Source organism: Crotalus tigris, unplaced genomic scaffold, assembly GCF_016545835.1.
Source record: "Crotalus tigris isolate CLP2741 ecotype Arizona unplaced genomic scaffold, ASM1654583v1 scf7180000019504.1669754, whole genome shotgun sequence".
Classification (NCBI taxonomy): domain Eukaryota; kingdom Metazoa; phylum Chordata; class Lepidosauria; order Squamata; family Viperidae; genus Crotalus; species Crotalus tigris.
Window position 1 is genome coordinate 496,978 of NW_024097569.1, and position 72,089 is coordinate 569,066.

A 72,089-nucleotide genomic window follows, 5' to 3' on the forward strand; every position below is an offset into this window, starting at 1 on the left:
TCTCATCCAAGAAGCTTCTTTAGATCATAGCCTGGAAGATGATGATCATTCACTGGCTTAAAATGCATTTCTTTCCAGAGGGACTGTCCCTGTTAGCGCTGAGGGAAGTTAGCCCAGAGAAGGAAATACTAAAAGGGCAGAAAAATATATTTTTCCTCAAAAGGATTTTTTAAAACCAAACCTGGCCCCAAATCTATCTCTCTTCCCCAAGCAAAAGCTAGCCCCATACAAATGCAGATGTAAAACCATCAGAAAGTTGAAGCCAGAGCACTCAAGAAGACAAAGAGAAAATCTGCATGCCCCACCCAAACTCTAGGAGTCATTAGCCCCATCACCTGGGAAGCAGGATATGATCACAGATATCAAGGCCTAGAAAAATACTCAGAAATAGCCTCAAGGTTCATGCCACAGGAACAGGAAACTATTCCAAACAAGGTTAGAGGGGGTATAAAAACCTACTGCCCATGTGCTCAACTCCTCTTTCCGCTCCTCTGCTCTTTCTTGCAAGGACCATCTTTTTGCTTCTTCAATAAACTGTAACCTTCTTCCCAAAGCAGTCGCTATGTTGCTTATTTATTCCTGGCTTGGATGAATCAGGACAAAGACTTACTTCTGACAGTGCTGACTGACAACTTTTCTTCCCCCTGAAAGCAGGCGATAGATCGTAATCTGGGCTCTTATGGGCTCTCTTCGGTATTCTTAATGTCCCTAGGCTTTGACCAAGCAAAGCAAGTAATATCCAATAGAATAAAGGACATGGAGTTCCAAGAAGAACTAAATAGGTTGCCTTGCCACAGTAGGGATAGAATCAAACAGGGCGTGTGGGAATCGGCAAGATATCTGAATGATCTGACCTTCCCAAAACAAAGAATAGCTTTCTTCAGAGCCAGATTTAACATTCTTCCCTCAGCACTCCTCCAGGGCAGGTATAAGAGAACACCAGTAGCAGAATGGGTATGTATATGTGGTAAAGGAGAAGTCAAAGACATCTCACATGTTTTACTGTACTGTGAGTTATACCGAGTTTATAGGACAGTATATATCAGTGGTGGCGAACCTATGGCACGGGTGCCAGAGCCGGCACTCCGAGTCCTCTTTGTGGGCACGCACACTGTTGCCCCAGTTCTAGGCCTTCAGCTGGGTTTTATAAAACCTTTTCGCTTTAGGCCTCCGCCGCCGTGTGTGTGCAAAAAAAAAAAAAAGTTCAATCAGTCAATTTCAACTTCTCATGAAAAAAAAAAAGATCTTGCAAAGTTGGAATTGATTGATTGAACTTTCTAGTCCCACCCTGTCTGCCGTTACCACCGCAGCCACGCCCACCCAATGGGCCACACCCACCCAATAGCTACACCCACCCGGCACTCGACAATGCATAAATGGGTTTTGGGTTGCAGTTTGGGCACTCGGTCTCTAAAAGGTTCGCCATCACTGGTATATATTCTCCCCTTATTAGAGAGATTGCCAGGGAGGGCAGACAATTTTTATGTAGGCTTTCTCCTCCAAGACTCAAACCCTTCTATCACGCATGCAGTGGCAAAGTACTGTGTTGCGGCCATGTCCACAAGAAAAAAATTGGTTACAGATTTATAGCCGTCAACTTGTGCCAATTTTTTGGAGATATCTCTAATAATGTTTGGAATATTATATTTACTCACACACTAATCGGCTATCCACTCACGTAAACTAGGGAGTGACCCTAACATTTTGAGAACATGTATTTTCTTAGCAGGGATGTTATTATTTACTATTTTGGTCATGATCTTCAAGCAAATTAACTTGTTTCCCCATTGCTCAAACAGGAATGGGCAATATCCATCTGCAGCAGTTTATAAACCCCAACATTCGCAACAGAAACAGTAAGCGTAAACATATGCAAACCAAATACAGTAAAACAGTGGGTTTTCTTCAGAAATGGACTGATTCAGAAAGGAAGGAGAAATTGATAGTGATCTGCAGCAATGGACAAATATGTTGTCTGTCCACATTTGAATTAGTTACCGTAGATAAAAGAGCAAGGAAGTAAAAAAAAAGTTAGGCAATATGCTCCACATTTTAGGGAACATTCCGTTTATAATATTGAGTGACATTATTTCTTTAAATGTGTTATAGCAAACTAAGCAAACTCATGGCAGCTTACAAAATCCAGATACAGTAAAAACAATTAAAAACATAAAAAAAGCCAGAAACAGTCTGGACTGTGCCCAGGACAGGGACCCCACAAATGCATCAACCCCAGGCCTGAGACCAACACCAGATCTTAAAGGAATCTACAACCCTGGGAAAGAAGGTGCCTCCATATGCCGGGAAGATGCTGGGGCCGTGATAGAGTAGCACACTTCCTTGGTCCCACAACATGGCAACATTCAACAGAGAGGATCTAGAGCAGGGGCCTTCAAACTTGGCCCTTTTATGACTTGTGGGCTTCAACTCCCAGAATTCCTCAGCCAGCGTGCCTGACACAACCCACTCACCCAACATTCATCTAGGAAAGACTTGGTTGAAGAGAATGTCCCAAGGGAGAAGGATGGCCTGTAGTGATCAACCACAAAAGGCCATTTCTCAAGGATGGCACACAGTTTAGGATAGTATTTCTCAACCATACATCTTAAAGTTGCCAAAGTTTGCTGGCCAGGGAATTCTGGGAGTTGGGAGTCCATACATCCTAAAGTTTCCAAGGTTGAAAAACACTGGTTTAGGGTCTTGTGCATCAAAAACACATCCCGAAGTTGACTAAATTAGCAAAATGCAACTTGTACATGACCAGATGCCCTAGACCAGTGGTTCTTAACCTTTTTGAATGAAATGCCCCCTTGAGCCAATGAGGAAGTTGTCATCGCCCCCTCTCCCCCAACATAACCTTTTAATCACAACATAGGAAATAATTCTTCAATTTATGCAAACCCTTTTTTTGTTTTCTTTAAAATTGTCATCAGGACATATCGATGCAAATAATTTATTTCCAATCTTTTTCCCATATCTCCCATATTCTGGCCAATGGCGTGCCACTGTTTGGGTAGAGGCTGCTGTGCAACGCGCATGAAGATAAGCGATGCGTATTCACATATGTATGGCGTTCTGTACTGAAGCTAGCTGGAGGAACCTTTGAAAACACAATTCAATCCACTAAGAGCAAGCAATGTGATGTTTTTGTACGACAGATATACAGCGATTCACTGTACGAAAAAGTCTCAAAAGTGTCCCCAAAACATCTCGCTCCATCGTCCCCATATTGCCCCCTTTTCGTTCCTTTGCCCCCCCCTGAAAAATGAAATCGCCCCCTGGGGGGCAATATCGTCCAGGTTAAGAACCACTGCCTTCACAAGAAAGATACATTTCAGTCTGGAGAAGATGGATAAATTATATTCAGAATAAATATGGGACTGCACTGGGAATGCCTGCCACCTTTCTTCTCTGTCGTTCAATTTTGTGAAATTGTTTCTTTGAGTCTATCATCAGTCCACATCACATGCCCCTAGTGTGCATGCTTGCTGACCCCAGTCTCAAAAAAAAGTCAGCCTACATTTGTTGTAGGGCTGATTTCTGATAGTCTTAATAACTATCTTCAGATTCATAATTCAAAGGTATCTTTTCTTTCTTCCTCCCAGTCTATTTAGTTTTGATATTTGTACATTACCAGTGGAAAAAATGATTGCTTGAAACATTCTGATTGTCTGTAATAATGATCTATTTCTTTTCCAATTTTGTCTTGATTTACCCTTGCCTATCTCTTCCTTTTTTTTTTTTTATCTTCCAGCACCCCTCCCCTCTCTGCACCTTATCTATTCTTCAGCCCAAGAAAACAAAATTATCTACTGTGTTGCCTTCTTTATTATCAACTTAAGTGCATTAAGCTGGCTGGTTGATTTAACTTTATTGTTTTTATATTTAACTAACTCCGATTTTTTTTTACTTTTCCGTTTTTTACTCTCCTAATGACTTTTGTAGCTTTCCAGCTAAAAAATAAGTCTTACCATTTGCCTTATCTCAAATGTTTAGGATTCTGGCCTCCAATTCTGACAAGTTCTCATCTCTTCCTCTCTTGTAATTGTTACATTTGCGGAAGAAGACAACATGCCTTCCTTATCTACTATCTCCTTGTTTTAAATTGCTCTTTTTCTCCCAGTTTTTTCCTTTAGATCAGTGGTTCTCAACCTGTGGGTCGGGACCCCATTTGGGGTCGAACAACCATTTCATGGGGGTCACCAAACAACGCAGTCCGCCATGTTTTCCCCCCTTTTCCTTAGCTGTGCTACTCCCTTTTATTCTATTGGCTTTTGAAAGCCAATAGAATAGACTCTCTTGAATAGAGTCTAATTCTATTGGCTTTCAAAAGCCAATAGGAATTGTCCAGGCTGTCTCTGCCCTGCTGAGCCCGCCAAAAGTCCCAGTCTGCAAACGGTGCTGCACCAGTTGAGTAGTCCTCGACTTAACGACAGGTTGGGGGTCACGGCATTAAAAAGATTGAGAACCACTGAACTAGCAAGCTCTAGTAGGAGTGGTAGAAAAAGAGGTCACCAACCATTGTCGATTGGTAGACTGGAAGAAAAGGGACGGGGAAGCATTTTACATGTGTGCATGGGGCTGCAAGCACGCACGTGCTGCAAATGGGACAGGACTAGTGCCTGCGTGATACCCACTAGCCCCACTCCGTTCTTGCATGGCGCATCACCTTGTATCTGCACCCCGTGATATGGCGACAGCTGTTTTTGCGCCTTGCAACACACTGGCCCATTTTTTTGCCACCAGTTTTTACATGTCAGAGATGGCACTCACAGGTGCCTCCCTGCCCCCCCCCCCAGGGCACCACAATGCTGATGCGGTCCTGGCACTTTGCGATAAATAAGTGGGTTTTGGGTTGCGGTTTGGCCACTCCGTCTCCAAAAGGTTCGCCATCACCGACCTATAAGCATGCAGTGCAAATACGCCATTCCAGAAAAGGCTGCATTATTTGGAGAAGTCCTTTTCCGCAGCCCGCTTCGTCTGCACAGGGGCTGGCGGGGAAGGCGAGAACTGCAGCTGCCCAGAGTGGGAAAGGCGAGGGTGTTTTCGGAGCCCGCGCTCCGGATTGGCTCCCTTCAAAAATCCAGCATTTGGGCGTCTCTACTCTCATTCCAGCAGAGGCGAATGGGCCGGGCGAGGAGCGCCCTCCCCCGTTTACCAGCCCCGGGGAGGAGCCGCGGCTGGCGGCACGCGGAAAAAATTCCGCCCCCCCCTCCCCGCAGAAAGGGGCGCATTCATTCATTCTCCTCCGCTCGGGACGCGCAACGCCAGCCTGTCGATCGCGCGCCTGGGAGACGGCGATTCGCGCAGCGGGTCAGGGACGTCTGAAAGCGAACTGAGTAGGCAAAGCGGAGGAGAGAAAGAAGGAAGGAAGGAAGGAAGGAAGGAAGGAAGGAAGGAAGGAAGGAAAGAAAGAAAGAAAGAAAGAAAGAAAGAAAGAAAGAAAGAAAGAAAGAAAGAAAGAAAGAAAGACAAGGGAAAGAGGAGAAAGGGGCAGGGAAAAAAGAAAAGAGAAAGGAGAAGGGAAGAAGAGAAAGAAAAGAGGGAAAGAAAAGGAAGGGGAAGGGAAGGAAAGAAAGAGAGAGAAAAGGAGGAAGAGAAAGGAAAGGGAAAAGAGGAGACAAGGCAAGAAAGACGAAAGTAAAAGAGTAAAAGAAAGGAAAGTAAAAGAGTAAAAGAAAGGAAAACTAAAACTTTCGGGCACGGAGATCGAGCGGATTAATCGGAGCCGATTCCCCTGGGTTTGCCAATGGCCAAAGGAGAGGGAGCCGAAAGCGTCTCCTCGGCTGGCCTCTTGCAACCGAGCATCTTAAAACCGGAGGAGCTGATCCGTTCCAAGGTAAAGCCAAAGTCAGCCGCGGAGCCAAGGCGAAAAGAGGCGGTGGGGATGGGGATGGGGGGGGGGGAGAAAGAAAAGTTAACCAAGGCGCGGAGGGGCTGGAAACCGCGCGCGAAGCTGCTCCTGCTTGGGAGCCGGGCAGATTTACTCCCGAGGAGGCCCGCTAGAAATAGACGGGCGATCCATGTGCAGCCCGGGCAGGCAGGCAGGCAATCAGTCGGTCGGGGAGGGAGGGAGGAAGGAAGGGGGGGGGTGTCCCGGGAGAGCCCGGAATGGGTCTGGGCTGCGGGCGCCGCTCGCCCGCCTCCCCCCCTCCCAAGCAGAATCGGGAGGGCATGAAGCGGCCCTTCCCCAAAATTAAAACGGCCCCTGGAGGCGAAGGTCGGCGGCCTCTCCGCATCCCCCTCCGGATCGGGGCGGAGGTGGGGGGGGGCGGGCGAGCCTTCCTTATATGGCTCGGAGCCTTCAAATTCGAGCGGGCTCGGGGCGGGGGGGCAAAACCAGCATGGCTCTGCGGCGGACGCTGGCTGGCCCCTGGCGCTTGGTCAAGGTGAGTCCGGTCCGGCGTGTTGCACGTGTGAACCGGGGCCACGGGGGTAGCGAAGGGGGCTGGCAAGGAGAGGAAGCCCCCCCCCGCCGCCGCCGCAGCCTCTGGTCAAAAAGAGCCAGCTGGCTTTGGGCGAGTCAGCCTTGGAGTTGTACGCCAATCGTTACGGGGCCTCGCGCGGTTCAAGTTCATTCATAAAGGGTGAGAAGAAGGCACGTCCCCCTTTTGGGCGACTTCCTCTTTGGAGAAAATGTATAAATGAAGAGGAGAGGAAAGCGCGCTCTCTCTCTCTCACACGCCTTGCAGCCAGGGAGATACGCTTGGCTTGTCCCCCCCCCCCCTTTTATATAAAAAAAAAATGAATGGGGAAGGGGGCAGACTTTCACCTTCAAGTCTCTTTTCCCAGCCTCTTGGCGGTGTGTGCGCGTGTCTGCTTCTTTAAGAAGTGACTTTTAGGAAGTGGCTGCTTCAGAAAGGGGTGGGGGTGAGGTTTTAACGCGGGGGTGTCTGTTCAGGGTTTGGCTTCCCTCGTAAGGGGGGGGGGGCGGGCTGGGTGACCGGAATGCCCGGATTCTTAGCGTCAGGTGGGAACTTACCGAGGTGTGAGAATGTGAGCGTGGGACTTCATTGAAAGAATGAATGAATTCGATGCTGAAAACTGTCGGAAGCTCTCTTAGCCAGTTTCCGGCTCTGACCAGGATGGCCAGTAAACAAACCTTAAAGGACCAGGAATATTTAGTCTGTGGCTTCTCTCTTAGATGTCTGTGGAAGTCCGGCTGCCTCCTGCAAAAGCATCTTTGAGACTTTGATGTTTCTAATCTGTAACCTGAGCACTGGAATGGTGGCTGGAATTTGGTTTTAGGGTGACCACATGATGGCTTAAGCGAATGGCCTGTTTCACACACAAGGCTAAACAGCAGCTGAATTCACCAAACCGTTGAATGTCCAACTGCACTTTAGTCTAGCCTTGCAAACGTGGCCACTGTGTATGGCTTGATCTTGGGGTAACATTGAATGTAAGCCAGGGTCCAAGGCATAGCACTTGGCTAGGCATTAGGGTACCCATCCAATGTTTTGAATTTAAATACCCATTCAGCCTTAGCTAGCATATCGAGTGGCAAGAGAATGCAGGACTGTATCCAAAATACCTGGAGACTATCAAATTGTCCACCTCTGATTAAGAATAGTGTGAAGATAGTCTTTGTGTCCGGAGGTTCAACTGGAAGATCCCATTGTTTTCTCACTTGTAACCTGCTTTTTCAGTAGTAAAAACTGAGCTGAATTTCAGGGGAAAAAGAAGCCTAGTTAAAGAGGAATTACAAACTCTTTCAAAATAATGCACAGTAGCATGGATTGAGTGTTGTAAATGGACTAAGATTTTCTCAACAAACCTCCCCCCCTCCTATGATTTCAGCCAGTGTGTTTATGATGATCCTTCTGAGTTCACAACACTTGCATTTATCAATCGGTTGGATGGGGTGTGTGATTACCCCAACTTCTTAGAGATGATGCACATTTGCTGTATTCACTCAATACACATAATCAACTCTGGTAAAAATCCAGTGGTGTGCAAAACTCAGCTTTAACTTCTTTAATCGTATGGGGGGGGAGAGAGAACCTCAGAGCTAAATAATTTAATGCAACATCCCAACTTTCTCAATTTGTAATAATTATTGATAATGCTTCCAGAGTTTGTTTGGATGAAGGGGGAGGGAGTTAGGGAGATAAACCCTGCTGGCACTGGGAAAAAAGTGTTTAATTGGTTTTTCACCCCAATTGGGGCAGAAAGAGTGAACAAGCACCACTTTTTATGAGCCAGCTTCCATTATCTGTCCTTGGTGAGATTTATTGCCCATTTGAGCTGGGATATTTGCAAAGGGTGAGCTAAGAAAGTTGTTGCTATAACGTAGGAGTGATAAATACCTTGGGAAGATACGTGCAGTTGCTAAAGATTCTAGAAAGTTATGCAAAATTCTCCCTTTCTAAAACTAAGGACAGACCAAAGTACTTGGTCAATTTCTTGTTCAGTGTATTATGCGAATCCAGAAAATAAGTTAATTCCGTAAACTGTGTTGGCTGAATTTAAAGATGGATTGAATTTGTGGAGTATAGACCGGTATTTCTCATCCTTGGTATTTTTAAAATATGTGGACTTCCAACTCCCAGAATTCCCCAGCCAACTTCCTGGGAAGTTTCCACGGCTGAGAAAAACTGATACGGAGTGAGTCCTTATGGTGCATTGATCATTGCTTCCAAATTCTCTTTTCCAGAGAGAAAGCAAAGCTAAGCTATCGATATGCAGCAAAGTGTGTTATGCCATCGGTGGAGCACCCTATCAGATCACTGGTTGTGCTTTGGGATTCTTTCTACAGATTTACTTACTGGACGTGGTGCAGGTAAGCCCTAACTAGCCTGGGTCCTCTCTTTGGGGCTGGGTGACGGTGGTCAGATCAAGACTTATTTGTTGGGACCTGTGTTGGATTCAACTCTAGGCTGAGTCCCTTCCACAAATTTGCACCCAATATAAATGTTCTTTAAGGGCTGGTTTTTTTTTGGTTTAGAGTTCCCCAAAGCTTCTGTTTCCATGCAGAATTTCCTACATATTCCACCCGATGTAGAACCGTAGCTTTTCAAGGAAGCATCTCTTCTGGTTTCTGCTTGAGATGCTAGCTTCCTATACGGAGGTACTTTCTTGATGCTCTTTCGGATCTGGTCTCGGCGTTGTGTCCCTCGTACCATACCACCTCCTGGACGGGCAGCCCTCCTTCAAGCAACCCCTTATTGAGCTCAGGATCCAAGGGCTTCTGCACGGCTGTGTAAAGATAGTCCTTGACTTACTTACTTTCTATCTAACAAAATGAAATTCAATGGTGAAAAAAGTAAGGTTCTACATTTAGGCAAGAAAAACGAAATGCACAGGTATAGTATAGGGGGTAACTTGCTCAATAGTAGTAACTGAGAGGGACCTCGGAGTCCTAGTGGACAATCCCTTAAATAGGAGCCAGCAGTGTGCTGCAGCTGCCAAAAAAGCCAACACAGTTCTAGGCTGCATTAACAGAGGGATAGAATCAAGATCACGTGAAGTGTTAATACCACTTTGTAATGCCTTGGTAAGGCCACACTTGGAATACTGCATCCAGTTTTGGTCACCACGATGTAAAAAAGATGTCGAGACTCTAGAAAGAGTACAGAGAAGAGCAACAAAGATGATTAGGGGACTGGAGGCTAAAACATATAAGGAACGGCTGCTGGAATTGGGTATGTCTAGTTTAATGAAGAGAAGGATGAGGGGGGACATGATAGCAGTCTTCCAGTATCTCAAGGGCTGCCCCAAAGCGCCTGAAGGCAGGACAAGAAGCAACGGATGGAAACTGATCAAGGAGAGAAGCAAAGATACCTGGAAGGCACAGGGAAAGCCTTCCTAGAACTAAGGAGAAACTTCCTGACAGTTAGAACAATTAACCAACAGAACAACCTGCCTCCAGAAGCTGCGAATGCTCCAACACTGGAAGTTTTTAAGAAGAAACTGGACAGCCATTTGTCCGAAGTGGTGTAGGGTTTCCTGCCCGAGCAAGGGGGTGGACTTGATGACCTCCAAGATCCCTTCCAACTTTGTTGTTGTTGTTGTTGTTGTTATTATTATTACTTACGACTCCAGTCGGGAGCAGAATTTTTGTTGCTGAGCAAGGCGGTTGTGAAGTCTGTCGTGCCCAGTTTTATGACCTTTTTGCCAGAGTTGTTAAGTGAATCGTGCAATTGTTAAGCGAATTGCACAAATTACACAGCTTCCCCCATTGACTTTGCTTGTTGAAAGCTGCCTGAGAAAATTGAAAATGGCGACCAGGGCAAGTTGCATAAATGTATGGCCTTTGCCAAGGGCCCAAATTTGGATCATGGGATGGCGGGGACACTGCAGGGGAGCGTAAGAGGCGAGGACTGATTGCACATCACTTTATTTCAATGCCATTATCACATGGTAACAATTCTTAAAAGGAATGGTGGTCCATCGAAAACTACCTGTCACAAATTGGCCCAGGGCAGCTTTCTTGCATCCAGAATCTTCCGGGTGTGGTAGAATTAAAATTCCCCAGAAATCAAATGTGATTGCTGTTTGGGAACTCCAGGAGTTACTGAGCAATAACAAATATGCTGCCCCAATTCATCCAGAAGAAGGGGTGGACAATTAATTTTCCCAAAGGGATACAGCAAAGGTGGGACGGTTGTGCAGAGCCAAACCAACAGGGCCGTACACTTATTTACATTTGATTTCTAATTTTTTTCCAATTGACCTCACACGGACTAAGCAGGGACGGACAAAAGAGTCGGATGTGGCCTCAGGCTGTAAAATGCCCAGGTCTAATCCAGAGGGCACCACTTTAGGGAAGGAAGCACCCCCAAATTGCAGGGGTTTCTCATGCTTTTTCTCCTAGATCAGGCATCTGCAATCTTGACAACTTTAAGACTTGTGGACTTCAGCTCCCAGAATTTGGGAGCTGAAGTCCACAAGTCTTAAAGTTGTCAAGGTTGCAGACCCCTGGCCTAGATGGAACTTCATGCTTCCCTTTCACATCTTATCCTCCTGGGGCGGAGAATACTCTAGAATTGCTGACAATGTGAACAGAAGCAAGGCTAAAATCCAGAGCCTGCTCCCTCTTCTACTCTGATAGACAACCACACTGTTGAATGCATTGTTCAGTCCATTTTACATGCTCCCGGCAAGTGTTCCCAAACGAAGAACATCTTGTTTTCTCATGGGGCATTGCTTGCTTCCATTATATGTTGTCGGCGGCATTTTGCTTTCAGTAAATAACTCCTGCTGAGAACAGCAGCACATTTGCTATTGCTTGGGGAACTCATTGAGGGAGTTCACACATCCCACAAAGCCCTGGCTTGCTTGATCTGTAATTTGTTAAATAAGCCACACTGGCTTGGTTTGACAAGCCCCCAAACCTGACCAAACAATGTTATGTACCACTGTTGACATGTGGTTCCATTTGTTTTTTTGGCCCCGTCCTCCCTGGAAGCCTGCATAGCATGGAGAGAGGTTCATAGCTTTGAATGAAGAATTCAGCAACTCGGCATTTCAAAACTTGAGGGTGGCAGACTTAAAAATGCAATTAATATGACTATGGAAATTCTCAATCATCCAGGTCACAAATGCTTTTTCCAAAAGACAGCTGGACTTTTGGAAAAAAGTTTTTTTTTTATCCAAGAAGCTCATCCAGAACTGAAGAAGCTTCTTGGATGAGAAGTGAGATATTTTCAAAGAAAACAACAACAACAAGGAAGTCGTCTTTTGACAAAAGCACATTTGTGGCAATTAATGTAACTTCACCATCTGAAAAAGCCTGTCCAAGGTTTCTGTTTCAGCTAGAAACAGAATTTGAATCACTTGGAGAAGCTCAGGAGAAAATATCAAAATTGTAGAGTGAGTCACACAGGTAGTAGTAGTAGTAGTAGTAGTAGTAGTAGTTGCAAAAGGTGGCCTTACTAGGAACTGCTTCCATCCTGCGATGATATCTGTAATATCATCAAACATCCACATCTGCCTAACCCAGGTCCTTGGTAAAGACTCGATAGGTAGACAAAAATGCCAAATCCAGTCTGAACATATGGCTGACTGTGCAATGATCCATAATAATAATAGTAATAATAGTAATAGTAATAATAATAAAGTTGGAAGGGACCTTGGAGGTCATCTAGTCCAACCTCCTGCTCAGGCAGGAAACCCTATACCATTTGGACGGATGGCTGTCCAGTCTCTTCTTAAAAACTTCCAGTGTTGGAGCATTCACCGCTTCTGGAGGCAGGTTGTTCCACTGGTTAATTGTTCTAACTGTCAGGAAGTTTCTCCTTAGTTCTAGGTTGCTTCTCTCCTTGATTAGTTTCCATCCATTGCTTCTTGTCCTGCCCTGAGGTGCTTTGGAGAAAAGGTAGTCTTCAACTTATGACCGGTCGCTTAGTGAAGGTTTGAAGTTAAGACCTGAATGCAAAGTTCCAATGGTTGCCTCCCCCCCAGTCACATGATTGCATTTTGGGTGCTTGACAACTGGCCAGCATTTACGGCCATTTGCAGCATCCCACACTCACACGACCACAGTTCATAAGGGGTTTGAATGGAAACACGCATTTCCTTCTGGTCTCCAGCAAAAAAAAAAAAAAAAAAAAGACCCATTGTGGACAACGAGTTCGCTTAACGGCTGCAGCGTTCATTTACAACTGATAACAAAAAAGGTTGTAAAATTGGGCACGGTCACCTGATGACCCGCTTAACAATCAGCATGACTTACGAGCCTGATTCCAGGCTCAACTACAGGTCATAAGTTGAGGACTACTTGTACTTACTGGAAGAGATAGAAAGCCGTTACCAAGAGAATTTCAGCTGCTCAAGAAACTGCTTGAGTTTATACGGCTGTGGTTTAAATACCAAGTTTTCCACCTGGCCCTGCCTTGCTCTCTTTCTGGTGGGTTGGCTTGTTTTCTACTTGTCCTTTTTTTTTTCCCTGCAAGAGACCAATCTGCTTTTCTTTCACATTACTTACAGTGAGAGAATGAACTCTCACTTCGCGTTTCATGGAGGTTCTTCTTCTCTTCTGTTTAACAGATGGACCCCTTCTATGCATCCATCATCCTTTTTGTGGGACGTGCGTGGGATGCCGTAACTGATCCCCTGGTGGGTTTCTTCATCAGTAAAAGCTCCTGGACTTGCTTTGGACGCCTGATGCCATGGTAAGCATGCCTGGTTGCAATCTTGTGGACGCCGCTTTAGAACCAAGTCTCATGTTGTAGGGTGACATCTGCAGAGCTTCCTTGTCACAAAGCAGGAGTAGTTTGCCATTACCTTTTTTTTCCAGAGGTCTTGAAAAATTATTTTTATCCAATAGCCTGGTGCGTCTTGGTGTCTTCCATACAAGCTCCAACCTTGTTTAACTTTCAGAAGATCAACCAAGGTTGGCAATGTTCTGCCACCTTCTGTGATGAAACTTAAGGAAGCTCATTGCTGCTGCTGATCACAAGAGCACACATGGGTGCTATTGTTGATAACAAAAGAGAAGTGGTTTGCCGTTATCTTGTGACATGTTTTTTTTTTTTTCCCAATACCCAGAACTTGTCTTCAGCTTGGAAAACTAGATGGAGACACCCCTGTAGTCACCAGAAATCAAGCTCACTTAAATCAGTCTGGACTTAGCCAAAAGTGCTGTGCATTGACAGGATTGTAACCCTGCTGTTTACAGTTTTTGACTGGAGAACCTCAAAAGCAGCAGGAGAGTTTTGATCCCTGGTGATTAAAGTCGGATGAGCTGGAGCTTTGGACTAGCTGCAGGTTCCTATCTCCGCTGGGGTTGTAGAAGAAGCTACTAACGGTGTAGGAGGTGGGTTGGTGTCTATCATAGTCAAGTGGGAAGCATTCAAGGGGTGCATTTGAGGGTAGCAGTAATATTGGCAGCTGATTGTGTCCCCTAGTTTTGTGACTGCAGCACTGTGGATCAATTCTGCTTCTTCCCCAACCTGGGAAATCATTTGGGGTCCTTGTAAAGACAGAGGAAGAAGGTGACTTGATGAAATGGAGACGCTTTGCATGCTGTGAGCATGGGAAGCAAAACCTGTGTTTTGGTAGGTCACAAGGGAGAAGTCAACTTGCACTTGCGACTGGGCTGGTCCATGAAAGGTTTTGTATGTGTAGGTATAAAAAAAAACCCCACAATAGATAACACATTTGTTCAACCTACAATGTCTTCCTGGATATTCTGTTTTCCCTCTAATGCAGTGTTTCTCAACCTTGACAATTTTAAGGCATGTGGACTTCAACTCCCAGAATTCCACAGCCAGCATTGCTGGCTGTGGACTTCTGGGAGTTCAAGTCCACATGCCTTAAAATTGTCAAGGTTGAGAAACACTGCTCTAATGTTTGCTTTTCCCCCTCACCCCATTTCAGCTGTTGGTGAGCATTTTAGAGATAGCATACCCCAAGTGGCTTGGGGAACACCTGTTTTCTTCATTTATAGCAAGGGTGGACAGAAGACTTTTCAGGATTGTTCCAGATCCTGAAGTCCTTTTTTTATTAAAAAGTTTTATAAAAATTACAATATTAACCCACCCAAAACCCCCCTCCCTCCCCCAATTCCCAGAGCTGAATACAGGGTTACAAATATGATAATCATAATCTAACTAACATTACCAACTACATAAATAACCAAATCCATAATACACTAACTCCCCTTTAACATAAATATAAGCAAATTAAAAGTGAACATAATAATAATGAGAACATAAAGAAATTAAATCCTAATTATTAAACAATACAGTCCCCAAATTGTTAAACAATACTAATACTAAAAATAATAATAATAATATCATAATAATACTCTAAAATTCACTCATAGGCTAAATGAAACTTTTTAGTCCCATATTTATTCTGAATATAATTTATCCATCTTCTCCAGACCGAAATGTATCTTTCTTGTGAATGATCCTTCAAATAAGCAGATCTTGAAGTCCTTCTTAATGCCGATTGGAAAATAGCAACTGGGTGGCACCAGATTGCCTACAGTCATGTTGCTTTATTTTAGCAACTTTACAATGTGTGGACTTCAACTCCCAGAATTCCCCAGCCAGCCTGCTGGGAGTTGAAGTCCACAAATCTTAAATTTGCTAAGGTTGAGATGCATTGATTTAGCCTAACCCTCTGCTCAATGCAGGATTTACTAGAACATCTCTGAGAATTGACTGTCCAGAGCTTATTTGAACCCCTCAAGGAAAAAAGAATTTTCTGCTTCATAAGACAGCCTTCCCCTGTCTTATGGCAGCTCATACAAGTCAGGAAATTTATTTTGATGTTTAGCCTGAAAGGTCTGTAAATGATGTAAGGATTATAAATCAAAGAATGAGAATACGAGCATGAAAGCCTGCACAAGATATTATAAAACAGAAATGCACAATATTTTCTAGGTTACATTTGAATTTCTAGACATACCCTAGGGGTGCAGTCCCAAAATTTGTGCTTGACGCCAAGACAGTCAAACTTTGAGTTGATTTAATTCACTTTTATGTAATTAAAACTTGCAGTTCAGAATGGTTGGCAATTGGAGGATTTGTCCGTTCAGCATGAAGATTAGCTGTTGATTATATATGATCCTTGACTTATAACCATAAGTGACCCTGAAATTATGGTCACAAGTTGTTGGGGTCATAAGTTGAAAGCATGTCCCTGGACCTGAGTTTTTGGCATTTTTTTTTTTTTGGTAGCAGTCATTAAGCAGATGCCCTGATCATTAAGTGAACACTGAGATCATTAAGCAAATTCATTTTACCTAATGGGTGCTTTTTGCTGGATACCAAAAGTAAAACACCAGATAAGATGACAAAAGTTATGGTCACACGGCTGCAGAATGCTACAATTTCAGCCATAAAGCTGAGCCAGTGGCCAAGTGCCCAAAATGTGATCCATGGAGGTTTGTATAGACATCGTAACTTTGAAGAGTTGCTTACCAATCAGTTGTAGGTCAAGGACTATCTCTAAAATGGTCAGATTGTTTTCCAGGGCTGGGCATGTGTTTGATCTCAGAAGCATGAGGTTTCCAACGTTAGGCAAACCTCATGCTTTGAGGAACTTTTAATAATTGGCTGGAATAATTGAGTCCTCATGTGTGCTCTCTTTGCATAGATTGGCCTTTAAGAGGGAAAAAAAATATAAGCGCAAAGAGGAACAGTGTATGAATAAAGGAGTTCATTCAGCTAAGCTTTAGGGACCTCTTTTTGAAAGAAGTTTTTGTAAAAGCTTTTCCTGACTCTGGGTTCAGACAGTCACAATAAGCCCATGTGAATAAAACACTGGCGTCCCATAATAGGCAACCCTCACCAAACAAAAATGAATTATGTTTTATTATTATGCTGGCTGGGGAATTCTGGGAGTTGAAATCCACGCATCTTAAAGCTGCTAAGGTTGAGAAACTCTAATCTACAGCAGGAATTCACAAGCATCTGTTTAGCAAAAATGACTTAAGACTGGTCCACAGGCTTGTGTGACTGCTCTAGCACATGATAAAAATTTGGGCATTGGGCAACCAGCATGCATTTACAACGTTTGCGGTGTCCTGGAGTCAGGTGATCACCATTTGCAGCCTACCGAGTCGGATTCTGACATTGGGTGAAGTTGGATTCATTTAACGACCACATGATACATTTAAAAAGCACAGGGATTCACGTAACAACAATGGCAAAAAGGTCATGAAATTGGTTGCATCTCACATAACAACTGCCTTGCTTAGCAAGAAAAATAACTGGTCATAAGTGGAGGATTACCTGTTCTTCATATAATCTGTCAAATGATGGTTGGGTTGCCGCATGGTATGTTACAAATACATTAAGCCTATTTTAGCTTAGCTTAGCCCAATATTGTGTGAATCTGGATAAAGAATCTCAAAGTCTGCTATAATAATAATAATAATAATAATAGTAGTAATAATAATAATAATAGTAATAATAATAGTACCAAAAGTAATAGGCGCCTTGGGTGCAATTCCAAAACAACTGGACCATCACTTGAACACCATTGGCATTGACAAATTCGCCATTAGTCAATTGCAAAAGGCAGCCTTACTAGGAACTGCTTCCATCCTGCGATGATATCTGTAATACCATCAAACATCCACATCTGCCTACCCCAGGTCCTTGGTAAGGATTCGATAGGTAGACAAAAATGCCAAATCCAGTCTGAACATCTGGCTGACTGTGCGATGATCAATAATAATAGTAGTAGTAGTAGTAGTAGTAGTAGTAGTAGTAGTAGTAGTAGAATTGGAAGGGACCTTGGAGGTCATCTAGTCCAACCCCCTGCTCAGGCAGGAAAACCTATACCATTTCAGACAAATGGCTGTCCAGTCTCTTCTTAAAAACCTCCAGTGTTGGAGCATTCACAGCTTCTGGAGGCAGGTTGTTCCACTGGTTCATTGTTCTCACAGTCAGGAAATTTCTCCTAGGAAGGCTTTCCCTGTGCCTTCCAGGTATCTTAGCTGGCAGCTGCCTTCACCCAGCACATTACTGGGCATGCAGGCTGGTATTGATGGGACATGAACTGAAGGGTGCAGGGATGTGGGGCAGGCTAATTTAGTGACAAATGAGAATATACATTTATTGCACGTATGGAGGCTTTGCCGAGCTGCAATTGTTAGAAGCCCTGTGCTCGGGGAATGCAGATGTGCATGTATGTATTGTGTTGTGTGGAAGTGCCCTCCTGCTCCTATAGTTTCTGCTCTTGGCATTTGCCCAGAGGAGTTGTTGGCAGAGTTGCTTCCTCTGGAAGACCTGAAACAGCCCCCTCATCACAGCTAAGTTTAGAGTCCCCTGATTTAAGAAGAGCATGGGTCATGTCCTCAGGCCTCTGAACAGGTGACTGTCCTTAGCTCTGCAGGACACCCTGATGCTCCTTGCAGCCCAGGCCTTTAAAAAGGGCCCCCAGCTCGGTTCTTCTCCTTCTCTTCCTGCAATTAAACCACGTGAGCTTTTGCAGCAGTTTCAGACGGACATTCCTGAAAGTTAGTTTGCCCTTCCATTACAGGTCATCCTCAGCTCACAACTGTAATTGAGTCCACAAGTCGTGAAGGTGGTTCAGAGGCTCATCCGATTTTATGACTTTTTCTTGGTGGAGGTCGTAAAGCAAACTCATTGTTCTCTATGGGGCTTTTTTTTTTTTTTTGCTGGAAAGCAGAATTAAGTGCCAGTTTCCAGCAAAAATATCATAAATCATAGCCATGTGACTGTGGGACGCTGCAAACAGCCATTAATGCTGGTCAGTGCTGGGCTGCATTAACAGAGGGATAGAATCAAGATCACGTGAAGTATTAATACCACTTTACAATGCCTTGGTAAGGCCACACTTGGAATACTGCATCCAGTTTTGGTCACCACGATGTAAAAAAGATATTGAGATCTTAGAAAGAGTACAGAGAAGAGCAACAAAGATGATCAGGCGACTGGAGGCTACAACATATATGGAATGTTGCTGAAATTGGGTATGTCTAGTTTAATGAAGGGAAAGACGAGGGGGGACAAGATAGCAGTCTTCCAATATCCCAGGGGCTGCCCCAAAGAAGAGGGAGTCAAGCTATTTTCCAAAGCACCTGAAGGCAGGACAAGAAGCAACGGATGGAAACTCACCAAGGAGAGAAGCAACCTAGAACTAAGGAGAAACTTCCTGACAGTTAGAACAATTAACCAGTGGAACAACCTGCCTCCAGAAGCAGTGAATGCTCCAACACTGGAGGTTTTTAAGAAGAGATGACAGCCATCTGTCCGAAATGGTGTAGGGTTTCCTGCCTGAGCAGGGAGTTGGACTTGATGATCTCCAAGGTCCCTTCCAACATTATTATTATTATCGATCATCGCACAGTCAGCCAGATGTTCAGACTGGATTTGGCATTTTGTCTACCTATCGAGTCCTTACCAAGGACCTGGGATAGGCAGATGTGGATGTTTGATGGTATTACAGATATCATCGCAGGATGGAAACAGTTCCTAGTAAGGCCGCCTTTTGCAATTGATTAATAGCGAATTTGTCAATGCCAATGGTGTTCAAATGGTGCTACAGTTGTTTTGGGATTGCACCCAAGGCGCTTATGACTATTGGTACTACCCTTGCTTGCTTTTGCCACAGTCTTTCTATTTCTATTTGTAGGTCTTTGTATTTTGTTATCTTCTCCAGTTCTTTCTCTTCTATTCTGCTATCTCCAGGCACTGCCACATCCACTATCCAAACTTTTTTGTCTTTCTTATCGACAATTGTTAAGTCCGGGGTGTTATGTTGCAGGTGCTTGTCTGTTTGAATTCTGAAGTCCCAGAGCAGTTTAATTTTATCATTTTCTATGACTTTCTCTATTTTATGATCCCAACAGTTTTTGCTTATAGGCAAATGATATTTTTTGCAGATCTTCCAATGCACCATTGTTGCTACTTTGTCATGCCGCTGCTTGTAGTCAGTCTGTGCAATCTTCTTGCAACAGCTTACCAGGTGGTCCACTGTTTCTTCAGCTTCTTTGCATAGGCGGCACTTACTGTCTGTTGCTGTGTCCTCAATTTTGACTTTATATGCATTTGTATTATTATCCCAAACATGATAGCTGCCCATCTTGGTCATATGAAACAGCCCCCTTATCACATGACCGGGATGGGCAGCTGTCAAAACTTCAAATCTGGGTCATAAGTTGCTGTTTTGGGTTCCATGGAACTTTGAATGGATGCTAAGTGACCAATTGTAAGTCAGGAGCTGCCTGTATGCAAGTTCTTTCTGAGATACTTGCTCGCTCCGTTTATTGTAGAGGATCAAAGTGAGCAGGCAGACACGAGCTCCTTATCAGGATATTTTATGCTCTTTTGTGGTGTGCAAGGATTTTGCAACAGTTAGGAGGAAACCAAGGCACCTTGCTTCTTTTTCTGACAAGGATAGGAGAGCCATCCAGCCTGTGGAGACTCAGCGATGACATTTGCACAATCTGCTAAACCTGGTTATGGTTTTATGGGTGGATATGTATCCATTTGGGTGTTCGGGCCACTGAGTGGTTTTAGAGCACAAGATACTATGTGTGGTGCAAACCCAGAAAATGGGCTAATTGAGAAACTTCACTCAGCATGTTGTATGAATCTGGTTACTGATCCAGCCTTTCTCCTTGGTAGATTGTTGTGGGAATTGAAATTGGAGCTTGCGGAGTTAAGGATGCTGCTTTGAGCTCTTGAAGGAAAGATCAGAAGTAAATCTAGCCTTTAAGTCGCTGGTTGTTGCTGTTCTCCTCCCATCCGTTTCTATACGGGAGACTTTAGTATAAAAAGTTTCCAAGCTGTTGTTAAGCTAGTCCTGGAGCCTTTGGCATTGTCCGTTCTTTTATTATTCCCTGAGCCTTTGTGCATTAGAGTCCAGTTCATCAAATTTAGGAGAAAAGGCCAGTTGTTGGGCACGGAGAGAAAGGGCAAGGAAGGACAGGCATCTCTAGGGGAAACTTGACCCAACCCATGGCATGATTTCTCACTGCAAATCCTGTGGCTTATGACATCTTTTTGCATCCCGTCCCAGAACCCAAGTACAAAATACGGGATTTGCATTGTAAGATCCAGATGCACATTTTGATATTTTTGCATCATTGTGATTGGTCTTGTGTCCCATGGGGAAAACGTAATTTGCCCTCTCTTTACCTTCTCTCCTGCCTTCCCCCCCCCCCCATGACTTTTTCGGCAGATTTTTTTCCCCCATGTGTTTGGCAAAAGTAATAATAATGATGATGATGATGATGATGTTGTTGGAAGAGACCTTGGAGGTCATCTAGTCCAACCCCCTGCTCAGGCAGGAAACCCTATACCATTTCAGACAAATGGCTGTCCAGTCTCTTCTTAAAGACTTCCAGTGTTGGAGCACTGACCACTTCTGGAGGCAGGTTGTTCCACTGGTTAATTGTTCTAACTGTCACAAAGTTTCTCCTTAGTTCTAGGTTGCTTCTCTCCTTGATTAGTTTCCACCCGTTGCTTCTTGTCCTGCCTTCAGGTGCTTTGGAGAATAGCTTGACTCCCTCTTCTTTGGGGCAGCCCCTGAGATATTGGAACACTGCTATCCTGTCCCCCCTCGTCCTTCTCTTCATTAAACTAGACATACCCAATTCCAGCAACCGTTCCTTATATGTTTTAGCCTCCAGTACCCTAATCATTTTTGTTGCTGTTCTCTGTACTCTTTCTACAGTCTCAACATCTTTCTACACCCAAAGTTTCGGTAGCAATAAATGCTCATCGTGGCAATAAGAAGCGGATCCATATGCCAACCACAGAGAAGGGCACTTTTCAGCTTTTTGGGTTTGCACTGCACTCAGATCAAGAGCCACTTTTGAGTTCTCTCTTCTCTGTTTGTTTTTTTAATTAAAAGTTTTACAAATTTCATACAATATAAACCCCTCCCACCCCATCCCCCCCCTTCCCTACTTCCCAGAGCTGATTACAGGGTAACAAATAAACAAACATAATCTAACTAATCTTTTTGGGTTTGCAAAAAGATCAAGAGCCACTTTTGAGTTCTCTCTTGTTTTTTTTTTTTTTTTTTTGAGTCTCCTTTGGAGCCAAGCACCACTTGCATTTTCCAGGAAAGGAAATGGTTAAAGCCGGCAAAGTTATGCAAAGGGTGTGGGGGGGGGGGAGGGAGAAGTGTAGCAGGGGAAGAGGAGACATGTGTAAAACACACCATCCCTGTTCAGCCAATGGGGAGGCAAGGCGTGTGTGCTTGCTAACATTCCATCTGGCTTCCTTCCTCCAGTTGGTCTCAGGGCCACGCCTCGGGCTGGAGGTTACTCCGAGTCAAACGGTTCAGTCACCTTTGTGGGGTGAGTGGGATGTGAGAGCAGCTGGGCTGGGCTCAAGCTTGCTCTTCTTTTCTCCCCCCCCCCTTTTTTTAAAAAAAAATTAAGAATATTAAAAAGTAATCCAAAATAAATGAAAATAAAAATAATGGGCAGGTGGGAAAAAGGGAGAGAGAAAGAAGAGTGGGGGACGAGAAAGGGAAAAAAAAAAGCATTGAATTCCAACTTTTTTCAGCACAGTCAATTACAAAATAGAACGAGTGCTTTGGCTCTTCACTGTATCAGCTTAACCAGTTCTGACCAATTCAGTATTGTAGGCAAACTAAGCAAGGGGAGACGCAGCCTGGAATTAAGGAGAAACTTCCTATTCAGTGGAATGGCTTGCCTCCAGAAGTAGTGGGTGCTCCCTTGCTGGAGGTTTTAAAGAAGAGACTGGATACTACTTGTCTGAAATGGCATAGACGCTAGAGCAGTGGTGGCGAACCTATGGCACGGGTGCCAGAGGCGGCACTCAGAGCCCTCTTTGTGGGCATGCACACTGTCGCCCCAGTCCTAGGCCTTCAGCTGGGTTTTATAAAACCTTTTCGCTTTAGGCCTCCACCGCCGTCATTTTTGTGTTCCACATCACTGGGAAAAACTAGCCCGGAGGAAAATCCACATGGCCGGGACCTTCCTCTTCCATTTCCTCCTTCCAGCTTCCCTCTTTCGTGCAGGCTGCAAAAGCAATGAGAGAAAGAAATCCGGTTTTGTGAGATACGGGGAGTCCTCGACTGACAATAGTTCATTTAGTGACCGCTCAAAGTTATAAAGGCACGATATATATAAAAAAGGGACTTTTGTCACATTTATGACCATGACAGCATCCCCATTGTTCATGCGATCAAAATCCGGATACTTGGCAACTGAGTCATATTGATGACGGTTGCCGTGTCCCGGGGTCATGGGATCACTTTTGGTGACCTTCTGAGAAGCGAAGTCAATGGGGAAGCCGCATTCACTTAATGACCGTATTCACTTAACAACTTAGTGATTCACTGAACAACTGTGGCAAGAAAGGTTGTAAAATGGGGGGGGAGGGAAACCACTTAACTGTTTTGCTTAGCAACATAAATTTTGGGATCAGTTGTGATCATAAGTCAAGGACTATTGTATAAAATTATCTCCAGGGCATTTGAGGTTGGCTCCAACTCTCTTGACCTTCCCTAACAGCTGAAAGACCCGGCTCTGCCAGTTAGCTTGGCAGCTCCAGTGGGGGAACGTCATAAGGGAGGTGGTGGATCGATTAACAACAGATCCCATCTCCCCCACCCTCCCCTCTTTTAATTGGGCTGCAGTGTTTTCGCTTTTTGTATTATTTATGTTTTTAGTTGATACAGTTTTTATCTTTTAAGATTATAAGCTGCCCAGGGTTAGCTTCAGGTAAGACGGGTGGCCAATAAATTTTACAAACCGTATATGCCGGCGTATAAGGCGACTTCCACAAGCGTTAAAATCGGCGCCGAAGTCGGGGGTCGTCTTATATGCCGAGTCGTCTTATATGCCGGAAATACTGGTAGTTTCCGGCGTATAAGATGACGTTCTAGGCATGCGACTCGGCGCCAAAGACGGGGGTCATCTTATACGCCGGGTCGCCTTATACGCCGGCATATACAGTACATATTATGCAAACAAACAAACAAATAAATAAGACAGGCTGACCTTGGTGCAGAAACAGAAAGGACTCTTAATGTCAGAAGCTTGTTTGAAATTTCCTTCCTTCTTTCCTTCCTTCCTTCCTTCCTTCCTTCCTTCCTTCCTTCCTTCCTTCCTTCCTCCCTTCCTTCCTTCCTTCCTTCCTTCCTTCCTTCCTTCCTTCTTTCCTTCCTTCCTTTCCTTCCCCTTCCTTCCTTCCTTCCTTCCTTCCTTCTTCCCTTCCTTCCTTTCCTTCCTTCCTTTCCTTCCTCCTTTCCCTTCCTTCCTTTCTTCCTTCCTTCCTTCCTCCCTTTCCCTTCCTTCCTTCCTTCCCCTTCCTTCCTTCCCTTCCTTCCCTCCTTCCTTCCTTCCTTTTCCTTTCCTTCCTTTCTTTCCTTCCTTTCCTTCCCTTCCTTCCTTCCTTCCTTCCTCCTTTTCCTTCCTTCCTTTCCTTCCTTCCTTTCCTTTCCTTTCCCTTCCTTCCTTTCTTCCTTCCTTCCTTCCTCCCTTTCCCTTCCTTCCCCTCCCTTCCCTTTCCTTCCCTCCCCTTCCCTTTCCTCCCCTCCCCTTCCCTTCTTATCCCTTTATCTTCCCTTTTGCTTTCCAAATAGACCATTGTTCTGGCACTCATAAAAAGTACCTAAGGCTAAAAACGCACCTGCATACTTCCACATGGCAACCTCTTGTGGTAGCAACATTTAGAGAAGTTGAACTCTGCATGACTCTGAAGGGCAGGTAAAATGTTCTCCCTTCTCCCATCTGCCTAAAAATAGACACCATAAATCAGTGTTTCCCAAACTTGACAATTTTAAGGCATGAGGAATTCTGGGAGTTGAAGTCCACATGCCTTAAAATTGTCAAATTTGGGAAACACTGCCATAAATGAATGTTCTTTATTTCTCTTCCTCTTCTTGTCCTCTCCGCTCAGTCCGTATGAGTTTTCTTGCCCGGACTGCTAGGAAACCACAAGAAGTCACCCATCTTCCCGGAGGACAAGAACATTTTTAATTTGGACAATAAAAGATTGAGGGCCAGCCTGTGCTGCGGGAAAAGTCGTATCCTCGTCATTCTCCCTTTTGGACCAGCGGTTCTCAACCTGTGGGTCGGGACCCCATTTGGGGTCGAATGACCATTTCACGGGGGTCGCCCAACAATGCATTTTTTCCCCCTTTTCCTTAGCTGTGCTACTCCCTTTTATTCTATTGGCTTTTGAAAGCCAATAGAATAGACTCTCTTGAATAAAGTCTAATTCTATTGGCTTTCAAAGCCAATAGGAATTGTCCAGGCTGTCTCTGCCCTGCTGAGCCCGCCAAAAGTCCCATTCTGCAAACGGTGCTGCACCAGTTGAGTAGTCCTCGACTTACGACTGGTTGGGGGTCGCGGCATTAAAAAGGTTGAGAACCACTGCTTTTGAAGGATGATTTTAATTTTGCCAATGAGCACTTCGCGTTTAGTCTTTCCCAACCTCCAAATATCTAATGAGCTAAAAAAAATCTAGCATGGTAGCAGTTTTTCAGTTCCCCAAGGAAAGTCAGTACACCTACAGATTTCACTTAACCGGTGCTGTCATTTTCAGGCTTACTAGCCCACAAGTCCTGAACATCTGAAGAAAAGGCAGTCCTCAAGTTATGACAGTGATGGCGAACCTTTTAGAGACCGAGTGCCCAACTCAAAACCCACTTATGCATCGTTGGGTGCCGGGTGGGTGTGGTCATTGGGTGGGTGTGGCCCATTGGGTGGGCGTGGCTGCGTTGGTAACGGCAGACTGGGTGGGACTAAAAAGTTTAATCAATCAGTTCCAACTTTGCAAGATCTTTTTTTTTCCCCACAAGAAGTTGAAATTGACTGATTGATTGAACCTTTTTTTTTTTTGCACATGGTGACAGAGGCTTAAAGCGAAAAGGTTTTATAAAAACCCAGCTGAAGGCCTAGGACTGGGGCAACGATGCACGTGCTGACAGAGAGGGCTCTGGGTGCCGCCTCTGGCACCCGTGCCATAGGTTCGCCACCACTGAATTATGACCACAATTCAGCCCAAAATTTCCATTGCTAAAGAAGACAATTGTTAAGTGAGTCTTGTCTCATGAATCTGGCTCTCCCATTGACTTTGCTTGTCAGAAGGTCGCTAAGGGTGATCACATGACCCCGGGACATGGCAACCATCATAAATACACGCCAATTGCCAGCCAAGCGTCTGAATTCTGAACACGGGACCGTAGGGATGCTGTCTTGGTCGTAAGTGTGAAAAATGCTCATAAGGCCCATTTTTCAGTGCCGCTGTAACTCGAACGGTCACTAAACAAATATTGCGAGTCAAGGACTACTTGTAGTTTGTGATCTACCAAAACTTACACAGTCATTCATTTATTTGTTATGAAAATGTACCAAAACTCTTAGTTGGTTTTGCTGCAGAGTCTTCATTTTCTGGATACTCTTATTTGAATGTGCAGTCGTCCTACAAAGAAGTGAAGCCAGCTAAACATGTCTAGTCCATTCATTTGAATGGATTGGCTGGATTCCTCTTTTCCCTGTTCCCCTTTATACACATCAGGCATGCAGACTTGATCTCCCTAACCTTTCTCCCAGTCTAAAGGAGACCATCTTGCATGTTGCTGTCACTTGCAAGCGGTGTTTAAATTTGTCTAGTCCTCTTCCTGCTGTTTGTCTGGACAATTTTTCCCTTGGAACAATTTAAGATTGCTCTGTTTATGATGCTTTATGGAAACTTGTTTCACCAACTTATCATCTAGGTCAAGGATGGCTGGCTCAGGAATTCTGGGAGTTGAAGTCCACGAGTCATAAAAGAGCCAAGGTTGCCTACCTCTGATCTAGGTCCTAGGAGATGTTAATGTATAGGGTCACTTGGAAACCTTAAAGCTCTTAGAAATTTGAGAGAGCCATTGACTTGAAGAAGTGTAGATTGGGGGATTCTGGGAGTTGAAATCCACACATCTTTCAAGTGCCAAGGTTAAGAAACATTGGTCTAGAGAGAATCACACTTAACTGAATTCCATGGATCTTAGCAGTATGGTTTAGGTTAGAGATGAAGCTTCAGTCTTACTCATTTTATTTCACACTAAGGCTGGCAAATCACGGCTTCCTAACTCTATTTAGGAAGATATAAATTTACTGTTGAAATTAACAGTAGGCAACTTGACATCCTCTAGATCAGTGATGGCGAACCTTTTAGAGACTGAGTGCCCAAACTGCAACCCAAAATCCACTTATGCATCATCGGATGCTGGGTGGGTGTGGTCCATTGGGTGAGTGTGGTCAATTGGGGGGTGTGGCCCATTGGGTGGGCATGGCTGTGGTGGTAACAGCAGACTGGGTGGGACAAAAAAGTTCAATCAGTCAATTCCAACTTTGCAAGATCTTTTTTTTCCCGTGAGAAGTTGAAATTGACTGACTGATTGAACCTTTTTTTTTTTTGCACACAGCAACGAAGGCCTAAAGCGAAAAAGTTTTATAAAACCCAGCTGAAGGCGTAGAACTGGGGTGACGGCGCGCATGCCCACAGAGAGGGCTCTGAGTGCCGCCTCTGGCACCCGTGCCATAGGTTCGCCACCACTGCTCTAGATGTTTGGGTAGGTCTCTCTTACAGTCCTTTTCTGTCGGCCATGATAGTTGGGACCGGGAGAAGCTGAAGGCCACAACATCTGAAAAACAACGGATACTGTATGGCTTGGGATGAAGTCTAACTCAGAGGAAACATTGTGTGTGTGTTAGTTGAACAAGCTGCAGTGACTTGGTTGGAGAATTGCTAAGCTGTATTTTGTGATTTAGAACAATGGCTCAAATCCTCCGGTGCACAACGCCAAGGATTCCATGCCAGGTTTGATGTCATTCTAGGTCTTGTGAGCCAGGTTGAAAGCTGCTCTCAAAAGGGGGGAGGGGCCTGTTTTGAGTGGACAAGGAGCTTTAATGGGTACATTAGGTGCTTGAGGCCCTTAGGAGTCTTAAGATATTCATTTTGCAATGAGAAAAAAAAAAGGCCTAACATCTAAGGGCACCAAAGGATGTTCATAGACCATCATCTTGTTTGTTTATTCCTACTTTAAGCCGGAAAGAAGCAAACCACTTGATGGCTTAGGGCCATCAGTGAATGCTGAGTGTGTGCATGAGAGAGAAGAAAGAGAGAGGCTGGGTTCACAGACTTTACAGGATTAAGCCAACTGTGTGGTTCAGCTGTTTTGTCAGTTCTCCCCCGTTGTTTAGCCCAGTGGTTCTTAACCTGGGCGATATGGCCCCCCAGGGGGTGATTTCATTTTTCAGGGGGGCGAAGGAACGAAAAGAGGGCGATATGGGGGCGATGGAGCGAGAAGTTTTGGGGACACTTTTGAGACTTTTTCGTACAGTGAATCGCTGTATATCTGTCGTACAAAAACATCAGATTGCTTGCTATTAGTGGATTGAATTGTGTTTTCAAATGTTCCTCCAGCTAGCTTCAGGACAGAACGCCCGTACATATGTGAAGACGCATCGCTTATCTTCATGTGCGTTGCGCAGCAGCCTCTACCAATACAGTGGTGCGCCATTGGCCAGAATATGGGAGATATGGGGAAAAAGACTGGAAATAAATTATTTGCATCGATAGTCCTGATGACAATTTTAAAGAAAACAAAAAAAGTGTTTGCGTAAATTGAAGAATTATTTCCTATGTTGTGATTGAGAGGTTATGTTGGGGGAGGGGGGCGATGACAACTTCCTCATTGGCTCAAGGGGGCGATTCGTTCAAAAAAGTTAAGAACCACTGGTTTAGCATGCCGGACCAATTAAGCCGTCAGAATAAGCCACCATATGGTGCATTTCTTTGGCCTTGGCTCTGGGAAGCAGTTATATTGTGTTAACGTGGGTTGGGCATTGTGAGAAAATTGGCATTGGGTAGAAACCCGAGTGAGTGAGTGTGTTGTGTTGCTGGTTTTTCTTAAATCTTGTGCTGCCTTTGCCCATTCTCATTGAAACGCTCCATAACTATTGTTAAGTTTGGGTTTTCAGCTGGGGTTAACCAGTTCAGGATGCAGCCAATGGGATCCAAACAGAACTATGAGGTCTCATGCCCAGTGGGATGGGATTTTGCAGAGATCATGCTGATCAGTCCATCTTAAACCAACTTAACCGCATGTCCGAATGGTGTGACAGCTCAACCATGGCTTTTGTTATCTTTTCTCCAAGCACCCCAGTATATTAACTCTTTCATTTGGCTTGAACTCCTGACAGGGTTGTCTTTTCCACTCCCTTTGGTGTGATCTCCTACTTCCTGATATGGTTTGTGCCCGACATCTCTCAAGGGCAAGTGATGTGGTACCTTTTCTTCTACTGCGTGTTTCAAACTCTTGTGACGGTGAGTCTACCCTTTCCAAATACTTGGATTTATGTCCCGTCGTCTTCTCCATGTCCCCTTCCTTCCCTTCCCTTGCCCTGCCTTTGCTTGCCTTGGTCTTCTGCTCTATGCAGTGCCTTCACTGGCCATCGTAAAACCAGCATGTAGGTAAAATGCTGGATTTAAGGTTATAAAAACGGGATGGAGCTAAAATAAGTAAGAAGTGAACACGCTGGCTGAGGAATTCTGGGAGTTGCACAAGTCATAAAAGGACCAAGTTTGAAGACCCCTGATTTTAGCAATGGGAAGCAGCCTTGATTAGACTCTGCTGTAGAACGTATATCTCTGATAACCTGTTTCTAAAATAAGATTCCAGTCCTCCTTGTTCTATTGCAGACACACCCACTTCATCCCACTGCATGAAATCTCTTGCCTTCATTTTTCCAGTTTTAGGGATATTTTCTAGTCCTTGTAATTGGGGGGGGGGCATTTTTGCCATGTTGTTGTTGTTAATTGCGAAGTCGTGTCCAACCCATTGCGACCCCACGGACAACGTTCCTCCATGCCTTCCTGTCCTCTACCATCTTCTGGAGTCCATTGAAGCTCACGCCTCCTGCTTCAGTGACTCCATCCAACCACCTCATTCTCTGTCGTCCCCTTCTTCTATTGCCCTCAATCTTTCCCAGCATCAGGCTCTTCTCCAGTGAGTCCTTCCTTCTCATTAGGTGGCCAAAGTACTTGAGTTTCAACTTCAGGATCTGGCCTTCTAAAGAGCAGTCACGGTTGATCTCCTCTAGGACTGACCGGTTGGATCGCTTTGCAGTCCAAGGGACTTGCAGGAGTCTTCTCCAGCACCTATTTTTGCCATAGAGGGATCCTAATCAATTCATCAACGTAGCCCAATAAAATCTGAATCAGACTTTGTGTGCTGAATATGCGCTGAAGTCTTCCAACATATTTTGGGAATTCAATTTGGCCTGTTGATCTCTGTCCATGTAAGGTCCCAAATTTGGTTTCTCTTCTCCCCACCCCCACCCCCCCCAAATTATTTCTTCCAAAAATATTATGTCCTATCACAATGGTGGCGAACCTATGGCATGGGTCCCAGAGGTGGCACTCGAAGCCGTCTCTGTGGGCACATGTGCTGTTCCCCCAGTCTCGCCTCCCCCGACTCCCTCCTCACCAGCAGCCCCCCTGGAAGAGAGTCGCCCCCAAGCGTGGCCCACACGGAGCAGCGCAGCCAAGAACATGGCAACCAGGCAGCATAGACAAGACTCTGCCCTCAGGTCCCATCGCACAGGCAGAGGGCATGGCCGCCATGGCGCTGCTGGGCTGCCCGGGTGATCTGCAGTGGGCCCTGGGGGCGGTGAGTGGCCCTGCGGGCAGGTGGGGTGAGAGGCGGGGTGGGGGCAGAGCAGGGGCCGAGTTTAGAGACCGGGCTTTTGGGCACTCAGTCTCTAAAAGGTTCACCATCACTCTCCTATCAAATCAAATCTAGATTGCAGCCACAGACCAGCATATTATCCTTTTATCTTATGCATTTACAAGAGGAATTGGTGTGTGCAAGCTCAGAATCTTTCCTTCTTTTCTCCTTGGCAGTGCTTCCACGTTCCTTACTCAGCCCTCACCATGTTCATCAGCAGAGAGCAGAGTGAAAGGGATTCTGCCACAGCCTACCGTAAGAAATCCCCCTTTCCGTTTATACCCCACTGAGATCAAAAGCTTCCATCCTTCTAATTGTGGATGCTGATTCTTCCTCTTCTGATACACTGAACTGCAAAACACCACAATCTATATGTGTGTTTGTCTATGTAGTATGTTTAAATGTGTGTTGTGTATGTGTACACTTTGAGAGCAAGCAACTAAATTTCATTTTAATGTGTGCCATTGTGCCCATATAAAAATGACAATAAAGGTCTGTCTATCTATCTATCTATCTATCTATCTATCTATCTATCTATCTATCTATCTATCTATCTATCTATCTACCTACCTACCTACCTATCAGATAGATTCTATCTATCTATCTATCTATCTATCTATCTATCTATCTATCTATCTATCTTTCTATCTGTCTATCAGTCTATCAGTCTATCAGTCTATCTACCTGTCTGTCTGCCTGCCTGCCTACCTACCTACCTACCTACCTACCTACCTATCAGATAGATTCAATCTATCTATCAATCTATCTATCTATCTATCTATCTATCTATCTATCTATCTATCTATCTATTAGTCTCAGTCTATCTACCTACCTATCTATCTGTCTCTGCCTGCCTGCCTGCCTATCTACCTTCCTACCTACCTGTCTGTCTGCCTGCCTGCCTACCTACCTACCTATCTATCTATCTATCTATCTATCTATCTATCTATCTATCTATCATCCATCTATCCAATTCTCAATACATATATAAGCTTCCATGTTTGCACCCAAGATGGCTTTATGGGAGATCTATTAGTTCACTGATGATTGCATGTCAGTCTTTGCAGAAACATACATAAAATTGCTGGTTGGAAGCTGGTAGGAAATTACAAAATTTTTCCAGTCTATCCTTTTTGTTTGTTTGTTTGTTTGTTTCCCAATGGATGCTTCTAATATTTGTCCCAGTGATCTTAAAGAAATCTAAAGAACTTGTTGCATTGAAGTCTTTTTTGCCTCAACTAGTATTTAGCTTTCTTAGGTACCAAGCTGAGATTAAATGGAAATGATAGGAATAAGTCCGCTTGTAGAGTTCTCCAATACTTATTTCCAATTTCCAGTGTGGTGGCTTTTGCTTCCTTGCAATGTAATACATTAGCACAGTGGTTCGCAACCTTTTTAATGCCGCGACCCCCAACCAGTCGTAAGTAGAGGACTACTCAACCAGTCGTAAGTCGAGGACTACTCAACTGGTGCAGCACCGTTTGCAGAATGGAACTTTTGGCGGGCTCAGCAGGGCAGAGACAGCCTGGACAATTCCTATTGGCTTTTGAAAGCCAATAGAATTAGACTCTATTCAAGAGAGTCTATTCTATTGGCTTTCAAAAGCCAATAGAATAAAAGGGAGTAGCTCAGCTAAGGAAAAGGGGGAAAAATGGCGGACTGCGTTGTTTGGCGACCCCCGTGAAATGGTCGTTCGACCCCAAATGGGGTCCCGACCCAGGTTGAGAACCACTGCATTAGCACATTTAAGATAGCACTTATGTGCTGTCTTGAATCCTTCATCCTAGTTAATCCATTCCACTTATCTAATGTGTAAAGAGCGCTCATGGTAGTCGTAGTAGGAACTTTCTGATCGCAAGTCAAAACATGATCTCTGTCAATAGTGACGTAACCAGAAGTAAAGGCCTTGAGGCTTACTAGGACTCCTACCTCTTTTCCTGTTTCATAATTCACAGCTCAGATCTCATTTTCTCCCTGTTTGGGGGAAGAATATGACCTAATAGCTAGGAGATGAGAAATACAGATGAATTATTTTCTCTGACATTTGAGAAACCCATCTTCAAGAGGTGCTAACTTGTGTATGGCTGTCAAGAGGCATTCAGATGGTTGCACATTGCTTGGAACATCTTGGCTGGATTCACCTATCATGCTAAGCCACAAAGTCAGGTTAACCAAACATAGGTTCTGCCTTCATATAACATTCTAGCCCCCCATCCCACCCCCACCTCAAATGAAGCATATTATAGCATATTATAGCTTAGCAGGATGGCTTGATTGAAGCTGTTCGTTGATAAACCAAAAGCTCCATTGTGGTTCAATTGAGCATGTTGGTCAACCATTGGTTGTTTATGAACCTAATATTGCCATGTGCAAATTGTGCTTCATGAGGCGGTGTTATAAGTAAACTAAATTGGATGAACCCACAGCTAACCTAAAGCATGGTTTAGTTGAACAAGGGTGAACCCTGATATTCAGGTGCTCAGTGAGTTAAAACGGGCATCTACCACTACTTTTGAAAGGGGACCCAACCTATGTTTTATTAGTTCTAATCTCTCTTTTGTTTCTACAGGCATGACAGTAGAGGTCCTTGGAACAGTCCTAGGAACAGCCATCCAAGGACAGATTGTGGGGAAAGTAAATACCCCTTGTATTTCCGACCCACCTTTCTTGAACACGAACAATTCTTCAGTGGTCTTAGAAGAGGTCAACATCACCCATGACACTGGTTCGCTCTCTGATACGGTATGAACCCTTATGGAGAATTTCATGTTTTCACTACAATGGAGTCAAGCTACATTTCTCAACCTCAGCAAGTTTAAGATGAGTGGACTTCAGCTGAAATCCACTCATCTTAAACTTGCTGAAATTGAGAAACATTGTGGTAAAGGTTTGGCTGAAGCCTGGTTTGAGTTTCTCAACTCAAGGAGGAGTTGAGAAAAAGATCATCTTTGCTTTTGTTGCTGCTTTGCCTGGTTAACCAAAGTGAAAAGACTGATGTTCTGGCTTTAGAGGTGGAATGTCATAGAGTATCTTTTCCTTGGGAACAAAAAATAGGAGAGAGTTGTTGTCCAACTTTTTGTTCATTCCAGAAGGCAGCTGGGAACAGCTCAAACCAAGATCAAAGATCAAATCTACTTTGTTTCTTGGTTGCCAAAGGTGTTCTGCTAAGCTCCACATAAGATGCTTCAACTAGTTATTAGCCCTCTCATTTTGGGTTTCCACATACGTTGAATCCAAAGCTAATTAAACGGGCTAGATGTGGACAACATGCTAAACCTCAACAAGTTAACCCACGTCAAAATGGATCCTGCTTAAAGGCTTAGTGTGCAAATGCAGTCACTGGGTATGTTGCTGACCAAGTTGTTTTGGTCATTTAGAAGTGTTGGTGGTGTAAATTTTGTTGACTCTTTAGAGAAACAATATTATTGATATATAGTTCCTCAGATTTAGCTACTAATTTGCAGATCTTGTAACATCAACACCAAGATATCTTTTTTTAATCAAAGTTTGATTTTATCCAGGAGAATTGTTGGGATTCTAGGATTATGGATACTGATTAATAGTTTAATTTGTAAAACACTATGAACAAGATGAAAAATCCGCCTCTTAATGGTTCTGGGGACCATCATTTAGCTAAAATGCTTACTAACCCAAACCAGGTCACTATGAATTGTGGAACCAATCGTGTTTAAAATAATGGTTTACTTCACTGCGTGAAACCAACCAGGATGTTTGTTATGTTGCTGAAATTTTGTATCATACCCCAGTCAAATTCTCCAGGTGCCTTATGTATAAGAAACTGCTTTTAACTGAATTTCTTTGGACCTGGGGGATGGTTGCTGGCTAAAGGCCATAATAAATGAAAAACAAAATTGAAACTGCTTTGGGAAAGAATATTATACTGTTACTGTTCATAAAATAAATTGTATAATACTGTTATTGTTCATACAGCAATAATGACAATTGAAGGCTGTTCTCCTTTCCAGTAGGCCATAAAACGTTTGTAATACTTCATGGCCAAGGACAGGGAGTCCTCAATTTACGACGATTTGTTTAACAACAGTCCAAACTTACCATAGTGCTAAAAATGACTTATGACTCATGCTCGAAGTTATGACCATCACACTACATCAGGGGTCTTCAAACTTGGCCCTTTTCTGGCTTGTGGACTTCAACTCCCAGAATTCTTCAGCCAATTGGCTGAAGAATTCTGGGAGTTGAAGTCCACAAGTCAGAAAAGGGCCAAGTTTGAAGACCCCTGCACTACATGGTGTGGTGTGTCACATGATTGCAATTTGAATGCTTAGCAACTGACTCGCATTTACAACAGTTGCAGCATCCAGTCATGGGAGTTGCAATCTTCCCAGCTGACTTCCAACAAGCCAGGAAGGCAGAATTATTTAACGACTGCATCATTTACTTCGTTTCCACATGATTCACTGAACAGCCACAATAAAAATGGTCATAAAATTGACCTAAGCATCACCCAGTGATCAAAATTCCAGTCCCAATTGTGGCTGTAAGTCGAGGAATATTTCTAAGCATCCAGTGATGCTTTTCTACAAAGACTTGCAATATTGATCTCATTTGACATGTTCCCTTTTTTTCCACCATTCTTTCTATCCTTTTACAGAGAAATGCCTATATGATTGCAGCCGGGGTCATCGGTGGGATTTATATTCTTTGTGCTGCCATTCTGTCTCTGGGCGTGCGGGAAAGGCAAGGTAAGCCAAGTGAATCAACTCACATCATGCAATATTAGGCATTATGTATTCCCAACTATGGCGACTTCTACGTGTGTGGACTTTAATTCCCTAATAGCAGGTGCAAATAACTGTGTGCATTCGTTGAGTTCGAAGCATAGAAGAGTTTAGTGTTGCTATTGCTACCTATACACAAGAATCTAGTCAATGATTGGTCAAAGCTAAATTGGCACTAGATAAGGGACAATGGAATTCAAGGGGGGATGGACTTGGGTCTTTTGTGACAATGCAAGGACTTCAAACTTATGACACATTTAACCCCACCTTCTATTTCAGCCTGCTCTTCTCCTACACCAAAATTCCTCAGTTGGCACTGCCTTGCTTAGAATTCTGGAAATAGAAGTTCACACAACTTGCCAAGGTTGGGGTAACTTGGCTTAGATACACCTTTCTAGAGGGCTAGACCAGACCAGACCAGACCAGACTAGTATAGAATAGAATAGAATAGAATAGAATAGAATAGAATAGAATAGAATAGAATAGAATAGGAATGGGAATGGGAATGGGAATGGGAATGGAAGGGAAGGGAAGGGAAGACTAGAAGTCTTCTAGTCCAGCCCCCTGCTCAGACAGGTGAATGTCCAGTCTCCTCTTAAAAATCTCCAGTGATGGAGCGCCCACGATCTCTGGAGCTAAGCTGTTCTACTGGTTGATTGTCCTCACTGTCAGAAGTTTCTCCTTAATTCCAGGTTGCTTCTCTCTTTGATCAGTTTCAAACCATTGTTTCTCGTCCTGCCCTCTGGTGCTTTGGTGAACGATCTGGCCCTCTCTGCCTTGTGGCAGCCCCTCAGATACTACTATCATGTCTCCCCTGTTTCTTCTTTTCTTTAGACTAGCCAAACCCAAGTCCCGTAGCCGTTCTTCGTATGTTTTAGTCTCGAGGCCTTGGATCATCTTAGTAGCTCTTCTCTGAATTTTTTTGCCAAACTCTCAACATCTTTTTTGTGGTATGGTGACCAAAATTGGCTGCAGTATTCCAGGTGTGGTCTTACTAAGGTTTTATAAAGCAGTAATATTACTTCACGTGATCTTGATTCTATGCCTCTGTTTATGCAACCCAGGATTGTATTAGCTTTTTTGGCTGCTGCTGCACACTGCTGGCTCATAGTCAAGTGATCGTCCACTAGGACTCCAAGGTCCCTCTCACAGTTGCTATTTTTAAGCCAGGTCTCGCCCAATCTGTATTTGTACCTTTGTTTTTTCCTGCCTAAATGTAGGACTTTGCTTTTCTCCACATTGCAACTCATTTTGTTGAATCTTGAAAGTGAAAGATTCAGCCCAGTTGGTTGAGTCACTGAGGTCAAACAGATGTGAATCCATAATTTGACTTGAGTCACCAGCTAATATAATATATTGCATCAATGAGGGAATATTGTGGTGTACATGGACACCTCTGTGGAAGACTACAAGATCCTGACCATCTGACTTCAACATTTTGTTAAATATGCTTTTACTTTAAAACAGTGTTTCTCAACCTTGACAATTTTAAGGCATGTGGACTTCAACTCCCAGAATTCCACAGCCAGCAATGCTGGCTGTGGAATTCTGGGAGTTGAAGTCCACGTGCCTTAAAATCTAATCATGCCAGCAATTATTTATTTCGGTCCTGCCTTTCCTCTGAGTGTGCAAAGAGTGTTACACAGGAGTTGTCCCCAAGAGTATTTCCGCAACTACAGTCCTGGAAAGTAGATTGGACTTGAATGGGAGAAAGGCTGGCTCAGAGTCATTCAAGAGACCCACGATATAATGGGGAACTGATGGAGAGATCCATCAGCCACATCCCTACCTTCCTTTAATCCCGGCGAACCACTTCAATCTTTTTAGGGGGCATGCAATTTCCTTCAGGATAGACACTTTCTAAAGCAGTGGTTCTCAACCGGTCGTAAGTCAAGGACTACTCAACTGGTGCAGCACCATTTGCAGAATGGGACTTTTGGCGGGCTCAGCAGGGCAGAGACAGCCTGGACAATTCCTATTGGCTTTTGAAAGCCAATAGAATTAGACTCTATTCAAGAGAGTCTATTCTATTGGCTTTCAAAAGCCAATAGAATAAAAACGAGTAGCACAGCTAAGGAAAAGGGGGGGAAATGGCGGACTGCGTTGTTTGGCGACCCCTGTGAAATGGTCATTCGACCCCAAATGGGGTCCCGACCCACAGGTTGAGAACCGCTGTTCTAAAGATATCTACACCATTCTTTCACAAGTGTTCTCTGGCCCCAAAGATACACCCTGATGACATCCTTCTAATTAAGGGTGGATTTTTTTTCTCTCTCTTGCTGGATACCGGAGGCATGTTCAGTATCGCTACTCCTATCAATTATGTCAACAGACCCGTTGGTGGGTTACAAAAGTTGCTTGCTTACTCCTTGGGCCGTCCTGATTGTAACTTTCTCTCCAGCGGCCCCTCCAGTTTAGCACTTAAGTGAACACTGAGGGAGAAAATGACTGTCTTGTGCAAGAGTTGGGATTGCATAAACCTGTTGTGGCTGGCCTCAGCTTCTCTCTCATGAGGCAATCCCACGTTCTGGTTCTAACCAGCCACTGGGAAGCAGACGTTGGCTCACTCCCTGGACGTGTTCTCTGCTTTGTTTTCTGGGAGACGTGACATCCTCTTCAACCTCCTGAAGGAAAGCACCCTCTCAAGCCCACGGTGGCATGGAGGCCTTGTCTGGAGGATGCTTATCAAAAGAGCCACTCCTCTTGAGCAAATATTACTTGATGTCTCGCCCTTATCCACACACTCCACATCTGAGAAATCCTCCTTAGTGTTCCTTGAAGGGAAAAGCCATATCACCTGGTGAGCAATATTAAGATTAGCCGAGAGGGGAACTTTGATGGGCAAACTGCCAAAGATAAGGCTTGGTAGGATGAGGTCATCAAAAGATTGGGCTGGATCATCTGCCTTACATTAGCTAAAGATAGCACGCATTTGTTCCACTATAGATAATCCTTAACTCACAATCATTTGTTTAGCAACTGGCATGGAGAAAGGTCACTTACAACCGGTCATTGCCTTTATGAAAGTTGCAGCATCCTCATGGGTCACGTGTTCAAAATGGAGGCACTTGGCATTTACAAAGGTTGCAGGGGTGACACGGTCGCCATTGGCGACCTTCCTAGGCAGCTTCCAATGAGGAAATCGATGGGGGAAGCTGGATTCACTTAACAAAATGGCAATTTTGTTGTTGTTAGTTGCGAAGTCGTGTCCCACCCATCGCGACCGCATGGACAACGTTCCTTCAGGCCTTCCTGTCCTCTGCCATCTTCTGGAGTCCATTTAAGCTCATGCCTACTGCTTCAGTGACTCCATCCAACCACCTCATTCTCTGTCGTCCCCTTCTTCTCTTGCCCTCCATCTTTCCCAGCATTAGGCTCTTCTCCAGTGAGTCCTTCCTTCTCATTAGGTGGCCAAAGTACTTGAGTTTCAATTTCAGGATCTGGCCTTCTAAAGAAGAGTCGGGGTTAATCTCCTCTAGGACTGACCGGATTGATCGCCTTGCAGTCCAGGGGACCCGCAGGAGTCTTCTCCACCACCATAGTTCAAAGGTCTCCATTCTTTGGCGCTCAGCCTTTCTTATGGTCCAGCTTTCACAGCCACACATTGCAACTGGGAAAACCAAATGGCAATAAAAGATTGCAAAGTCAGATGTGATTCACTTAATAACCATCCTGGGAAATTCTGGTCCCCATTGTGGGTCATAAGTTGAGGACCCTCTATTCTAAATGTCTACAGAGATTCTCAATCATCTTCCAGGTCACGGTTGTCGCAAAGGTGCTTTTCTAAAAGGCAACTGAACTTTCTTGATTTTTTTTTCCTTGAAAAAGTTTCGCTTCACATCCAGGAAGTGAACTGGATGAGAAGTGAAATGTTCTCAAGGGAAAAAAACCCAAAGAAGTCCAGTTGCCTTTTGGAAAAGCAGCCTGTATCTACTTTGTCTCAAATATTTTTGCATTGATTTTGTCTTTGCCTTTGTTTCCCCGTGCAGTAGAGAATGGGATGGGCTGAAGGAAATGAACATTGAACAAATGCATTTCAGGGAAAACCCATAAAAACAGCCCTGTTGCATAAGGGGTGTTTGTGTCATTCTTAAGTTTTGTATTATTAGGGGAAAGAGTGAAAATGTCTATGTTTCACTCTAGACCAGTGATGGCGAACCTATGGCACGCGTGCCAGAGGCAGCACTCAGAGCCCTCTCTGTGGGCATGTGCACCGTTGCCCCAGCAGAGTTTGCCAGAGTAGCAAGCACGTGGCGTTTGGAAACGACAGGGCAGGAAGTGAGTGAGCAAGCAGTATTGCCCCCCCCCAGGGATGCCCCGGAAATGGCGAGGGACTGACCCCCGCTGCCCTGGCCCCAGCCACATTCACCCAGTCTGCCGTGACCACTGCAACCACGCCCACCCAGTGGGCCCCGCCCCCGCCCCTCCATCAGCCAATGCTGATGCAGCCCTGGCACTTTGCGATAAATAAGTGGGTTTTGGGTTGCGGTTTGGGCACTCGGTCTCTAAAAGGTTGGCCATCACTGCTCTAGACTTATAAAAAGAAGACTGTCCCACGAAACCGCTGGTTTCAGCTCATTCCTACAATGGAGGGAGGGCTCATTCAAGGCAGTTGTCCTCTTAAATGTTTTTGGACATCTTCCTCCTCCTCTGGCTGGCAAAATTAGGAGAAATTATGCAAAGTGGAACAATTATGGAATTACACAGCACATGAAGAATAAGAAATGGTATGTCCTAGACCTAGAAATATGGTAGTAAAACACGTACAGTCCGGAACATCCATGGAAGGGAAGAGCATCACCTGCTCCTTGTGTTTTGCTCCACAGAGTCTTCTGAACTTCAGTCTGCTGAGCCCGTTTCCTTCTTCCAAGGTTTGAAGCTGGTTATGAAACATGGACCCTACATCAAGCTGATTGCGGCGTTCCTATTCACCTCCCTCGCTTTCATGGTGAGAAAATCTTGCCCATCACATCTTCTAGACTTCTTCATCACATGTTTTTTTTTTTAACTAGAGCAGTGGTTCTCAACCTTTTTAATGCCATGACCCCCAACCGGTCATAAGTTGAGGACTACTCAACCGGTCGTAAGTCGAGGACTACTCAACTGGTGCAGCAGCGTTTGCAGAATGGGACTTTTGGCGGACTCAGCAAGGCAGAGACAGCCTGGACAATTCCTATGGGCTTTTGAAAGCCAATAGAATTAGACTCTATTCAAGAGAGTCTATTCTATTGGCTTTCAAAAGCCAATAGAATAAAAGGGAGTAGCACAGCTAAGGAAAGGGGGAAAAAAATGGCGGACTGCGTTGTTTGGCGACCCCCGTGAAATGGTCGTTCGACCCCAAATGGGGTCCTGACCCACAGGTTGAGAACCACTGTCCTAAATGGATCCCAGATTTTTCTTCTCAATGTTTAACCTAGAAATGTCTAAGCCAGGGGTAGGCAAACTTCCTTGGCTCTTTTATGACTTCAATATAGCTGACTCGGGAATTCTGGGAGTTGAAGTCCACGAGTCATAAAAGAGCCAAGGTTGCCTACCCCTGGTCTAAGCTCTGGTTGATAAGCCCATTTTGATTATCTGGAGAAAGTTGAAGGGCCCTACATGTTCTGAATCTAGATGCTCTCTAAGAATGCCCACGGCCTCAACATTTTGGAGAATGTACTGCCCAAAGAACAGGGATGACGCTGAGGTCGCTGCTCAGCTAAATACTTCTGCTCTGTTATTTGCTTCCAGCTCAATAATGAACAATGAATTCCACTTCCCACCCTTCGGCAATCTTCTCTGCTTCCCTGTCCTTAAGTAGTCAAAACAAAGATCTGTATTCTTTCTCGTCTGGAATTTTACAGAGTAGTGTTTTTCTCAACCTTGGCATCGTTACGATGTGTGCGGACTTCAACTCAACAGAATTTTTGGATTAGGAAATTCTGGGACTTGAAGTCCACACATCTTAAAATTGCCAAGATTAAGAAACACTGTCCTAGAAGAACTTTAGTCTGGTAAGATTATTTTTTTTTGCCAGTTGCCATCTTTTCTCCTTGCCAAAATGCACCTTCCACTGACATCTCTTGTTTCTTCTCAGCTGTTGGAAGGAAATTTTGCCTTGTTCTGCACTTATACCTTGGGATTCCGCAACGAGTTCCAGAACATTCTGCTCGCCATCATGGTATGTATTCTGCAAGGCATGCAGTGACTTCCCTCCCTCCCTCCCTCCTTTCTTTCTTTCTTTCTTTCTTTCTTTCTTTCTTTCTTTCTTTCTTTCTTTCTTTCTTTTTTTCTTTCTTTCTTTCTTTCTTTCTTTCTTTCCTTTCTACTGTCTCTGGCATGAAGAGATGGAGGTAGGCTGGTGCTCCAGAATCTCCTTAGTTACAAGGCTCCAAAGACAGCTGGAGAGTCCAGTTTCTTAGTCCATCTACCCCATTTTGCAGCGTGAGAACAGGATGTGGCTTTATCTCAAAGCATAAATATAATTTAACGCCATAAGACTGTATTGACACAGGCTTAGCTGGCTCAGTTGCAAACCTCACGGCTGATGTGTATAACCTACTAAGCTTGCTTGGTTAGTTTGTGTGTGGTTTAGAGTAGAGCATTGGGTAAACTTAGTTCATCTGATTAGTTTATAGGTCAATATACTTTCTCAGCTGCAAAGTTGGATTCTTTATTTATTGCCAGTACTGATCCTCGTGTACTTTGGGTGGGCCACCATATCATGAAACCTAATACAAGAATGCAGCGAAGACCCCATAATGAGGCCCTGAAGGAAAACGTATGGCAAATTCAAAAGCAAATCCAAAGAGAGGTGTTTAAATGTATTTGCCAAAGCCAGCAAGGTTCACACCACCCATATTCCAAATAGTATGACGGGAACAAGGTGGGGGGGGGCTGTTTGAGTAATGTTTTCAGTAACTGGGAATGGCTTTGATTAATGTTTCTTTGAAGTAACATGTTCCAAACTCAATAGGTTTGAACTTTATATAAACTGATTCTCTTTTAAGGAGTCCCTCATCTTGTAACGGTGAGGTGCCTCCCTTTATTTATGCATAAATAAAGAGAGATTGATCTATTTTTCCATCTCGGATCCTATTTAGGAAAGGCAGATGAAGCTAATGAATCTTGCTGGCATTTGGGCTAGAAAAAAAATAGGGCCTCATCCTTGGCCTGTGAATCTCAGGTCCTCTACAGCAGGGGTCCCCAATCCTGGCAACTTTAAGACCTGTGGGCTGGGGAATTCTGGGAGTTGAAGTCCACAGGTCTTAAAGTTGTCAAGGCTGGAGACCCCTGCTCTAAAAGAGACATCTAGACCACAGATCAGATCTGGTCTTTGCTGGCAAGGCGTCACCCAATAGATCCCAGGGTTGAGCTGTTTCATACAGATAGTCCTTGACTTACAACCACTTGTTTAGTTTGAAGTTACAACTGCACTAAAAAAAAAAGTAAGTTTCATATTGTCTTTCACAATAAGTTTCAGACTGTCTTTCACACTTACGGCCGTTGCAGCATCCCCATGGTCATGTGATCAAAATTTTTGGCAACTGATGTTCTTCTTCTGCCTGGACCTCGTTTGCCTTCCATCTTTCCCTGGAGGGTTAAATGGAGTAGGCGGTATTTTTCTGGGTGTCGCATCACATGTCTGAAATATTCTAATTTTCGTTTTTTAATTGTTTGGATGATTTCCCTCGGCTTTCCCAGGTGGCTTATCCCCTCCTCATTTCTGATCTTGTCAACCCAGCTTATATGTAACAGCCGCCTGTAAATCCACATTTCAAAGGCTTCTAGTCTCTTCAGGTAGCCTTCTGTCAGAGACCGACTCTCTACTCCATAGAGCAGGGTAGGAAAAACATAGCATCTGACAAGCCTGATTTTTCAGTCTTAGGCTTATGTTGTGACTGCAGAAGACCTTTTTTCATTTTGAAGAATGCTGTTCGAGCTTTCTCTATCCTTGTCTTTACTTCAGTGGTCATGTCCCAGCGCCAAGAACGATTGTAAAAAATGGGACAGAACTCACTTAACAACAGTTTTGCTTAGCAATGGAGATGTTGGGCTCCATTGTGGTCGTAAATCAAGGACTACCTGAATCAAAGTTAAGGGAGTCGTTGATGGATCTACCCAGAAGTATTTCAGCAAGGAGGGCATGAAGGGGAAACCATCCTTAAAGAAGGCTAGCCCAGGCAATTAACCCTCTTTCTGGAAAGATAGAGTCGGTGATCACAAACAAGGCTTTCTTTGTGCGCTTTTAGAGCTGGTCTGAAAAGAGACAAGAAACAAAAACCAGGCTGGTCTTTTATCCAAAGCCTGCCATCCTCTCTCCCCCCACCCCTTAATCATGAGAAAAAAGCCGTCTTGATCAGGAAGAGGCACTGAATGGAATTCTTGGAGCCAAATGTCTGAGAAGGCCTGAACACAGGAGGAGACGGGAAAGCAGAAAAGATCAGAGTCTCTGCCAAACTAGGAATGAGTAGAAACCCCCTTGAATTTCCAAGCACAGAGGAAAATAGCCCATTTGGGGGGGATCTACCAAATGCACTGGATCCTAAACTAATCAAACTGTCTGGGGGGAGGGGGGCGAGATCCAACATCTAAAGCCATCAAAATGTACAACATGCTTTCAAAAAAAAAAAAAAAAAACCACAACTTTGCAAGTCACCTGAAGGGACGACTCTGAACTGTAGCTGAGAGCTGACCGTGCTGCAAACTCCCAGCCATCATTTGCTAATTTGCTTTCTTTTCCCACATTCTCAAAAAAAAGGTCTTGGAGAACAGAGGAATATGCTTGGTTCCCTCCCCCACGCACACACACACACACACACACACAGAGAGAGACATACACCCATTCCAAGCTTTCCCAAGTCAATTAAAAACCTAGTGCCAAATTTGAGAAGTTTGTTTTGCTTTGAGCTTGCCTTGTGTTTTTGATGCCTTTAGATATTGCATTTACCCAGCCTCTCTGATTAATTTATGGTCCAGTGCATTCTTCATAACCCCCAAAGTTAGCTTTAATTCAAGACCAGTGGTGGAATTCAAATATGTGAACAACTGGTTCTCTGGGTGGATGCCGCTTCCGGAAGTCCATTCTGGGCCTGGGCAACAAAAAATTAGGTGCTGGTTGTGCCAAAGTGGTGCGAACTGGCTGAATCCCACCACAGGAAGGAAGGAAGGAAGGAAGGAAGGAAGGAAGGAAGGAAGGAAGGAAGGAAGGAAGGAATTCAAATACATGAACAACCGGTTCTCGGTGTGGATGCCGCTTCCGGAAGTCCATTTTGGGCCCGGGCAACGAAAAATTAGCTATCGGTTCTGCCGAAGTGGTGCAAACCGGCTGAATCCCACCACTGTGCTGGGACACTGGGTGTTTAGAACATAGCCAAAGGGTCCCTCTTATGCACAAGCAGTGAGGTGTCTATAAAGGGAAGCAACATGAGATGTGTGGGCACTGATGTGATCCAACCACTATTAGTGTCTCTCATACAGTTCGTGACTAACAGCCACAATTGGGACCAGACTTTCCACTGCTGAAAAAGGTGATTTCTCAGCGAGTTGAGGCCAATCTTTTGCAATGGTTGTTAAGCAAACTACTGCAATTGTTAGTGAACCAGGAGGTTGTTAAGTGAATCCAGCTTCTCCTATTGTCTTAACTTCCCAAAAGCCAGTCGGGAAAGTTGCAAATGGTGATCCTCTGACATTGGGATAATAATAATAATAATAATAAAGTTGGAAGGGACCTTGGAGGTCATCTAGTCCAACCCTCTGCTCAGGCAGGAAACCCTATCCCATTTCAGACAAATTGCTGTCCAGTCTCTTCTTAAAAACCTCACAGCTTCTGGAGGCAGGTTGTTACACTGGTTAATTGTTCTAACTGTCAGGAAGTTTCTCCTTAGTTCTAGGTTGCTTCTCTCCTTGGTTAGTTTCCATCTGTTGCTTCTTGTCCTGCTTTCAGGCGCTTTGGAGAATAGCTTGACTCCCTCTTCTTTGGGGCAGCCCCTGACATATTGGAACACTGCTATCATGTCCCCCCTGGTCCTTCTCTTCATTAAACTAGACATACCCAATTCCAGCAGCCATTCCTTATATGTTTTAGCCTCCAGTCCCCTAATCATCTTTGTTGCTCTTCTCTGTACTCTTTCTAGAGTCTCAGCATCTTTTTTACATCGTGGTAGATACAGCCCAGTCCAAGAGAAGCACATTCCCAGGAAAAGTGGGAATGTGCTTCTTTGTGGCAGCCCCTGAGATGCTGCATCTGTCATAAATAACATGCCAGTTGGCAAGGGTCTGAATTTTGCTCGCATAATTATGGGGAGGCTCTGTCGGTCGTAAGTGAGAGGAGCAGTTGTAAGTCAGTGTTGTAACTTTGAATGGTCTCTAAAAGAATGGTCGTAAATTGAAGACTACCTGTGGTTCTTACTCCCTTGTGAATCTTCAGGATCAAAACCACGGGGTGCATTCAAGATGAACGTTTTTCCTCTGTTTTTTTATTTCAAATGTGGTCGGACTGTTACCACTCCAGGCAGGAAGAGAGGGTTCAATGTCCCACATTAAAAAAAAAAAAAAATCTCTCCATCTGTCTTAGACGAAAATGTCACACCAGGCAGAGAGAGGCTAATACGCAAGTTTTCTGTATGCAGACCTGCTGCCACTTCCCCACTGAGACTTTTTGCTGTCCAGAATTCTGAGATGCTATTAATATGTAGAGCAGCCTTTAGGGAAGAGCCAAGCTGAGTGGGAATAGCGGCTTCAAAGCAGCGGGGTTTTTTTTTTTAGCTCATTCCTATGGACATCAACGGCTAAACTGTTATCTTTTAGGCAGTCTGGTCATGAATGGAAGAGAAGCTGTTGAGGAACGTTTAGGCTCTTTCAGCCAAAGAGCCATTGCAATCCCCAACTCCCCGCCCCCACCCCCCCACCGCCACCCTTTCCTGGGAGATTAAGACTTTGTCTGGGCCAGAGCAGCAGGAGAATGAAAAGTCGGGGGTCTGCTATCAGAAGCGGCCTTGCATTATTCAAAGAGTAGATGGCCAATCTCTTCTCACGCTTTGCCTTTTGTTTTTCCCCCCCCCCCCCCGTGGATATGATTCCAAACAAAGCTCTGGTTTGCTAACAGCTGCTATTTATATTTTCTAAGAATGCCTATGCCAGTCCAAGGGCGTGACTGAATATACAGATGACGTGAGACTCAAAGAGGGGAGGGAATTGCTTTGAATTGAAACAGGCCCATATCTCCCTTTTTACATCAGGGAGGAAAAAAAACTTTTCACAAACGGCAGGTGGAGCAAAGACTTTGGCAGGCACAAAAGAAGGGACCACGCTGCTTTCCTATTTCAGCCTACAGCCCTTGTGACTTTTTCATAAAGCACATTCTTAGTGTGTTCTCATAACATAATAATAATAATAAGGAGAAGGAGAAGGAGAAGAAGAAGAAGAAGAAGAAGAAGAAGAAGAAGAAGAAGAAGAAGAAGAAGAAGAAGAAGAAGAAGAAGAAGAAGAAGAAGAAGAAGAAGAAGAAGAAGAAGAAGAAGAAGAAGTAGAAGAGGAAGAATAATAATAATAATAATAATAATAATAATAATAATAATAATAATGAAGCGCCTTGGGTGCAATCCCAAAATAATTGGAGCACCACTTGAACACCATTGGCATTGACAAATTTGCCATTAGTCAATTGCTAAAGGCAGCCTTACTAGAAACTGCTTCCATCCTGCGACGATATCTGTAATACCATCAAACATCCACATCTGCCTATCCCAAGTAAGGACTTGATAGGTAGACAAAAATGCCAAATCCAGTCTGAACATCTGGCTGACTGTGCGATGATCCATAATAATAATAATAATAATAAAGTTGGAAGGTGCCTTGGAGGTCATCTAGTCCAACCCCCTGCTCAGGCAGGAAACCCTATCCCATTTCAGACAAATGGCTGTCCAGTCTCTTCTTAAAAACCTCCAGTGTTGGAACATTCACCTCTTCTGGAGGCAGGTTGTTCCACTGGTTAATTGTTCTAACTGTCAGGAAGTTTTTCCTTAGTTCCAGGTTGCTTCTCTCCTTGATTAGTTTCCATCCGTTGCTTCAGGCTCTTTGGAGAATAGCTTGACTCCTTCTTCTTTGGGGCAGCCCCTGAGATATTGGAAGGCTGCTATCATGTCCCCCCTCGTCCTTCTCTTCATGCTTCTCCTAGTGCCTGAATTAGCCTATTTCCTGAGTTGCCACAATACACTGAACATAAACTAAAACTAAAACATAAACAAAAATAACTGACCAAGGCAAAACTAATGGTCAGTCTCTGACTCCCTCATATCATGGAACTTAAATTTCTCCTTTGGGGAATCAAAACCCGCTTCCAGTCTACAGGTAACCCTTGACTTATCACCATTCATTTAGTGATTGTTCAAAGTTTTTGTTGTTGTTAATTGCGAAGTCATGTCTGACCCATCGCGACCCCATGGACAATGTTCCTCCAGGCCTTCCTGTTCTCTACCATCTTCTGGAGTCCATTTAAGTTCACGCCTACTGCTTCAGTGACTCCATCCAGCCACCTCCTTCTCTGTCGTCCCCTTCTTCTATTGCCTTCCATCTTTCCCAGCATGAGGCTCTTCTCCAGTGAGTCCTTCCTTCTCATTAGGTGGCCAAAGTACTTGAATTTCAACTTCAGGATCTGGCCTTCTAAAGAGCAGTGTTCAAAGTTACCACGGCATTGAAAAAAAGGAACTTAGATGGTTTTTCACATGGATGACCGTGGCAGCATCCCCATGGTCATGCGATCAAAATTCAGATGCTCGGCAACTGACTTATATTTATGATGGTCGTAGTGTCCCAGGTCATATGATCACTTTTGGTGATCTTCTGACAAGCAAAATCAATGGGGGAGCCGGGTTCATGTAGCTGTTTAAGCATTAACTAACTTAGCTGCAGTGATTCACTTAGCAACTGTGGCAAGCAAGGTCATAACATGGGGCAAACTCACTTAACAACTGTCTCAGTTGTGGTCATAAGTTGAGGATTGTCTGCAGTCAGCAGTTTCAGCCTCTTTGTTTCTCTTCTCTATGACTAAGTAGGAAGAGAGGGAAGATTATTTTATTGTTACATGGAAATTTCTATCCGGGCTAGCTCAAAGAGTTAAGATGGAGCCACCCAAGAATAAGGGAAAGTGAATATTAGCCTACTCAAATGAAGAAAACTTGGTTCTGTATTTGTGTATGTAGTTAATTGTTTTAGTGCATTATAAGATGCAAATAATATGTTAAAGAATGCAGATAGCTCAGTAGAAAAACAATTGTGAAATATAAACTAGAAATTGTTAACAGCGTGCTAATTTGGATAACTTAAACCTTTAAAGTTAAGGGGGCAGAATTTATATCAACGTTAACTATAATTCTGAAATGTTAATAAACTTAAGGTTGCTTGAATTGTACAATTAAAAACAAGTGGCATTAATAGCCTGCTGCAAAAGGCATACAATTATTTTATAACATAATAAGGATTTGTATCTTGGGCTTGGTACATAATACTGAGGCCTCCACTGTAATATGATTTATTGTTGTTTGTGAGTATTAAAAAGAAAAAAAATAATAAAACCAAGAGAAAAGGAAAGGGGAAAAAATGCTTGAAAAAATAGGCCACTTCCTCTTTATTTTATTATCTGTTTGTTTTTGGTGCCTTTGAATCAGTTTTTGACCCTGGTGACTTCCTGCAGTTTTCTTGACACGATTTTCAAAAGTGGTTTGCCATTGTCTCCTTCCTAGGGCTAAGTGACAGGGACTGGCTCAAGATCACCCAGTTGGCTTTGTGCCTAACATTGGACTAGAACTCAGTCTCCCAGTTCTTAACCACTACACCAAACTGGATCTCTCCCTTCTTTGCTCCAAATGGTTTACAAACACGGATCTGGAAAGAGTTTCCACTTTCTGCACATTTTAATTGACAAATTTTTGTGTGCAAAAAATGATGGAAACAGTGGGCATTGCTCCAAGGTAGTTAGAGCAGCAGATTTTTCACACATGGCAATTTAGGCTGCCACAAAATCCATGCAAAGTCGTCTTCTGGTTGACTTAAGTGCAGGTAGTCCTCGACTTGCGATGGCCCTCGTATAGTGACGAGGTGCTGACGTTATGACGGTGCTGGAAAAAAATAACTTACCAGCGGTGCTCGCACTTACGACCATTGCAGCAGCCCCATGATTATGGGATCACAATTCGAGTGCTTGGCAACTGGCTTGTATTTATGACGGTTGCCGTGTCCCGAGGTCACGCGATCACCGTGGGCAGACGGTTTCTGAAAAGCAAAGTCAATGAGTGGAACCAGATTTGCTTAATGACGATGTGATTCACTTAACAAATGCAGTGATTCACATAACTACCATGGCCAAAATGTCGTAAAATGGCCTGTGATTCACCTAACCATGCCTTGCTTACACACAGAAATGGTGGTTTTTATAAATCAAATATTACCTATAACTAACTTTCTTTCCTTCCTGTTTTGTTGTTCTCTTGCAGCTCTCAGCCACCCTGACCATCCCCTTCTGGCAGTGGTTCCTTACGCGTTTTGGGAAGAAAACTGCAGTTTACATTGGCATCTCGGTGAGTGAATACTGCTAGTCCTCATCTTACGACTGTTCACTTAGTGGCCATTCCAAGTTACAACAGATCCCCCGACTTAGTTTTGATGTTATGATAACTGCCCCCCTCTCATGGTCATGTTACATGGTGACCCATTTAGAAAGGACCCACTTAACGAATGGCGCAACTTATGCCTGTGAATCTGAGCTCAAGTATGGTTGTAGGTCAAGCACTACCTGTTGTGAGGGAGCAAGGTAAACCTATTACCTGCTTAGGTAACTTCTGAAAGAGGTCTCTATGAAAATCATTCAAATAGTGATTCAACGACAGGCACCTGTGAGAGGTAAGCCTCATGCAGGGCTTCCTCTGGGGCCTGTTAATGGTGCAACAGAAACTGGAAGGTCCTTTTGGAAACATCAGTTTTTGGACAGGGCTAAGACCTGTTAGCAGGACCATCCTGGTCCCAGGTGTATCCTATTTATATTTCCAGAGGACAAACCCTGAGGACTTGACTGTGACAATCTCAGATAGGATGGTGCCCATACCTTTCTCATGGGTGGATGCAATAGCCTTGTGTGCAAAACAGGCTAAGAGATTGTGTGGTTGGTTACATTTTGCTAGGAACATCCTGGGAGCATCTGTGTACCCAGCCGTGCTATAGACAGTTGTCATTTGGAGCAGGGCTCTCCAGATTTGGCAATGTGAAGACCTATGAACATCAACTCCCAGAATTCCCTAGCCAGCATGGCTGCCTGGGTAATTCTGGGAGTTGAAACCCACAAGTTTTAAAGTGTCCAAGTTTGGAGACCCCTGATTTAGAGTGAGGTATGAAACCAGCCAATGGTGGCTTATTCAATAAACCTTGACGAGTCAAAATATGATTTAGCGTGAGGCGTGAACCAGTTCAAAGACCTCTATCTCAGCCCAATGTAAAGTAACTGATAAATTTCAGTCTAAATATCTAGGGACTGATAGACATTTTGAGACGTTTCTTCTCAGCCCGTCATAAGGAAACGCCTCTTAATTATAGCTAGGGCAACCATGGTGAAGAAGGGAAAGAAGCACTACCAACAACAACAACAAAGAGAGAAGACTACAAGTTCCTCTTAATGATCAAGCCATTCTTAGCTCTCAAGCTAGCCCAACTTTCTTGCAAGCCCTTTGTAGCCAAAAAGTTTCTATCCTGATGTGTTAAGGCAGTGGTTCTCAACCTGTGGGTCGGGACTCCATTTGGGGTCGAACGACCATTTCACGGGGGTCGCCAAACAACGCAGTCCGCCATTTTCCCCCCTTTTCCTTAGCTGTGCTACTCCCTTTTATTCTATTGGCTTTTGAAAGCCAATAGAATAGACTCTCTTGAATAGAGTCTAATTCTATTGGCTTTCAAAAGCCAATAGGAATTGTCCAGGCTGTCTCTGCCCTGCTGAGCCTACCAAAAGTCCCACTCTGCAAACGGTGCTGCACCAGTTGAGTAGTCCTCGACTTACAACCGGTTGGGGGTCGCGGCATTAAAAAGGTTGAGAACCACTGTGTTAAGGTGCAAAACTGCATTAAGTTCATCCCAGTTTTAATCAAAGCGATCTTCCTGACCACGTCTTCTCATTCTTCAGTCAGCCACGCCTTTCCTCATCTTGGTTGTGATTTTGGAAAGTAACCTCATTATGACCTACGTGGTGGCCGTTGCGGCTGGAATGAGTGTGGCTGCTGCTTTTCTCCTGCCTTGGTGAGTTAATTTCCGAGTATCTTTGTCTGTTTTCAGAACTCCATATACCAGTGATGGCAAACCTTTTAGAGACCAAGTGCCCAAAATCCACCCCGCTCGCTCCCGCCCCCACCCTGCCCACAGGGCCACCCACCATCTCCATGGCCCGCCGTAGATCGCCAGGCGGCCCTGCACCGCCATAGCGGCTATGGCCTCCACCTGCGCCCTGTAGCATCACCTGCACACAACAGGGCACAAGGGCGGAGTCTTGTCCCTGCTGCCCAGCTGCCATGTGCTTGGCTTCGCTGCTTCATGCAGGCCGCACCCAGGGGCGACTCTCCTCCAGGGGGTATGCTGATGAGGTGTGGGCCAGGGGGGGGAGGCGGAGGCTGGGGGAGAGGTGGGGCTGGGGCGACAGCGCACATGGCCACAGAGAGGGCTCCAAGTGCCGCCTCTGGCACACGTGCCATAGGTTCGCCACCACTGCCATATACAGTACGGGTAGTCCTCAAATTACAACCATTCATTTAGTGACTGTTCGAAGTTACAACGGTCCTGAAAAAAGGGACTTGTGGCTGCTTTTCACACGACCGTTGTAGCCTCCCCGTGGTCACGTGATCAAAATCCAGATGCTTGGCAACTGGTGTGTATTTATGATGGTTGCAATGTCCCGGGGTCACGTGATCCCCTTTTGTGACTGTCTGACAAGCAAAATCAATGGGGATGCCAGATTCGCTTGACAGCTGTGTTACTAACTTAACTCCTGCAGTGATTCACTTAACAACCATGTCGTAAAATGGGGCAAAACTCACTTAAGAACTGCCTCACTTAGCAAACAGAAATTTTGGGCTCAATTGTGGTCCTTGGAAGTCAAGGACTACTTGCATAGTTCTATTCCTGTCCCAGTTCTCTGAACAGCATCCAAAGGAAATCGGGGACCACTCTTAAAAGAGTAGCCCCAAATCTATTGGGGTTTTAGAAGGCCATTAAGACATGTCTCTTTCAAAGGGCCCGTGGGATTGATGAGGACTTGGGTTCCCCCTTAATATGTAGTTTCTGCCGAATGATGGGTTTTGATTGATTTACCAGTTGGTTGTCACATCATATTTCAACTCTATTACTATATATTGAAGTATAAGCTGGTCATGTATGTTTGAACTGTCAGAAGAACAATTTGGGGTTCCAATTCGAGCTGGGATTGTGCAAGAATAAATAAAAATGAGATCCAGACAACTGTGAGAAATGAAGAAAGGTTTATGCCTAAAAGCAAATAGCTTGCCTTTAGGGGCAGCTGCATGTTAACAAGAATAAACATCATAGACCTACCTACACATGCAAACACACACACACACACACACACACACGACCCTCAAATGTCACCCTAGAATCAGCATGTAGACGCTTCCATACCAGGACAAGCAACAGACTTTTATAGGGGTGCTTGTCCTGGTATGGAAGCGTCTACATGCTGATTCTAGGGTGACATTTGAGGGCCGTGTGTGTGTGTGTGTGTGTGTGTGTTTGCATGTGTAGGTAGGTCTATGATGTTTATTCTTGTTAACATGCAGTTCCACTGGGAGACCTAATTTAATTAACTCTTATTTGTATTTACAGACCTTATCTTATAATAGGTGGATTAGGTCTGGGGAGTTTTGAGGAAGTTTGAGTAACATTTGCTGTTTTTACTTGATTAATTTAGTTTCAGCTTGACTGTCAATTATGTAGTGGAGATGCTCAGTCCGTTTTATCTTCTGTTGGTATTTTTAAGGGAAGACGGAAAGTGTATAAAGAATAAAATATACTTTGATAGAAAACTTCTGACAGAAAGGAAAGGAATAGGAATAGAATTTTAAAGCAATTAAAAACAGTTCAGCTCATCCTTCACTATGTGGTTTCCTTTTCTCTCACATTGAAAAGATTAATTCGGTGGCAGCTTTTAGGAAAGATCTGGTTCGTATCTTGTTCTTTTGTGAACTTCCTTAAGGCTGGAATGATTACTTGGCTTCTGTCTTGTCTCCTTCGATTAGGTCCATGTTGCCAGATGTTGTGGATGACTTCAACCTCCAGCATCCGGATTCCAGAGGCCACGAAGCTATTTTTTTCTCTTTCTACGTCTTCTTCACCAAGTTTGCTTCTGGAGTGTCTCTTGGGATCTCCACACTCAGTTTAGAGTAAGGTTTCACCATCACCCTGTTGGCTAATAGAATTCAGAATCCCCGCTCTTTCTTGATCCAGGAATTACAATCATTTGGAAATCTTTTGAAAAAGAAATCTCTCTATTTATATCTCCAGTTATCAGTTATTTTCAGAGGACACAAAAGTTGCTAGTAAATTAGGAGGGCCCCAAGAAATTTCGACAGGTTCTGAGAAGAACCTAGGCAGTCCACAACTTACAACAGTTTGCTTAGTGACCTTTCAAAGATACTGAAAAAAGTGACTTATGACCATTTTTCACACTTATGACCATTGCAGCATCCCCATGGTCACGTGATTTACATCTGGATGCTTGAGAACTGACTCACATTTACGATGGTCGCAGTGTCCCGGGGTCCTGTGATCCCCTTTTGCAACATTCTGACACGCAAAGTCAACGGGGAAACCAAATTCACTTAACAACCGTGCTACTAATTTAACAACTGCCATGATTCGCTTAACAAATGTCATAAAATGGGCAAAACTCACTTAACAGATTTCTCACTTAGCAACATGAATTTTGGGCTCAATTGTGGTTGTAAGTTAAGGACTACTTATAGTGGGGAGGCCCAGGAAGACAAAATGGGGAAACAGATTTATTTACCGTTGGGGGGGGGGAACTTAAAGAAGGATATGACCGCAAAGTTGCTGTGTGGAATTCTGGGAATTGAAGTTTATACATCCTAAACTGATGTGCTGTCTTATGTCTAAGTATAGTCACCCATGTTGTACGGGTGTAATATTATTATTATCCCTCTCATCTCGTCTACTACCTCTTACTATCATTATTATGATTATTATTACACTGTTGCTTTGCATGTACACTGAGAGCTTCTGTATTGGAGACTAATTCCTTGTATATCTAATCACACTTAGCCAATAAAGAATTCTATTCTGCTCTGCTCTACTCTACTCTACTCTACTCTACTCTACTCTACTCCACTCTATCCTGCATGAGCATGCAGGAATGGTTTATAAGTGTGAAAAAGAATATGTCGCTTTTTTCAGTGCTGTTGTAACTTCAAGTGGTTGTAAGTCAACCACTGTAGTGCCATGATTTCGATGTATAATTCCTGTTCTAGCAAGTCTCTGCCTCCTTTTGGCCGAAACGTAACGACTATCCATTTGCCTGACGGAGAAATTATTAACTCATGAAAAAGCTCCGCATACAGACTCTTTATGCAGCTCTGCGCCAACTTGTGTCACTGATCTTCCTCTTCCATCGTTTATTCTAATTTGGTTACCACCATGAAGTGGTTCGTAATGTTGCCTTCAGTCCCTTTATTCAACGCCACCCCCTCTTCCCCCCCCCCTTAATCTGTTGCAGCTTTGCAGGATACAAGACTCGGGGCTGTTCCCAACCAGAGGAGGTGAAGCTGACTTTGAAAATGCTTGTCTCTGCGGCGCCAGTGGCCTTGATCGTCTTTGGCCTGCTGCTTTTTAAGCTGTACCCCATTGATGAGGATAGGCGGGGAAAAAACAGGAAAGCTCTGCAGGATTTAAGGTGAGAGGCCCACCACAGGCAACCGTAGAGGAAGGGACGGAGGTACCTCCTCGGGATGGGCGCCTGGCAAAGAGGGAAGGTGGGCTGGGATTTGCCTTTCGTGAGCTGGCAGCTTGGCTGACCACAGGGGAGCAAAGGACGTCGCTCGTGTCACTGTGTTATCATGCAAACTTGAAGAAACATTATGTGATCGTTAGGAGCCCCGGCGGTGCACTGGTTAGAATGCAGTATTGCAGGCAAACTCTATCCACAGCCTGCAGTTCGATCCTGACAGGGGTTCCAGGTGGAACTCAGCTTTCCATCCTTCTGAGGTTGGTAAACTGAGGACCCAGATTGTTGGGGAGGCAATATGCTTGCATTATAAACTGCCCAGAGAGGGCTGCAAAGCATTAAGGGGCAGTGTATAAGTCTAAGTGTTATTGCTACTGCTATGAAGTTATGCCACAAGTGATGGCCATGGCTGGCATAGCAATCGGAAATGCCCTTCATTCAGGATGCATTGCCACAGGGTCCGGCCTCTCTCTTGGCATTTTTGTACCATGATGGCAGAAATAGAATTCTTTGAAGCTGTAATGCTGGATCAGTTCAGATGGCCCTCAAAGTCATGAATCGTGGTAAACTGAACAGACAACTGGCAAAGTTCATCCAGGTTCTTGGAGAAGCAGCTAAGGAAGTTTGGCCCAATTTCTCTTTTCTCCATGTGATCTCCTGAGGTTTCTTTTAATAAAAAAAAATATTCTAAAAACTTGAGTGACCACAACAGTTGGCAGTGCCCTTCCTTGCAAAGCTTGCTGTTGCTTCCTTAGTGCAGGGGTCTGCAACCTTGGCAACTGTAAGTCTTGTGGACTTCAACTCCCAGAATGCTGGCTGAGGAATTCTAGGAATTGAAGTCCACAAGTCTTATAGTTGCCAAGGTTGGAGACCCCTGCCTTAGTGTAATGTGTGAAGCTGCAGCGAAGCATAGTATGAACACTGTGTGCTGGCTGGGTTGGAGGCAGGAACCCTTTTCTGCATACTCCATTCCCAGTGGCTGAAAGTCACGAGACGTCCATCCTGCACAATGATGGACATGTTGTGATCATGTGACAACTTTATTTGCTTTTTAGGGGAAGGAAGAGAGACAGGGTTACCTCTACCCACACAGCTGCAGAATTCCAAGGGAATACAGAATAACAGGAGTTGGAAGAGTCCCTGGAGGTCTTCTAGTCCAGCCCCCTGCTCAAGCAGGAGATCCTATACCATTCTGGACAAATGGCTGCCCAGTCTCTTCTTAAAAACCTCCAGTGACGGAGGACCCACAACTTCTGGAGAAAAGCCATTCCACTGATTGATTGAGATAGATAAGATGATAGATGACAGATGGTAGGAGAGAGACAGAGAGAGAGAGAGAGAGAGAGAGAGAGAAATGGATAATGGAGAGAGAGGGAGGGAGAGAGAGAGAGAGAGAGAGAGATCAAGAATTCCCTTGGAATTCTGCAGCTGTGGGATATAAGTAACACCAATTCCTTCTTTAACCCTAAATAAGTAAACAAAATGGTCACATTTTATATATGAAAGAACTCCCTCTTATGGATAGAATATTTGAAATCCTGAACCGCAGGACCTCTGTTTGAGAGCATCCTTGTAACTTAATTGCTAAAACTTAAAATAGAGCTGATGCTTCTGGCTCCAAGACAAGTGGCTCTCTCATTTCTCTGACGGAGCGTTTTTGCACTAGAAGGGTGAGCATACAGTAGGACACTAAATATCAAAGGCTGAGTGTTCATGTACCTTAGTTTTGCAGATAGAAGCATTGCGTAGCTTTCTGATTTCAGACCCAAACCCAGAGAGGTCACAGTGAAATCCAATCGAGTCCAGTCCTTTATTTACTTGCACCTAGTAGACAGAATCTTGCCAAACTAAAGCTATGATTTTTTTTAAAAAAAACTTCTAAATACATCCTGAGGGATTTTCATGTGTGGCTAATGTGATCCTCTTCCGCCCTGCCTTCTGGTAAAGCTCCATGTTGCCCAAGCTCACCCCACTTCTCCTGCAGGTGCACATTCCATCACACTGGAGGCTTTTAGTTTTCTTTATAGTAGACTTCTAACATGTTTCAAATTTGTCCAGTTGTCATTGGATTGGGAGCACCTGCCTATTCTCTCTCCTCCAAACTGACCTGGATCATGTGTCGCATCATAGACCAAGCCATAGTTCATTTAATCATCTTTTGTAGAATAAATATTGGCTGGGTCAAAATCCAGGGGACCACACCCATAGTCTAAGGCAGTGGTGGAGAACCTATGGCATGCGTGCCAGAGGCAACACTCGGAGCCCTCTCTGTGGGCACATGTGCCATTGCCCCAGCCTCCCTCCCCCCACGACCCCCTCACCAGCAGCCCCCCTGGAGGAGTTGCCCCTGAGCGTGGCCCACGTGGAGCAACGCAGCCAAGGACATGGCAGCCAAGACTCTGCCCTCATGCCCCATCATGCACAGTTGATGCTGCGGGGCGTGGGCAGAGGTGTGGCCGCCATCGCACTGCTGGGCTGCCTGGGCGATCTGTGGCGGGCCCTGGAGGCGGTGAGTGGCCCTGCAGGCAGGCGGGGTGGGGGACAGTGTGGGGGCGGAGCAGAGGCAGGGCAGGGGGTAGAGTGGAGGCGGGGCCAGTTTTGGGGCACTCAGTCTCTAAAAGGTTCACCATCACTGGTCTAAGACAACACATGAACCCAGTCCCTGAATCTCTGCTAAAGAGATAATTTCTACTACCAAAATGTTGTGCTTATTATTTTTCTATATTTTGACTCTTCCAGGGATGAAGAGAGCAACAGTAGCACTGAGACAGATTCTACAGAATTAGCCAGCATTGTTTGACCTTACCTTGTCTTGGTTTACCCCCTGGGATCCTCAAAACATGGTGCCACCATGACATCTACTGTGAAAGAGGGATGCTGACTTGCTTCCATGGAAGAGCACTTGTGAAGACTTAAAGACTGCTCTGGGAATCAAATATTGATCGACATTGTGCTTTAAATGGGACCCATGGATCACCAATTGTCAAATATACTTTCGGTACTCCAAAAAGATACCTCTAACGAGAAAAAGCATCATCTCAGTGTGTCTTTTACCAGAATCAGTTTGAAAAACTCTGTTGTGTTATGATGTCTTTTAAACATATGCTATTTATCATTAAGTCATCCACTGAATGGTGCAAATCTCTAAAGTACTGTTAAGTGTATTTGGTATGTTTTTTACTGTTCAATATTGCATTATATATTATATTATCATGGACCCAGATGGTGCTTTTTTGGTGTATATTACACCGGTGGCTTGACCTTGTCAAAACATGACCCAGTACTGTTTTTTTCTGTAAATAAGATTAATGAACCATCCTGTGATGTTCCTGTTTATATATATGTATAAATAAATAAATATATATGTATATGTATATATAAAGAGCCTAATTAAAATAACTTAATGCTGTACATATAAAAATGTCATGTTTTCCTATTTGTATATTGTGTACAGAAAGAAAACTGGATTTGTCAATAATTTACATTAAAATGGAAAAATGTTACCAGCGTGACTGTTTTTCTTTAATATTTCTTTTTTTTTATTATTAAAAGTTTTATAAATTTTACAAAAAAAGAAAAAAAACAATACAAAAACAAAAAACATATTCAAAGAAAAAACTAAACATTACACAACAAACCCTCCCTTCCCCAACCTTAATATTAATATTTCTTAAAATGTAAGTGAAGTATAACAAACAAGATAACGCATCAATAATAAAAAAAACTACATGTGTTACCCTGATTAAGATAAACTAAACCAAAAGGGAGAAGCAAAAGAGCTCAGGAAAAATAGTAAAAAAATAAGATACATGTGATATGGCAATAAACTTAATTGGATCCTCAAACTGATCATTGAATCTACAACGGGTCCTCAACCATGGCTGGCTGAGGAATTCTGGGAATTGAAGTCCATAGGTCTTAAAGTTGCCACGGTTGGGAACCTCTGATCTGCAACACAGAGAACTATTTTGCTACATCCTTATTTGAGGAGTATTACATTTGTCATTAAGCATTGTCGTTCCTTCATTGAAAAAAAAAAGGCACAAAATAATATAAATGTAAGACTTTCAATTCAATTCAGTTTACTGTGGTCTGACCAATACCTTTCGTGAAACAGCCTAACTAACATCTATAAGTGAGATCCAGGATACAACCTATATTAAAATTATAATGTAAACACTAAAGTTATATTAAGTATGATAGCACCTAAAATTACAGCAAAGTAATATTACTAGTAACATTAGTATCTAATATTTGGATATTTAAAACTATGAGTATGTTGGAGAAAAGCAGGCAGAGCTGGGGGGGTGGAGTTAAAGGCGTCATTAGCGAGGCCAAAGAGATTCAAGTCCAACCTCTTCTGAACTCCGCTGACCTTTCTCTGGCACCAATTTAGTGTTGAACTCTTGTTTGTAGGCTTGAATTAATGTTCTGTGCTGCAACCTTATAAATGATCCTGATTTTCTGCGCCTGACAAAGTACCAACAAACTAATAATATCTGAAATTTAAATGAATTACAGTTACAAAGATTATATTGCGGTATATTGGTCCCTCAGGATTGAACGAATCTTCCATGCTGCTGCACGAAACCTAACTATATGCACTATAATAAGAGAGACTTTATGAGCAGCATCTGGATATAGTCTAAATCTGGGCAACCAGAATATCAACTAAACCAGTGGTTCTCAACCTTGCTAATGCCGCGACCCCATAATACAGTTCCCCATGTTGTGGTGACCCCCAACCACTTATACATCACCGGGTGCCAGGGGCGTGGCCAAAGAAAAGGGGAAAAAAATGGCGGACAGCCTTGTTTGGTGACCCCCGTGAAATGGTCGTTCGACCCCAAATGGGGTCCCGACCCACAGGTTGAGAACCACTGAACTAAACAGAGGTAGTAGGAATGGGTTTCGATGTCTGTGTAAAAGGAACAACAAAGAATCTATTCTGTAGTTACCATCTCTCTGGAATCACAGTGGCAAAGCCTTTCTTCCAACGGTACTTTTTAATATAACAGAATAACAGAGTTGGAAGGGATCTTGGAGGTCTTCTAGTCCAACCCCCTGCTCATGCAGGAAACCCTACACGTCACACCCCAAACGATTCGAGCCTGTAAGTGCTGCTAAAGGTGCTTCAAAAAAGTACTCAGTGAAGGGTCTGAACACCTATGCCAATGTGATATTTCATTTTTTTTTCTCTTTTTAATAAATTTACAGACACTTCTAAAATTCTGTTTTCACTTTGTCCTTATGGGGTATTGAGCATAGATTAATGAGGGGGAAAAATGAATTTTAACAACTGTAGAATCAGGCTGCAGCATAACAAAATTGACAAAAGCGAAGGGGGTCTGAATACTTTCTGAACACACTGTGTACCATTTCAGACAAATGGCTGTCCAGACTCTTCTTAAAAACCAGGGATGGAGCATCCACAACTTCCGAAGGCAAGCGATTCCACTGATTAATTGTTCTGTCAGGAAATTTCTCCTTAGTTCTAGGTTGGATTTGTCCTTGATTAGTTTCAATCCATTGCTTTTGATTCAGGTGCTTTGGAGAATAAGTTGACTCCCTCTTCTCTGTGGCAGCCCCTGAGATATTGGAACACTGTTATATCCTGTCCCCCCTCGTCCTTCTTTTCATTAAACTAAGCATACCCAATTTCTGCAACCGCTCTTCATATGTTTTAGCCTCCAGTCCTCTAATCTTTGTTTCTCTTCTCTGCATAGCATCAGGAAAGAGAGAAAGCTTTTCAATGACAGGTTGTTTCAACTGTGCAAGGTAGCTGGCAGCAGTGAGAATATATCAGTTGTGTACTGGTGACAAGGAACTTACAGAGCACTTTTGTGCCAGGTGTGCAAAACTATCGGTCAGGGAATGTTTCAGTCTCCAAACAAAATGTTCTCAGTTGTCTGGAAGGGGTCCAGCCTTGTAATGGATTGTTTTTCTGGGTATTGGAAAACAAAACTTGGTCTAGTGGTTGAAGGCAGCTGTCTAGAACCCAGGAGAGTCCCACTTTAGGAATGAAAGCCAGCTGGGTGTCTTTGGGCCAATCACCAGGAGGTGGTAATAATAATAATAATAATAATAATAATAATAATAATAATAATAATAATAATAATAATAATAATAATACACTGAAATTAGTATATCAGGAAGGCTTACTGACTACTGGAGAGACCAAACTGGCCTACAAGAAAGACCAAATGAAGAACAGAATAGAGGCATGGGAAGACAAAGCACTACATGGCCAATACATGAAAAAAATAGCTGGGAAAGCAGATAATAATAAAACCTGGCAATGGCTAAGAGCAGGAAAATTGAAGAAAGAGACCGAGGGACTAATTCTGGCTGCACAAGACCAAGCCTTAAGGACAAATGCATATAAAGTCAAAATTGAGAAGACAGCAACAGACAGTAAGTGCCGCCTATGCAAAGAAGCTGAAGAAACAGTGGACCACTTGGTAAGCTGTTGCAAGAAGATTGCACAGACTGATTACAAGCAGCGGCATGACAAAGTAGCAACAATGGTGCATTGGAAGATCTGCAAAAAATATCATTTGTCTGTAAGCAAAAACTGGTGGGATCATAAAATAGAGAAAGTCATAGAAAATGATAAAATTAAACTGCTCTGGGACTTCAGAATTCAAACAGACAAGCACCTGCAACATAACACCCAGACTTAACAATTGTCAATAAGAAAGACAAAAAAGTCTGGATAGTGGACGTGGCAGTGCCTGGAGACAGCAGAATAGAAGAGAAAGAACTGGAGAAGATAACAAAATACAAAGACCTACAAATAGAAATAGAAAGACTGTGGCAAAAGCAAGCAAGGGTAGTACCAATAGTAATAGGCTCCTTGGGTGCAATCCCAAAACAACTGGAGCACCACTTGAACACCATTGGCATTGACAAATTCGCTATTAGTCAATTGCAAAAGGCAGCCTTACTAGGAACTGCTTCCATCCTGCGACGATATCTGTAATACCATCAAACATCCACATCTGCCTATCCAGGTCCTGGGTAAGGACTCTATAGGTAGACAAAATGCCAAATCCAGTTTGAACATCTGGCTGACTGTGTGATGATCCATAATAATAATAATAATAATAATAATAAATTATAAAAATAATAATAATAATAAATGACCTTGAAGGTCATTTAGTCCAACCCCCTGCTCAGGCAGGAAACCCTATACAATTTCAGACAAATGGCTGTCCAGTCTCGAATAACAGTAGGATATAAATGGATGAACTAACCAAATAAGTGATTTTAGCAGCTCCAGAAAGATTATTTTTTTTTGAAAACTGTGTAAAAGGTCAACCAAAGAGCAAAACCATTTAAGACAGACAGCCCTTCCTTCTCCCAGCTTTGCATATATTCTGATGAGGTCACAGTTATCTGAAATTAATCAGGAAAAAGTTACGGGTTCATAAAAGGTAAGTCTGGGAGGAAATTGATTCAACCTACAGCAGCAATGAAAAGGGCAAATTCCATATTGGAGTCATTTGTTAATGGAGCAAAAATAATATTGCAACGTTGACTCTAGGGGAGAATTCTGCTTGCCACGTTGGAAAAAATATAATAGAGCTGGGAAAAGTGCAAAAGACACAGCCACGATGGCCGGAGGCCTAGAATGCCTTCCATCTTTAAAGAACAGAAAATACCTGGGGGAGAATATGATTAAGGTGTGCACCAGTGTGCATCAGTCTTAAAGTGCACTTGACAACTTTAAGACTGATGGACTTCAACTCCCAGAATTCCCCAGCCAGCACGGATCACCCTAAATGTCACTCAGTTCAGCAGCCTTTTCAAGCAATGTGTGATTTGGAGCACAGGAACCATATTTCTTTTTTTTAAAAAAAATAGCCCAAATCTTATACAAAAACACCTAACATTAACTTTCTGTGAATTCACATGAACGAACATGAGAATAGAAGATTCGGGCCATTTCAATTTTTTTTAAAAAAATAATACTGGGATTCCTTGGATGCTGTTTTAAGTGATGTTGCTGGGTGGCTGATCAAGGTGTTCAGAGTTTGCTTTCTTGATCCTTCATAAGACGTCTAATTTTGGCTGGAATTAAATATCTTGCTTTCCAGATGCTGAAAAAGGACTCTGAAGTCGAGAGTTCTTCCTTCTTTTGCAACAACTTTAGCATTGTTCTGGCACCCATTCAACACACTTTGCAAGCCAAAAGTTCAAGAATGAGACATGAGCCTTCACAGAGCATCATTCTCAGACATGGATGGGAAGATTGCACAAAGACTGACTCATGAGCTGTATGTCAACTGCAAAGAGTCAAGGAGCCAGGAGGAGGTGGTGGGCTAAAAATAACAAAAGGGATTATCCCTCGATAGAAATGCTTTTTCTGTCCTCCCAACAAAACAGTCTGAAAAGCGGTTGGTGATCTGGAGCCAAAGGCAAGCATGTGTGAATGAAGAAGTGAAGTACATCTGGATTGTCAAAGTGATGGAGCTGGCGGAGATGGCAAAATTAGCTGTTTTAATTGAACGGAAGAATTTATCTAGTTTTCTTTCCCTATGGAAACTATTTCTGGACTTATACTTGAGCCTGGGGAAAAAAATGAAACTGTTTGGTTTTGACATCTAGAACAATTTTGTTGTTGTAGAAATGGCTTGTAACTCTTAGAAATGTAAGACAAAAAGTGGAGGTTGTTACCTTTTGTTTTTTGTATTCTTAAGGTGACCAACTTTTTTACAATGAAAAGGAGGACACAAATAAATTGAAGAAAAAAATATCGTAAATAAAAGAAACATTTTATTCATTGCAACAATAATACAGACAACTTGCATGTGCAAAGTTTGCCAGCTGGGTGTTTTGGCGCGCTCAGCAGCAATTCCTATTGGCTTTTGAAAGCCAATAGGGGGAGTAGCACAGCTCATGCAAAAGTTGAAAAAAAAAACATCAAAAAAAGGTGCTGGAATGCCATTCTGAGCATTCTATGAGGGAAAAAAAAGCCCTGCAGATTAGTCTTCAAATATCAAAAAGGAGGACATGAAGGAGGACACTTTTTGAGGGAGGACAGAACTTATAAAAGGAGGACTGTCCTCCGCACGGAAAAAAAATCCAAAGTCACGACTATTTTTTCCTTCTTCCTTCTTTTTTTGTCCTTTAACTTTCTTAAGTTTTGTTTTAATTGGTACGTGATCTTTATTATAACTTTAACCAGTTCTTTTTTAAAAAAAAAAAAAGAAGGGAAGTAAATTTCCTTCAGCTCAGACAACATCAGAGCCTGATGAATAGAGCCTTGCAGGCTCCAGCCTTTAGTTCAGTGGTCCTCGTTTTGTAAAAAGTGCACGAAGTATAGGTCTCGTCGTCCATTGGGCGAAAAGCTGACTAACACCCCAGATGCGTATGGCCTGATCCTTTGGCTCAACAAAACCTCCTTCCTCATAAAAAAGGAGGGGGGAAAAACCCAGTAGAAGTGAGGGAGGTGCTAAGAAAAAGGGGTTTCTGGCGTGGGAAAAGAATCAAGGGGGGCTATCTTGCCATTTGGATGAATGGTTGGGCGGAAACAAGTAGACAAAGGCAGACAATGTCCTCTTGAGTAGGCCAAGCAAAGCAGGCAGCTTCCAAATTAATGCCTGTGTGTGAAAAGGGGGGCGTTCTCCCCCATCCCCAGGGAAGGAAAGAAACAACCAGTCCATTCAAGCACGAGTAAATTATATCCTCTGAAGAAGAAATGGGGAATGAGGTCAGGAAGTGGAATGAATGCACAGCAGTGCTGTTGGATCCATAGCTGGCCGCGCGGATGGTTCTCACCATGGTTAGGAGCAGAGATAGCTACAGATGGTCCACATGCTTGGCTTATTTTAAAACCTATCTCAGCCTCTCCCATACTGGCACACTTCTCTTCATGTATGAGACTTCAGCTCCCAGAATTCAAGGAACTCTGAGCACAATATATTCCGTTTGTTGACAAACATCACCATTTCTTTTCTCTCTTCTCTATAAAAATCAAGAAAATACAATTGGATGACAGGGATATAAAATTAACATAATTGCAATTTTGGCTTATAAAAATAGATTTTAAAAATAGCTGTGTATATTTTTAGGAAAGTGGTATTACGTGCTTCTTTTCTATGAAACTTTTCTGAAGGCATCAAATTTGGTAAAGTAAAAAAAACAGTTTGACTCACATATCTATTTCTTGACTTACACTGACATTTCCTACCTTTATTTATCTCTTCATCTTTAAGCTGCTAAATATAATCACAACAAACAGACAGTATTTAAAATTATATTTATGCTTTTCTCTCTCTGTCTCTCTCTCTCTCTCTCTGTATGTATATGTGTGTATACACACACACACACACACACACACACATTCTCTCTGAATGTGTGGGATGGGTGAGTGAGGGTGGAGGTTTTCAAGAAAAGAATAGACAACCATTTATCCAGAATGATATAGGGTCCAGCTGGCTCAGGAATTCTGGAAGTTGAAGTCCACGAGTCATAAAAGAGCCAAGGTTGCCTACCCCTGGACTAGACCTACAAGATCCCTTCCAGTACTAAACAATAAAAAAAAACCAAAACAATAAAAGAGGTACAATTCAATTCTAATTGAAAAATATTTTTACATTATAACTTAATGTAAGGGTTTGCACCATATCCCGAACTAGAGTTTTTCTATATTTTCAGATTTCAGTTTTATGAAATATTTGATATTCAGTATGGATCTTAATTATTACAGTTTATTATTCTAGTTATCTATAAGTTATTGTGCTAACCAGGTATTCTTAAAGTTTGTGACTTTTAGTTCTTTTTTTAAAGTGATATAAAAGTAATATATATTATATATTGCATAACTTTATGATTAGTGAAATATTGAAAACAATTTCCATCTCATTTCAGATCCCAGGTTTATTTAATCTAAATAAGGTTTATTTAATCTTAATAATTTTATTTTTTATATGGCCTTGTATTCTTTGGGCTCATATACTTTTTTAAATCATTAATTTTTTTAAGGATAAAAACAATGTGCATAAGTTTGCATCAGTTCACCGCTTTGCTGATTGCAATGCCTCCTGTGGAATTCTGCTGATGGTAGACCAGATTTGATATGGCTACTTTTACACAAGAGCTTATTGTGTAAAAATCACACATTTTTCATGCATTTTATTTATACAACATAGATAAAAATAGGTACTGAACTAATTCATTTTCTATGTTTACCCAGTTTAATCAAAAACTAACCTAATGTGCTATTATCTTATATTTTACTTAGTCAAAATATGAGCAAACAAGCCAGGATGAATACTAACCAAGTTTAGCATGTTGTGTGAACGTAGCCACTGGCTGCAAAATTGGTACCACTGCTTTCTGACGTTCGATTAATCTTTCTCAATCTGTTAGCTTTCATGTATATCGTAACTAAAAATGCAAAAATCATCAGCTAGCAAGGCCAATGGCATATACTGCATATTGTAATAATAATAATAAAGTTGGAAGGGAGGTCATCTAGTCCAACCCCCTGCTCAGGAAGGAAACCCTATACCATTTCAGACAAATGGCTGTCCAGTCTCTTCTTAAAAACTTCCAATGTTGGAGCATTCACAGCTTCTGGAGGCAGTTTGTTCCATTGGTTAATTGTTCTAACTGTCAGGAAGTTTCTCCTTAGTTCTAGGTTACTTTGCTCCTTGATTAGTTTCCATCCGTTGCTTCTTGTCCTGCCTTCAGGCGCCTTGTATATTCCAGAATAAGAACTAGAGGTCCACTGTTAAAATAATTATTTCAGGATGCAGCTAAAATATGCAGCTAATATTTCTGATGCAATGCAGATGAAAGGCTGGACAGTCCACTCTTCCTCCCTCCAACAGCAGAGACGCAACATCACTGCCAATTACAGTAATAAATATTTAGCAGCTAAGCAGGATTTTTTTCCATTCTTGTGTATTGACTCATATATTAGCTTTTGAAGCATGGAAAGAGAATCCAAGATGCCAAAGGAATTTAAATAAATGTAATATCTGGAGCACGGAATTATTTTTGTTCAGGAAATCTTAACATATGCTGCAGATTGTGAAATGAAAAACATTTGGATTTTCAATAGATGATAAAGTTAGGAGGGAGGAGGGAGGAAGATTTTAAGAAGAGAAATAATGTACATGCCAAGCTGGGCTGCCATTGTCATAAGCCAAGAGTCAGGAATCTGTGATCTTTAAAAGCTACGATAACCAACAACAGATTTCTCATCATTGTTGGCTATGTTGTTGGCTATGACTGCGGAGCATTCAGAAATATATGAAAAGACCCAGGTTCCTCATACGCCATGTTTCTCAACTTTGGCAAGTTTTTAAGATAGGTGGACTTCAGTCCCCAGAATTCCCCAGCCAGCCACGTTGGCTGGGGAATTCTGGGACTTCAAATCCATGCATCTTAAAGTTGACAAAGTTGACAAATGCTACCATGGATCATGCTGATATGGTAAGGTGACCAACTTTTTTACAATGAGAAAGAGGACACAAATAAATTGAAGAAAAAAAAGTGAGTCTAATGCGTGCATGTGTGCCGTGTCGTGTTTCGGTAAGAAGTAAACAAAGCCACTTGCGTGCGACACACTCTTGCGCGCGGTGCACTCTCAAAACAATTCTCCTGTGCGGAGTGCATACGTCTCATAATTGCGTCTCGCCGCACTGTACCGAGCCTTGATGAATCGTCATGTCAAATACAAATACGTCACATCACACGCAACGGATCGGATCGGCATCGATCGAATACGGAGATTTACAGATTTTAGTCTTCAAATATCAAAAAGGTGGACATGTAGGAGGACATTTTTCAAGAGAGGACAGAACTTGCAAAAGGAGGACTGTCCTCCCTAAAGGAGGACGGTTGGTCACCTTAGATATGGGATTACAGGAGCTATACAAGTGAACTTAGACTTACAACAGTTCGTTTAGCAACCGTTCAAAATTTCAATGGCACTGAAAAAAGTGACTTATGACTGTTTTTTCACACTTATAACCCTTACAGCAGTCCAGGGTCATGTGATCAAAATTCAGATGCTTGACCACTGACTCATATTTAGGACGGTTGCAGCAGCCCGGGGTCATGTGATCCCCTTTTGCGAGCTTCTTATAAGCAAAGTCCATGGGGAAGCTAGATTCACTTAACCACCATGTTACTGAAGACTCATGGTTTCAGCCAAGCCTCCCTGCTTTATCCCCACGAACCATTTTGCACAATCAGAAAGACTGCACACAATTCTGAGATCTTCGCGTTAACCCAGGGGCCTTCAAACTTGGCCCTTTGATATCTTGTGGATTTCAACTCCCAGAATTCCTCAGCCAGGCACGTGTGCCTGGCTGAGGAATTCTGGGAGTTGAAGTCCACAAGTCATCAAAGGGCCAAGTTTGAAAGCCCCTGCATTTTAACCTAAGAGAAACCCATCTGAAAACAATTCTTAGAAGGGAAGAGTTCATATCTTGCTAATACATTCCACATGCTAATACATTCTACTGAAGAAAAGAAATGCAATATTTTCCCTTGAAGTCATCTAAATACTAGACGTGGCAGAAGTTAGAGTTGTGTAACAGGTTACGCTTTTTATTCTGGTTTGACTTCTATTCCTTCTTTAGGCAAAATATTAACCAGTCAGCCCGTCTATACTGACCTGCAGGAGGACTATTTCCAGGACTGGAAAAAGCTCGCCACCTCCTGGCAAATAAGGAGAATGACATGCTTTTAAATTCAAGTTGTCAGCCAGGTTAAAGCCATTTGTACTGAAATTAAGAAAACCAAGATCATGGCAACCGGCCCTCTCAATTCCTGGCAAATAGATGGGGAAGAAATGGAGGTAGTGACAGATTTCATCTTCCTGGGCTCCAAGATCACCGCAGATGGGGACTGCAGCCAAGAAATTAAAAGACGCTTGCTCCTGGGGAGGAAAGCTATGGCAAATCTAGACAGCATACTAAAAAACAGAGACATCACCCTGCCAACAAAAGTGTGTATAGTCAAGGCCATGGTTTTCCCAGTTGCAATGTATGGCTGTGGAAGTTGGATCATAAGAAAGGCTGAGCGCCAAAGAATGAAGGCCTTTGAACTCTGGTTCTGGAGAAGACTCCTGCGAGTCCCCTGGACTGCAAGGCGATCAAACCGGTCAGTCCTAGAGGAGATCAACCCCGACTGCTCTTGAGAAGGCCAGATCCTGAAGTTGAAACTCAAGTCTTTTGGCCACCTAATGAGAAGGAAGAACTCACTGGAGAAGAGCCTAATGCTGGGAAAGATGGAGGGCAAGAGAAGAAGGGGACGACAGAGAGGGAACATTGTCCATGGGGTCGCAATCGGTCAGACAAAAACGGTATTAGAAAGAAATGCATCCAAATACTGAAAAAAAATCCTAAAAATAAGGTTTAAAAGGACATTTCAGATATTTTTTAATTCAATTGTTATTGTTGTTAGTTGAGAAGTCGTGTCTGACCCATTGCGGCCCCATGGACCCCAATGCTCCTCCAGGCCTTCCTGTCCTCTACCATCTTCTGGAGTCCATTGAAGCTCACGCCTCCTGCTTCAATGACTCCATCCAGCCACCTCATTCTCTGTCGTCCCCTTCTTCTCTTGCCCTCAATCTTTCCCAGCATCAGGCTCTTCTCCAGTGAGTCCTTCCTTCTCATTAGATGGCCAAAGTACTTGAGTTTCAACTTCAGGATCTGGCCTTCTAAAGAGCAGTCAGGGTTGATTTCCTCTAGGACTGACTGGTTTGATCGCCTTGCTATCCAGGGGACTCGCAGGAGTCTTCTCCAGCACCATACAATTCCAGACTACATAAATGAAAATGATCACAATTTATTAAGATATACAATATGTTGACAGCAGCAAGAACAAACTTGGCAGAAATTTGCAAAAGGGATTGGAGGGCTAAAATTGGAGGGTATACAGCAATGGCAAAATTGACTGAATACATTCATAACAGAAGATTAACCATATTCCAGCAGGCATGATTCCTTTATACACAACGCATTACACAGTGCAGGGGAAATTTAGACATTTGCAGATGTTTGGGGAACTTAAATAGAAACCATCAACAGTTCTTTGACATTCTATAATATAAATATCTAAAGTGCAGCCCATTTGGTTGGGAACACACATGGAAGGGAAGGAGAGAATGTGTTATTAGAAAATGCTTCATATTCAATAACATTTTTAAATCTTATTTGTATTGTACTATATCAACAGTAAAAACATTTTCAAAAAGGAAGGAGGTTAATTAACTCTATTAATCTGTTAACTCATGGAGTTAAACACATTAAAGTGTTGGATAAGCATTACACAAAGTTTCAAAATACTTTATGTTAATTTTATTAATGCATTTACATAAGGGAAGGAATCCTGCATCCCTTCGAAGCATAAAATCAAGTTAATTGTATCAACAGTAAGAATCGCTGTTTCATTGTTGTTGCATCATAAATACTTTATACTTTATTTATTTGGCCAAGGAATTTGCCTTTGGTATGGAAGCACTCAGTGTACTTGCAAAACAACAGAATATAATTATAATAATTATATTAAAGTGTACAGCCAATAAAATGGGGGAAATAAAAATAATAAAAATGGTAAATAATAATACTGCAACCACGCCCTATGGGTTAATATACATATGCATTATACAAAAACGTTAGTACAGGTAGCCCTTGACTTATGACCACAATTGAGCCCAAAATTTGTGTTGTTAAGTGCAACATTTGTTAGGTGAATTTTGCCCTGTTTTAACAACAACAACAACAACAACAATAATAATAATAATGTTGGAAGGGACCTTGGAGGTCATCGAGTCCAACCCCCTGCTCAGGCAGGAAACCCTACACCAGTGGTGGCGAACCTATGGCACGGGTGCCAGAGGCGGCACTCAGAGCCCTCTCTGTGGGCACGCGTACCGTCGCCCCAGTCCTAGGCCTTCAGCTGGGTTTTATAAAACCTTTTCACATTAGGCCTCCGCCGCCGTGTGCAAAAAAAAAAAAAGGTTCAATCAATCCTTTCAACTTCTCACGGGAAAAAAAATAGATCTCGCAAAGTTGGAACTGATTGATTGAACTTTTTAGTCCCACCCAGTCTGCCGTTAGCATCACAGCCACGCCCAGTCAATGGGCCACACCCAGCCAATGGACCACACCCACCCGACACCCAACGATGCATGTGGGTTTTGGGTTGCAGTTTGGGCACTCGGTCTCTAAAAGGTTCGCCATCACTGCCCTACACCATTTCAGACAAATGGCTGTCCAGTCTCTTCTTAAAAACTTCCAGTGTTGGAGCATTCACCGCTTCTGGAGACAGGTTGTTCCACTGGTTAATTGTTCTCACTGTCAGGAAGTTTCTCCTTAGTTCTAGGTTGCTTCTCTCCTTGGTTAGTTTCCATCTGTTGCTTCTTGTCCTGCCTTCAGGCGCTTTGGAGGACAGCTTGACTCCCTCTTCTTTGGGGCACCCCCTGAGATATTGGAACACTGCTATCATGTCCCCCCTCGTCCTTCTCTTCGTTAAACTAGATATTCCCAATTCCAGCAACCGCTCCTTATATGTTTTAGCCTCCAATCCCCTAATCATCTTTGTTGCTCTTCTCTGTTGCTCTTCTCTTCTCTGTTGCTTTTCTAGAGTCTCAGCATCTTTTTTACATCATGGTGCCCTTTTTTATGACCTTTCTTTCCTCTATTAAGTGAATCGCTGCAGTTGATAAGATAGTAACCCAGCTGTTAAGAAAATCCGGCTTCCCCATTGACTTTGCTTGTCAGAACGTCACAAACGGTGGTCACATGATCCTGGGACACAGCAATGATCATCGATATGAACCGGCTGCCCAACATCTGAATCTTGATCACGTGATCAGAGGGATGCTGGAAAGGTTGCAGTTGTGAAAAACGGTAATGAGTCACACTTTTCAGTGCCGTTGTAATTTTGAGCGGTCACTAAATGAATTGTTGTAAATTGAGGACTATCTGTAAGTTGTAGTCCTTGTATTTCATTAGTGATGGCACCGAGGGAAAAAACTGTCCCTATGTCCAGTTGTATAATAACAACAACAACAACAATAACAATAATGGTAGCAACCCGTGTCAACCATCAGCGCCAGCCAATTTGAAGAACTGGTGGGATCATAAAATAGAGAAAGTCATAGAAAATGATAAAAACTGCTCTGGGTCTTCAGAATTCAAACAGACAAGCACCTGCAACATAACACCCCAGACTTAACAATTGTCGAT

The 72,089-nt window shown here is 43.3% G+C and overlaps 1 protein-coding gene across 1 annotated transcript; it reads left to right on the top strand.

The window, feature by feature from the left end:
• The first annotated feature begins 5,565 nt into the window (after positions 1–5,565).
• On the top strand, positions 5,566–58,382 carry MFSD2A (major facilitator superfamily domain containing 2A). The gene is made up of 14 exons (XM_039363015.1): positions 5,566–5,839; positions 8,657–8,782; positions 12,991–13,115; positions 28,604–28,727; positions 30,306–30,384; positions 32,699–32,871; positions 34,763–34,853; positions 39,716–39,837; positions 40,966–41,049; positions 49,361–49,444; positions 51,034–51,146; positions 53,153–53,296; positions 54,646–54,822; positions 57,613–58,382. The coding sequence occupies exons 1-14, from the start codon at positions 5,750–5,752 to the stop codon at positions 57,671–57,673; spliced, it is 1,593 nt and encodes a 530-aa protein (XP_039218949.1). The 5' UTR covers positions 5,566–5,749; the 3' UTR covers positions 57,674–58,382.
• The last annotated feature ends 13,707 nt before the right edge of the window (positions 58,383–72,089 follow it).

Coding starts and splice junctions, on each gene's coding strand:
- MFSD2A (XM_039363015.1), top strand. CDS start 5,750: ATGGCCAAAGGAGAGGGAGCCGAAAGCGTCTCCTCGGCTGGCCTCTTG. Junction 51,147..53,152: donor GCTGCTTTTCTCCTGCCTTG/GTGAGTTAATTT, acceptor TCCTTCGATTAG/GTCCATGTTGCCAGATGTTG. Junction 53,297..54,645: donor ATCTCCACACTCAGTTTAGA/GTAAGGTTTCAC, acceptor AATCTGTTGCAG/CTTTGCAGGATACAAGACTC.